The sequence below is a fragment of the Lithobates pipiens genome, unplaced genomic scaffold (assembly GCF_037356315.1).
Source record: "Lithobates pipiens isolate NorthernLeopardFrog02 unplaced genomic scaffold, aLitPip1_a1.2 Scaffold_18, whole genome shotgun sequence".
In the NCBI taxonomy this organism is placed as follows: domain Eukaryota; kingdom Metazoa; phylum Chordata; class Amphibia; order Anura; family Ranidae; genus Lithobates; species Lithobates pipiens.
Window position 1 is genome coordinate 310,565,686 of NW_027507758.1, and position 72,089 is coordinate 310,637,774.

Genomic DNA, 72,089 nt, shown 5'->3' on the forward strand with positions numbered 1-72,089 from the left:
TAGAGTGTAGGGAGGTAACCAGGCTGTATTGTTTAACTGCAGTAGCGAAAAGTTGGGCTACCACCAACACCACCCCTGCTTTGGCAGGACTGTGTAAATCCTAAGAGTTCAGCTTCAGAAAACATATTTTATCCCATTATATTGTCATCTTAGACTGCTAATATAGTTTCTATTTTTAATTTTTAGTTGGAATAAAATTATCCTTTTGTTCTGATAACTATATACAGTTACTAATAAAGGCTTGTTCAGTTTGCATATTTATCACATTGTAAAAGAATATATTGACACTTACTATGGATTGATAAATATAGATTTTCAAAGCTATCTGAACAATGGAGCTATCATTAATTTGTACATACAAAAAAGGGACAAGTAATTAATCTCATGCAGCCTAAGATAGTGTTCTTTCAATCATGTGGCAGTTAATATTCAAAAGAAATATGGAGCTTGATCAACTTTTGAGGATAATATAATTATTTCTGTGCCATGTCAATAACCTCTATAAATGTATAAACTATGCCCGAACGATTATAACAAAAGAAGAATGGTGACACCACTAGAATGAAGGATATCTATTACCTGCACACGGCAAGTCTAAAGTGGGCTATGCACTATGCAAATTTTGGCCAGTTCCAGATGAATTGTCTGAAGTGTACTCAGTGGAGGCCCGGTTGACACTCTCCCACCCAACATCCTTTGATTCTAAAAAGTTTAAATCTCTACATAAAGTTTTCAGCCAAACAGCAGCTGTTTCAAGCATATTGAGCTACATTCAATCCTGCAAATGAGCCCCACATCTATTACACCCAAGAACCCCAAGAACTATGGAAAGCAGCCCCATTGAAAGCAATAGGAGGCTGCCGAGTCCTGCAGCTGATTACAAACATTCACACGTTTTTTCACTCATGAAGTGATCATCTGCGAGTGATCTGCCTTGGACACAGACTACTTATTGCTATCAATAGAGCTTCCTCCCACAGCTAATCACCAGGAAATCTCACTGGGGTCCTCGCATGTAATCAGTGTCAGATCCATTCACAGGTATGAATGTAGCGTCTAACAAAGCTTAACATGGAACAATGATTTAAAACTATTGCCCTCAGATACAGGTGAAATTGATATATTCATTATGCTCATTATGCTTGGATTGGCATATCTTATTAACAGCTCTGGTTCAATTTCGCAATAACCCTACCATGTATTGAATAAAAATAATCACATCAGATTTCTCCAAGAACCTTAGTTTAATATATTGTAAAGTAGATGTCTTGGTTATTTCGCTATACTGATTATATAGACACAAGTCAGAGTTAGACATGTAGCCAACACAGAATGAGAAGTGGCTATGCACAATTGATAAAAAAAACAATATTATCAGTCTCTCTTTTAGTGATCATAATGCAGCATTGTATTTTTGCAGCAAGTCAAGCTAGGACCGGTCCATGATAGGTGTTTGTGACCAAAGCCAAAAACTGCACAGCCACCAAGATTTACAAGATTATACCATCTGTGAGTAAACATCTCAGTCCAGGAAATAGCCGCTGAGTGTTTATGATGATAGAACAAAGATGGTGCTATCTTTCTGAAGAGAAAGTCAGATAACAACATTATTAGGTTTAAGGCTTCATTTACATTAGTGCCTTCAAAGTCAAACAATTTATAAAGTCGCAGCGACTTTGAAAAGGTGCCTACACACTACTTTGATGTGACTTTTGATGTGACCAATTTAAACGTGTACCATTGAAAAGAATAGGCTGTGACTTGTCATACGACTTTGATGTCCAATGTCACATGACACGTTGGACAAGTGTGCATGGTGCCAAATTCTTTGAGATGCAATTAACACTCGTAGGTGTTACTTTTAAATATTAATTAATGAGAATGCACTTAATATGAAAAACATAACCTGATTCTAGGGCCACTTTAACTATAAATTGTTTTCAAAGATTTATTCAGTTTAATCCCAAGATAATATTCTTTAGATGCTCTTAATATTAAAAAAGAGAAGTTTTGAATCCAAATATTAAAGTGCACTGCACTATGGCTTAAATAAATATATTCTATTTAAGTATACACTATATTACCAAAAGTATTGTGATGCCTGCCTTTACACTTACATGAACTTTAATGGCATCCCAATCTTAGTCTGTAGGGTTCAATATTAAGTTGGCCCACCATTTGCAGCTATAACAGCTTCAACTCTTCTGGGAAGGCTGTCCACAAGGTTTAGGAGTGTGTCTATGGGAATGTTTGACCATTCTTCCAGAAGCGCAATTGTGAGGTCAGGCACTAATATGGATGAGAAGGCCTGGCTCGCATTCTCCACTCTAATTCATCCTAAAGGTGTTCTATTGGGTTGAGATGCAGGCCAGTCAAGTTCTTCTACCCCAGACTTGCTCATCCATGGACCTTGTACTGGTTCAAATGATTTGTTGAAAGGGGGAATTATGGTGTGGGGTTGTTTTTCAAGGATTGAGCTTGACACCTTAGTTCCAGTGAAGGGAACTCGTAGGTTGGGTTCATACTATTGCGAATTGGATGTGTATTCTCCGCATCCAAATCGCAATAGCAGTAGATTTTGACATACTCAAGTATCTCTGCTATAGCTCCGGTGTTAATTTGCACAGGAGCCCTGTGTATCTTTTGGTCCATTTCAGGTCTGAATTCAGCCAAAAAGTCAGAATGAAATTGGACCAGAAACAGGGAAACAGGGATGCACAGGACCCCTGCTGAGAAGATAGTGTGAATCCAGCCTTAATGTGTCAGCATACCAAGAGATTTTGGAAAATTTCCTGACTTCAACCCAATAGAACACCTTTGGGATGAATTAGAGTGGAGACTTTGAGCCAGGCCTTCTGGTCCAACATCAGTGCCTGACCTCACAAATGTACTTCTGGAAGAATGGTCAAACATTCCCATAAACACACTCCTAAACCTTGTGGACAGCCTTCCCAGAAGAGTTGAAGCTATTATAGCTGAAAGAGTGGGCCAACTCAATATTGAACCTTACAGACTAAGACTGAGATGCCATTAAAGTTTATGTGTAAAGGCAAGTGTCCCAATACTTTTGACAATATAGCGTATATGCTAATACCAAAGTAATGCAATCTGTACCTATAAATGCTGAATTCTTAAATTTCAAGAATCTGCAAAGACATCGAGAGAGAATTATTAATTTTATCGGGTCCATTTTGTGCCTTGCCATTTGAACCTTGCTAATACAAACTCCCCTCACTTTTTTAAACTTATATAATCTTTTTTAGATTAGTTAGACATACTCCAAATGTCCATGGCCAAATCTTACCTTTTAAAGGTTTTATTTTCAAAGATGCCAGGCAATGCTTACTGTATATGTGAAAGACATGGAATGTATCTTCTCATCCAGTCTTTATAAAAAATACATATCATTTCTTCAATGCTAACAGCTTTCTGTGTACTAGATCTGTCTATAATATGAGCAACATGAATAAATGTAAAAAATATTACATGTGTTGATCTTGTTACTCACTCGATCATTTCTGTGTTAAAGCAAGCATACATTTATAAGTACATTTATTCTTATAAAAGTTTTTTAATTGGTGTACCTCTTTCCTTACAGATAAAAAATTATTTAAATAATGTCGCAACAGGTCTAGACCTTGTAAGAAATCAGCCACCACCAACCTTGTGAATTTACTATACTTGCTTTAAATGTTGGTTATTTAAATGGTGCCTTAAATGCAATCTGTAATATGCCAATAAAAATTATGGTGAAACTGTACCTACAAGGGGAAAATGTCAGACCCTCCAAAACTTGCTTTCTGGAGCAGAATGCATTTGTTTTGCTTCTGCTGAACACTCCTCTAGCAGCAAGTACGTTTTTTGATCATGATGAAAAAGAAGATCTCTGGAGAAAAAAATGCCATTCCTTGCTTTGATTGTCTCAACCTTTCTGCACAGGAGGGGCTGCGAGTGTGGGTGAGGGTCAGCGGCAAGGGCTTGAGAGAAAAAAACTGAAAGATTGATAAAAGTTTTGAACAATGCATGCCACTGGATGAAGGATCTACACTAAAAGAAATTAGTTGAAATGAAGTCAGTAGAGCATTCAAGCTAAGAGGTCACTGTAGGCTGTGCACATTCATGTGCCCGTTCTGCTTCTTTATAAAAGGAGAAAAGAAATGTGGTAAAACAGTGGATAGGAAGCTCACTTTTTGCATCATACAAAAATTTCAAAACAAAACTTTTTTGTGCCAAAAAAAAAGTTTCAAGTATGCTTAATTTAAAAAAAAAACTAGGTCAAAATAGATATGTATAAGTATAACAAAGTCAAGTTTACTGAAACCCTGCACATGTGTACCTGTTAGGGATGAAGTTCAGTTTTGTGTCTAACATGGGTTCAAGGCAGATCTTGCATGTTCAAGTTTTGCAGTTACCGACAAATTAATGCAAGAATTCACCCAGCCTAATTCTCTTTAAACATAATACATTTCTTGGCCTTGGAACACTACCTGCCTGGAGTTTGTATTCTCACCCTGTGCCTGCGTGGGTTTCCTCTGGGTACTTCCATATCCTCCCACACTCCAAAGACATTCTAGTACAGGTGTAGGCAACATTTGGGAGATGGAAATCTAGCTGGACAACATTAAAGAGGAAGTAAACCCTGATGGGTTTACTTCCTCTTTGATTCCCTGCAAAGGCAAAGCATAATAGACTACTATGCATCACTTACCTGACACAGGAGCCAGCAAAGTCACCGCTGTCCCCTGTAGTCCGCCGCATCCATCTTCTCGGTGGGTCTCGCAGCTCCGCCGCATCCATCTTCTCGGTGGGCATTGCGCGGCAACTTCGTTATCGAGGATGCAATGCTCAGTGCGCCTGCGCGGCGCTGTCTATGGCGCATGCGCCGTAGACAGCGGTGCCCATCTTCGGGCACCTGTAGGCCTAGGCTTACCTGTAGGTCAAAGTGGTTTGTAAGGGTTTACAACCACTTTAAAGAGATCAAAGATCACCAGGGTGCACCGCCCCCTTCTTTTTCTTTCTTTAATTTAGAAATTAACTAGCAAGCCCCCAATGAGAAGTAAAGAAGGCATGAAGGAAACCTATAAAAATCTACTAAAACTAATGTCACTGTAAAAATGTAAACTTACCCTACCTTAAAAGTTAGGTTCAGAGAAACTCAGCATTCAATTTTATTCACTTTTTTTCATGTGTGGGGAGTAATTGGTCAACCCCACAGTATTGTCCCTAGTATGTGTATGTATGAATGTGAGTTAGGGACCTTGGATTGGATTGTAAGCTCCTTGAGAGCAGGAAAGGATGTGAATGTGCAATATACTGTATGTATGTAAAGGGATTTGAAAAATGGTGACGCTATATACATACCTGTAATAAACAAATACATAAATAAATAAACTTTTGTCAGCTGGGCCAAATATGGGGGCATTTTTATGTGCTAGTTCCCCAAAGGTGGGCACACAGCAGCCATAGTGTCAGTGTATTGGAAGCTGGGAAAGTGTAGACAGGCTTCAAAGGGAAATATTAGAGGCTAATTGCTAACTTTTTGAACAATTAGCCCCTTTACTGCCTTTGTTGTTATTAGTATTGTAGCCATTTTTTTTTTACTGCAAGACTTCCCTTTAAAATGAATTTTTGTTTCAGGGAAGCAATATTTTGTGGGTTTAATTTATTTTGGGGGTAAACAACAAAGGAGAAACATTGGTCTTTAAATGAGGCAAATCACTTCAAAGTATAATAGTACACATGATAAGCAATTTTATTGCATATTGGCCGATTTCACACTCACAATTAATTGACATAAATAAATTACAGATACAATTTTATTTATCTGTAATTTATTATGTCTATTAATTGTGAATATGAAAACTGACAATATTCAATAAAATTGCTAATCATGTGTACTTATTGTATTTTAAAGTGATTTGCCTCATTTAAAGTCCCACAACCAATGTTTCTCCTTTTTATGTATACATATTTGGGACGTAGGCTCATCACTCACGGTGCTACAGACCACATTCATTTTTTTTTTTATGACAAAGACATCTGATCCCTCCTGGGATCTTAAAAGCAAAAATCAGTCTGTTGTAACAAAGAGTCACGGTGTAAGTTAGCAGACTTTTAGTAATAAATCCTCACCTATAGTCTGTGTTTGTGAGACAACACAACTGCACTACCGCCAAACTGCTGGGGCACAGGGGGTTAATGATCACATAAAGTTCTCACCTAGAGGAGGGAGGTGACTGGGCTTGATGAAAAAAGAGCTCACAAAGTGCAAATAAAAGGAACTGTGTTCCTAAAGTCACTCACTGTCAGTGGATGGAGGAAGAAAATGGATCGCCACCGCTCTGTGCCTGTAGGGGGGTGTCTTGCTCCTGGATGTGTGCCCATCCGATGGTTTGGGCTCTGAATGAGTGGTGTGGTGCACGCTGGGTATTGGAGGGACACAAGATGGCGTTAGCCCGGCGTTGAGAGAGGCTTGGAGCGCAACGCTCAAGCCCAATGTGTGACGCCGCCGACCAGAGCGGCTAATCCTTATATGAAAGGCTCCGTGCTGGAGGGGGTTGCCATGCCGACTTTCAGCTTACATGTTTCACACGCATGCACTTTTTCAAAGCTGGAGCGACATACGGCAACAGGGGAATAAAAAGCATTGGGTTGGACAATGGGGTGGGGATAATAGACTGGATCCAATTAACCCCTTATAGGAAACTTAAATTTAGTGTGCATGAATGTGTATGGGTAAAAAAGAAAGCACTAATAGATGAAATGTCTGCTGGAAATTATATAGATTGAGAAATGGTGGAGAAAAATATATACTGATAATGATAATGAAATGACAATGAAAGAGAGATGATAATAATATCAATGGAGATTTTCTCCCAAGGGGCATAGGTAAAATCTATAAAATGCACTGTGCAACGGTTACAGTAATCTGTGCACTATAAGAAAAATACATTAAGTATCAACATGTGTAACAACTCAGAAATAATATTCATATTTGGTCCCTAGGAAGGGAAAAAAAAAGGGGGGGGGGGATCCTGTAAGGTAAATTTTGCATGGATGGACAGAATTTGCCTATGGCAATCCAAAGAACACCACATTTTCAAACATGGGCCAGGTTAAAAACAACCCTAAAGCCCTTTCTGGGACATACAGAGAAATAATAAAAATAAAAGGGAAGAGATCAGGTCAAAATTGTAATTCATAGTAGAAGTTAAATGAAAGAGAAGGATGAAAAAGAGAAGAAAGAAAATTTTCCACTGATCTCCATGCTCCAGACCACCAGCCCCTCCCACTATGGGGAGAAGATATCTAATCCAGGGGTTCCAGACCTTTTCAAAATGATGTTGTTGGTCATGGAGGATACTGTCTCATTTTTCGTTATTCATAATCCAGGAGATTTTATCACAGGAGTTTTCCATGATGTTTTGGGAATTGTATTATTATTTTTATTTATTTTTGGTATATATTGCATTTATTGCATGTTAATATAGTATTTTTTTAGGTAACACTGCTTTTTCTTTTAAAAGAAAAAAAAAACGCAGAAATAAAAGCAAAATTGGGGTGCACCAATATCAGCTCACACTATCACCCATATTCTTGGCATCCCCTATGTCTACAGTAAAAATGAAAGGTAGACATGCACTGGTTAGACCTATAATCCCTGATTAACACTGTACTCTTGCTGGCTAATTTACATTCCTGAATTATCTACAGTATCCTAATTCTTACAGTAAAACCTCTACCCGTGCTCTAGTAAATTTCAGTGTAGCCTTGCTGATCAAAAATGTCCTAATGCCAATTTTACACTGCTGTATCATCTGCAGTCTTTTCATTGTTAATGAGAGTTTGATAGCAACTGGCCAGTGTCAGGAAAGTTTTGCATCTGAGAGAACATGAACAACCTGACCAGACTACTTGCCAATTTTTATCTGCTAGTCAAAGCAGGAGTATTATCAGTTGATATATCAGTATAAAGCATGTGTTGATGCTACATAGTGTTGCTTGAACACTTCTTGTCACAATAGTCCCATAGCAGTGAGATTATACATCACTAGGGGTCCCAGGACTCCTCCAGTGATGTGAACTAATAGTGTAAAAAATGCAAAGTCTAATCCCAGAATCAGATAATATTTAAAAATAATGTGACAGTACACATTTAAAAATGAAAAATGGGCAAAACTTAATATTTATGAAGACTCTTATGCAGGCATGCAGTCTGAGTGGCCAGGAATAGAGGCAATGAATATGTACTAGTCTTCATGCACCAGAAGAGGTCACACGTCTTTCAACGTTGTCGAGTACCTTGAAAGGAGGGGGGGCAAAACCAAATGTGACTCTGAATCTCAAGCAACTAACATCACTGCAGTTTAGTTCTGTCATTTCGTAATGTGAGTTTGGAGGGTACACATCAGCAGACAACAGGTCATCATGATTAATGCTAGATTTATATAGTTAAACATCATGATTGAATTGGATTATATCACTAGACTCAGTGGGTGACATGTAATTACATCTAGGAACAGGGCCAGATTAACAGCATCATGGGCCTGGTGCTGAGGATTTTGGTGGGCCTTTTTACGGAAACAAAATGAAAATGCAAAAATGTTTTGCTAAAACAAATTAAATATACTCTCAACAGTAATATCAGCCGTGCAGCCTTTGAGCAGCAGCAACACCCCCAATACCACCTGCTATGCGGTCTCTCAACAGCAGCAACATAGGAGACCACATTTCCAAACTGCCATTCAGGGAGATCCCCCCCTTCCCAAAAAAAAAAGAGGGGGGATGTAGTCTCGGGTTGATGGGGAAATAGGTGGCGGGGGGTGATTTTTCAGGCAAATGGCACTTAGCACTTAAAATCATCCTGACGCTATGCTTGATATGGCGTCGGGATGATCAAATTCCATTATTTCTATTACTACATTGTAATATATAGTGAAATAGTTCAACTCACCATGATGCATTATCAGTGGGAACCTGAGCTTGTCACTTCCCACCAGATGCAGTGTGTCGCTTGCCACCATTGCCTGCTGCCAGATGCCACCCGCAGCCTGCCACCAGATACAGTGTGCCACTTGCCACCAGATACAATGTGCCACTTGCCATCAGCATGCCACCAGATACAGTGTGCCACTTGCCACCAGCAGCCTGTCACCAGATACAGTGTGCCACTGGCAGCCTGCCACCAGATACAGTGTGCCACTTGCCACCAGATACAGTGTGCCACCAGATACAGTGCCACTAGCAGCCTGCCACCAGATACAGTGTGCCACTTGCCACCAGATACAGTGTGCTACTTGCCATCAGCAGCCTGCCACCAGCAGCAGTGTACCACCAGATACAGTGTGCCACTTGCCACAAGCAGCATGCCAGATACAGTGTACCACTTGACACAAGCAATATGCCACCAGTTACAGTGTGCCATTTGACACAAGCAGCCTGCCATCAGATACAGTGTGCCACTTGCCACAAGCAGCATGCCAGATACAATGTGCCACTTGCCACCAGCAGAATGTCACCAGATACAGTGTGCCACTTACCACCAGCAGCCTGTCACCAGATACAGTGTGCCACTTGCCACCAGCAGTGTGCCACCAGATACAGTGTGCCACTTGCCACCAGCAGTGTGCCATCAGCAGCCTTCCACCAGATAGCGTGCTACTTGCCACCAGCAGCAGTGTGCCATCAGCAGCCTTCCACCAGATACAGTGTGCCACTTGCCACCAGCATGCAACCAGATACAGTGTGCCACTCGCCACCCACAGCCTGTCACCAGATACAGTGTGCCACCAGATACAGTGCCACTAGCAGCCTGCCACCAGATACAGTGTGCCACTTGCCACCAGCAACCTGACACCAGATACGGTGTGCCACTTGTCACAAGCAGCATGCCAGATAGTGTGCCACTTGCTACCAGCAGCATGCCACCAGATTAAAGCGGGATTCCACCCTAAAGTGGAACCTCCGCTGATCGGAACCCCCCCCCCCCTCCGGTGTCACAATTGACACCTTTCAGGGGGTAGGGGGGTGGAGATACCTGTCAAAGACAGGTATTTTCACCCACTTCCGGGCATAGACTCCCACGGGAGTCTACGCCATTTCCTGCCCTGCCGCGCTGTCTGCTGGGACACACACGGGTCCCAGTGACAGCGCGGAGATTTCCTATTGCGCGGTGCAGCTCGCGCATGCGCAGTAGGGAACCGGGAAGTGAAGCTGATTCGCTTTACTTCCTGATTCCCTCACTTCGAATGGCGGCGGCAGCAGCCGAGGCACGAGCGGTCGATCGGCCTCGGCATCGCTGGAACCCGGGACAGGTGAGTGTCCATTTATTAAAAGTCAGCAGCTGTAGTATTTATAGCTGCTGGCTTTTAATATTTTTTTTGGGCGGAATCCCTCTTTAAGTGTGCCACTTGCCACCAGCAGTCTGCCACCAGATACAGTGTACCACTTGTCACAAGCAGCCTGCCACCAGATAGTGTGCCACTTGCCACCAGCAGCATGCCACTTGCCACCAGCAACCTGCCACCAGATACGGTGTGCCACTTGTCACAAGCAGCATGCCAGATAGTGTGCCACTTGCTACCAGCAGCATGCCACCAGATACAGTGTGCCACTTGCCAACAGCAGCCTGCCACCAGTTACAGTGTGCCACTTGCCACAAGCAGCCTGCCACCAGTTACAGTGTGCCACTTGCCACAAGCAGCCTGCCACCAGTTACAGTGTGCCACTTGTCACAAGCAGCATGCCAGATAGTGTGCCACTTGCTACCAGCAGCATGCCACCAGATACAGTGTGCCACTTGCCAACAGCAGCCTGCCACCAGTTACAGTGTGCCACTTGCCACAAGCAGCCTGCCACCAGTTACAGTGTGCCACTTGCCACAAGCAGCCTGCCACCAGTTACAGTGTGCCACTTGCCACAAGCAGCATGCCAGATATAGTGTGCCACTTGCCACAAGCAGCATGCCAGATACAGTGTGACACTTGCCATCAGCAGCATGTCACCAGATACAGTGTGCCACTTGTCACAAGCAGCCTTCCACCAGATACAGTGTGCCATTTGCCACAAGCCGCCTTCCACCAGATACAGTGTGCCACTTGCCACAAGCAGCCTGCCACCAGATACAGTGTGCTACTTGCCATCAGCAGCCTGCCACCAGCAGCAGTGTACCACCAGATACAGTGTGCCACTTGCCACAAGCAGCATGCCAGATACAGTGTACCACTTGACACAAGCAACATGCCACCAGATACAGTGTGCCATTTGCCACAAGCAGCCTGCCATCAGATACAGTGTGCCACTTGCCACAAGAAGCATGCCAGATACAATGTGCCACTTGCCACCAGCAGAATGTCACCAGATACAGTGTGCCACTTACCACCAGCAGCCTGTCACCAGATACAGTGTGCCACTTGCCACCAGCAGTGTGCCACTTGCCACCCCACCAGCAGTGTGCCATCAGCAGCCTTCCACCAGATAGTGTGCTACTTGCCACCAGCAGCAGTGTGCCACCAGCAGCCTTCCACAAGATAGTGTGCTACTTGCCATCAACAGCCTGCCATCAGATACAGTGTGCCACTTGCCACCAGCATGCAACCAGATACAGTGTGCCACTCGCCACCCACAGCCTGTCACCAGATACAGTGTGCCACTTACCACCAGCAGCCTGCCACTGCCTCCAAGACTCTGCCCAGATGGATAGAAGAGACAGGGCCTGCATAGTCAATCAAATCCCTGGAGCCCCCACCCCTCCTGAGCTGGGATGGTATGGCTGTATGTATGTATGCCAGGAGTTTTGTTTAGACCAAGTTGTACAGGGTTGTGTGTGCAAGCTTTTGGGCTCACACTGGTGTGCTGCAGTTGGCTGCACTGCTCATGTATCTGCAGTTTTAGCTGCAGTTCTATTGATTTATATCAGGTTGCAGGTTTTCGCTGCATTTTCTGACAGTGCGCCAAAGATGCAGCATGCAGGAATTTTGGTGCGCTTTCAGAAAATGCTGAAAAAACAAACAACCTAATAGAAATCTATAGGACTGGGGGTAAAACGCAGGAAAACTGTGGATACACCAGCAATGGGCCAAAACACAGCAAATCAGTGTGAACCACCTAAAAGCACAAGGGACCACCAAGCACTGCCACAGGCTGATGACACAGTTCTAAACACTTTGGCTGCAGTTATAACAGCTACTGCTGGTGAAAAAAGTTAAAAACGAGGGAAAGGGATATAAGAAACCAGTCACTGAGCTCACATGTGGACGGTCCCTGGAGGCTCATCACTCAGAGCTATCCTGTTCACCTTCTATCTGCCGGTGTTTCCCACCCACACGGCTCCTTCACTGCACAGACTTCACAGAGGGGGAGGGGAAAGGCAGAGCCGACTCAGCCTCTCCCATTTGTGTAGGGGGGGAACTGTGCACTGTGACATTGTAATAACCACAGTGAGCAAACACAGATGCAGCCAGACACCCCTACATTTACACACACTTCTCCTGTCCCATAGAAGTTTATGGACAGGAAAAAAAAAAATCGGGCTTATGCTGCTGGCTGGGTGGGCCTATTTTAAGGCAGGGGCCTGGAGCTGCAGCTCCATCAGCCCCTATGTTAATCCGGCCCTGTCTAGGAACAGTCATACTTTTTTTAAGCAGGTAAGTACCATATGTGTTTGTGTTTTATTTTAATTAAAGGATAAGTTCAGGCTAAGTTCAACCTAAATAATAAAAATAATAATATTTTTGCAGGTAAAAAAAGTACATTTATTCTTTTTTTTAGTAGCCTGTAGATCATTGCAGCCGTGAACAGCAGCAGATCCAGACTTTCGATGTAGCTGTCTGCCCATAACTTGTACGGGTAGGCAGTTACTAAATGACAATAAGAATCAATGAACTACCAAGAGCGCTCATAAGTGCACTGGTTAAAAACTACAAGCAATCAGGCACAATGGATGATCGTAATTGTAGTTCTCCCATTCACAGAACAGCAAAACTCCGGGCCCACTGTTACAACTGGGGCTCGAGGAGCAAGGGGTGCAGGGGCTGCTTGTTTAGTAACATTACATGTTACATTCTGGATGTGGGTGTAACATGTAACATGTTATGAAAGATGAACTTAGCCTTTAAAGGACTTTTTAATTTGAATTATTTGTTTATTTTTAACTCTTTATGGGAATAGATAAGGGGTAATAAAAAAAGGGGCTTCCATATCCCACCAAAGGTCTCCATATTACCCCAGCTTCTTTTTTGGGACACCCAAAGTGGGGAAGATTCCAAAGCACTATTCCAAATACGCACATTCCTGTTGAAGTGGCTGTATGTTTCCCTGAATAAAGCTTTGGACCCATTTTTTGGAGACCCATGGTGTGCTGATGATATTTCTCGCGAGGGGGGGGGGGGGAGGTCCTTTTTCCTGAACATAAGAACAAGGGTACTTTGTGGGGAGGGGGTCTCCCCCCCTTGCAACAAGGGTCTCCCCACCCCTTTGCAACAGATTTCCCCAATGTTGAAAAATATGTGGCCTGGTTTGGTACAGGGATAGGGAATACATACTTGCTGCCCTTCCTTTTTTCCTTCTTCCTTATCTGCATGCTTGAGTTAGGAACTTTGTTCTTTTTTATTTTTTTCTCATGTGTTTTTTTTTTTATTATTGTAATTGCTGCATTCAAAGTGAAATCAATCATGTTGGGGTGCCGTGTTTTGTATAAACCAAGCTACTTGCAAAGGAAAAATCTATTACACACCCCAATATGAACTGCCAATATATGTTGTTGCTGATATTGTCCATTAAAAATTCTACTATTCCAAAATACCATGTGCAGCTTTAAAGCACCCTCCAAACATGTTATTTAAATGATTTGTATATTTTCAATGTTGCTATTGAAACTGCACAAAAAATGCCTCTTTAGTTTGCACATGAGCAGGTAATAGAAGTGATTCAATAATTAGAGCGAATATAGCTTTGTATAACTCACTAAGCTAAGTGAAAATGAGCTTTGCAAAGTGAACACACACACTACAAAATAAATACACTCTATTTCATAGTTATTTAGTAATTTAACCCCAATGATTCATCTTTATTTTTGTAACAGGTCTAATGATTACTCTTCTTAAATTTGATTCTTTATGAGATGCACAGAATGTTAAACATCTGCATAATAACTATATTTATATTTCATGATTGTAGAGTGGCTGTGGAGGATGTTGAGGAAGTCCATTGTAAAACCTCTATTCTATGAGCCATTTGGCCACAAATTTTGGAGGCTACAGCACAGCTATTATAAAGGGGACATGCCAACAACCCAAGTGTGATAAAGCCAAAAGAGATGAAGGAGCTGTAAGTTTGGGGAGAATTATTCCACAGTATAAAACTGTAATTTCAAAGCAAAAATGTTTATTAGCCATAAAAATGATACTTAGAGATAACATTTATTATTTAACTTTTTGGAGATAGACATCAGTTGTGGACACTAAAAGAAATATAAAAGTTGCTTATTTTCAGTGCCATGCAGTTTTACAGATATATGAATTGATAGTTTCACAGTGCATCAGTCACACTTTTACAGCACAGGCTGATACAAGTATAAAAGCTTCATTTTCAAGGATAAATAGGGAGTACTATTATCTCGACTGGGTAAAATTTAACATCCTTGTGGTTTGTGGTAATTTTTATATGCCTGCTGGCTTTTCAATAAAAATCAATTATGCCTAAATGTGAGCGGTAGTCAACATACTACAAACTATAAATTCAATTTCATACTCAGAAATATGGATTAGGTGAACCTGATGCCCTTCCATTGATTTGAGAAAGCAAAACCTGATAAAGTAAATAAGAGTAAGATGCTCCCTGACATTCTACATCAAGTTACAGATTTCCATATTATTTTTGCAAGAAGTTTACTGCTAGTATAATAATGTTCTTTTGAAATATGTATGATGATTTTATATTATAGATTGCTGAATCATCTGAATGCACATGCGTTTATGCACTCATACACATATTTGTATATGCATTATATATATATATATATATATATATATATATATATATATATATATATATATATATATATATATATATATATATATATATATATATATTCAACCATTACATCAGTATTACAATATCACAAAGCAAGAATTGTTAGCATGTGGGGTTTCTAGAGAGAGAGCACAACATAGCATGCTACAGACTATCTCTCCCTATTTAAAACTCCAGATGACTCTATATGAAAAAAAAAAACAGGCAGTGAGGAAACTGTGGGATGAACAGTGTCTTCATATGAACTTAAGCTATTAAACTATGTAAACAATAAACTCCAGATAGCAGAGTATGCAGATGCAGCAGCTGGGTGTTCTCTAAAGCAATGTGAGAGGAGGACTGTATGCTATGAGCGAGAGGAGTTGCTGACTTTTTACTGCAGGAGAAAAAGTGCTGTGTGTATTGTGTATACCATGGGTAGTTGGTACTACTCTTTGCTGCCGCTGGTTCCGTGTCACCAGGCCCCCAATTGTGTACTCTTCTAGGAGCCCTGCCAGAGATTTAGCACTTTGGGCTATGTGTTAAGGGGTCTATTGATGCCATCTCAGCTGGGGTGCATCTGGAAGCTGCTACAGTGCTGACAGAAAGGCAAGAGAGGCAGTAAGGAAGTGGCAGACAAAAAACACCTCTTGAGTTTGTTAGGGTGGATGCTATTTCAACTATGGTGGCTGTGGGAACAACTGGTTTTGGCAGAGGAACATGCTTTGCAGTGGAGGTGTAGAAAAATAAAACTTCCCATGGAGGTCTCATGTTTAGTTGAGTTAGCTGGGGCTGTTGCTATAGTGCCCAGAGGAGCTGTTGGTGGTGCTGCTGTTTTCCTAGGGAGAAGACAAAAGAAAGGAAGGTATAGGAAACACAAACAAGGTAAGAGAACGGGTATTTGAGTTAGAGAGGAGGCTCACACATATAGTTCTGGGCTGCCACGACTTTTCCTTAGTGATTGCCAGTCTCTCTTAAACGAGATGGATGAACTCACAGATTGAGGTTTACTATACACAGAATGAATAGTTGTGTGATTGCTGTCACAGAAACCTAGCTGGATGGTTCAATCCCTGAGGAAGCCATTTAGCTGGCAGGCTGCTCTGTCTATCCAGTGGATAGGACTGTGGACTCAAGGATAAAGGAGTAAAAACTGGCGGTCCTAACCAACCATCACAGATTAATGAAGATTGTATTAAAAGCTATCTTTCTCAGTCAGGACTTCCCTCCCATACATCTATCACATCCTCCCACTTGGATACACCGATCACAGATTTGGAATTGGCCCAAGATATAAAAAATGCATCATCTCGTAAAGCCCCTGGACCTGATGGCTTCACGCTTTCCTATTATAAACAATTTTTACCAGTCTTATCTCCCCACTTTATCAAAGCATTTCATTCTCTTAGTCAACCCTCCTCTATTTGTCCTACAATATAATCTGCATATATAACAGGTAGGGGCCATAACCTGTTGCAGGGCGGCCTTAACTTAATGGGCTTACCGGTTACCTTCTCTCAGCCTGCTCCTCCCAGGGTTGATACCCAACGACTTGTACACTGACACAGATGAAGTCCTTTCAAAAAGGTTTATTTTGCAGTAGAACTTTCACAAACACAGTCTCTTAGGAAACAGAGGGCACGGGTGAAGAACTCAGGCACCTTGAATTGCAGGTTTAGCAAAGTCTCTATTTCCACCCAGAGAGTAGCCATCCGCAGCTGGGTACTTCAAGGCTGAACAGATCTCTAGCCAGAGATCATGGCAGTCAGCACATTGACTCAAAACTTGAACAATCAACTGAGGGTATACAGGGACCTTTTTCCAACCGTACCTGGAACGTTTCCTGCTTCCTTTATGGTACTGTAAAAATTTGAATTTGTCAATGTCCTTCCCAACTCAGTAACCAGGCACTTCTCTGGATGCCACTTGCTGGCCCTCCTCTGAAGTGTCCTCCCCCGGTTAGTTCCATGAGCTGTGGTGTCCCTCCAAGCCGAGAGAACACCTGGAAACTTTGAATCCTCCCTCAGTTACTGCGCCTTGGACAAGCAGGTTCTGAGACTCGGGAACAGACGGATCCCTACCCCAGACCAGACAGGTCTATCAGGGGCCACTAACAGGAACATGTTGCGGGATGTCGAACACCCCATGACTGGGACCTCACGGGGCTACCCCAGTCCTGGAACCAGAACAGACCACACAGGTCTCACGAACAACTCCGGAACCCTGAACACGTGACCCACACCTGTTTAAGTACCCCCTCCCAGACTCCTCAGCGGGCCCCGACACTCCAGCTCCAATTATAGATTCATATCTCTACTTAATGTAGACATTAAACTATTTGTCAAGATAATAGCATGAGGCCTTATACCTCATTTCCAGAGACTCATTTATTTAGATCAGGTGGGAGTTATGCCAACTAGAGAAGCTAGGGATGGGACAATTTGTGCTATTAACATTATCCACTCAGCACTTTTGAAGACTGATCATACCTTTATTTTATCTACAGATGCAGAAAAAGCCTTCAATAGGGTCTACTGGTCCTTAATACATCTCACTTTAGAAACTATAGGTTTAGGCCCTCGTGTGTGATCCTGGATAGATGCCCTCTATTCCAATCACTCTACATGAGTATGTGTAAATAGTATACTCTCCTCCTCTTTTTCAATAACAAATGGGACTTTTCAGGGTTGTCCACTATCTCCGCTTATCTTCATACTACCATCGGAACCGTTCCTGAGAACCATTTGGGTAAATCCAGATATTGCAGAAATTTTTGGCGGAAATCAAGAACAAAAAATTTCGAGATATGCAGATGACCTTCTTTTCTTTCTTAGTAAACCTATAACTACTTAGCCTATCCTTCTCACAGAAATTAAACATTATGGAACCTTATAAAATTTCCACATTAATTACCAGAAATCAGAAGCACTAAATCTCACAATCTCAAAATGTGTATTAAGTAATGCACAATCAAATTTTCATTTTAAATTGGCTTCATCCCACATTATATACCTAGGTATTTTTCTACCGGCTGACCTATCTATATTGTACACCCTAAGCTTTTTTCCACTGGTAAATTTCATTCTTGTAATTTTTTACTGTACAGGAAGATGTAATGTTTCTATATCTCTTTCAAATGATTCCAACAAATATACCTGCTAGTCTCTTTAAATCATTGCATTCTATATTTAACAAATTTGTTTGGACTTCCAAATCAGTTAGGATTAAACATACTATTCTTCGCAGACCATAAAACCTAGGTGGACTGAGCCTCCCTGGTATTAAACTTTATTATTTGGCTGCTTATCTCTGAAGAGCTATTGATTGGTGTCGACATTCTGCTATTAAACAATGGGTTTCCACTGAACAATCTTTTTCTTCCATACCACTACCTGCTCTTCTCTGGAGCCCAATACTTCCACATTCTACTTTACGGTCCCATCTTACTATAGCAACAATGTGGGAACATTGTAAACAAGCTTTTAATAAATGTGGGATCCACCCTTTCCCTTCTCCACTCTTACGGAGTATAGACCATTCTAAATTTACTTAAGGATAATGAGATACAACTTTTTCGCTTGTTAATAACAAAAGATAAATATCTAGCATTTATATTTATACAAAATCAGAATGGTTAATTACCCATCAAATGTCATCTGACCTTTCTTTCTCTTCAAGTGTGCCATTACAAATCCTTCATATTTCAAAATTTCTGTGCACTTTACCAGCTGCCGACTCATTCAGGTGCTCTCTTTAAACAAGTATGGGGGAGGTGTGGCTGGAGTGACCTGAATGGCAGCATGAGTGAGGATCTCCAGAGCAGTAAGGGGTTTTACAGCAACATCAGGCACAGCAGATCTCTAATTTCTCAATTGATGACAACAACACTGTCCTGTACCTGCAGAAATGGAAGGATGAGCATCAATCCTGCAAATTGACTGCCTTCTTCCCCCAGCCAGCAAGAGGCAGCAGACAAGATGGTGTCAGTGGACACAACCGGGCAATACTCTGAGCTCAGTGGCGGAACTACCGCCATAGCAGCACATGCGGGCGCTATGGGGCCCGCAGTCAAATGGGGCCCGGTGAGGACAGGCGCTATGGCTCCGCGGGAGATAGCGGGCGGCTCCGCGGGTGGCCCGCGGGCAGTCCACGGCTCCGCGGGTGGTCCGCGGGCGGCTCCGCGGGTGAGAGCTGGCGGTCCGCGGGCGGCGCGCGGGTAGTCCGCGGCTCCGCGGGTAGTCCGCGGCTCCGCGGGTGGACCGCGGGCGGCTCCGCGGGTGAGAGCGGGCAGTCTGCGGGTCCGCGGGGGGCTCCGCGGGTCCGCGGGGGGCCTCCGCGGGTGATAGTGGGAGGCAGATGAGAGTGGCCGGTCCGCTGGTGAGAGAGTGGGCGTGAGCGGGCTGGCCAATCAGGGAGCTGACGGGCGAGGGAGCATAGAGATGACATCATCTCTCGCCGCCCTCTCATCCCTGCAGTGCAGTTCCCCCCTCACTGTGCAGGCAGCCAGGAAGCAGGGAGATGACATTATCTCTCTGCTGCCTGACTGATAATCTGCTGGCTGACTCTGTGACACAGCAGGAAAGTGGCAGAGCAAGTGACAATCCATAATGTGTGGCAGGCGACGTGGCAAGTGACAACCCAGGACGTGGCAAGTGACAATCCGTAACGTGTGGCAGGTGACGTGGCAAGTGAAAATCCATGACGTGGCAAATGACAATCCATAATGTGTGGCAGGCAACGTGGCAAGTGACAACCAGGGACGTGGCAAGTGACAATCCGTAACATGTGGCAGGTGACATGGCAAGTGACAACCTGGATGTGGCAAGTGACAATCCGTAACATGTGGCAGGTGACGTGGCAAGTGAAAATCCGTGACGTGACAAGTGACAATCCGTAATGTGTGGCAGGTGACAATCTAGGATGTGGTAAGTGACAATCTGTAATGTGTGGCAATCTAGGACGTGGCAAGTGACAATCCGTAATGTGTGGCAGGTGACGTGGCAAGTGACAACCTGGATGTGGCAAGTGACAATCTATAACATGTGGCAGGTGACGTGGCAAGTGAAAATCCGTGACGTGACAATCCGTAATGTGTGGCAGGTGACGTGGCAAGTGACAACCCGGGACGTGCAAGTGACAATCCATAATGTGTGGCAAGTGACAATCTAGGATGTGGTAAGTGACAATCTGTAATGTGTGGCAATCTAGGACGTGGCAAGTGACAATCCGTAATGTGTGGCAGGTGACGTGGCAAGTGACAACCTGGATGTGGCAAGTGACAATCCGTAACATGTGGCAGGTGACGTGGCAAGTGAAAATCCGTGATGTGACAAGTGACAATCCGTAATGTGTGGCAGGTGACGTGGCAAGTGACAACCCGAGACGTGGCAAGTGACAATCTAGGACATGACAAGTGACAATCCGTAATGTGTGGCAGGTAATGTGGCAAGTGACAATCCGGGACTTGGCAAGTGGACAATCCGCAACATGTGGCAGGTGACATTCTGCAACGTGTGACAAGTGACAATCTGCATCTGGTGGCAGGCGACGTGGCAAGTGGACAATCTGCAATGTGTAGCAGGTGATGTGACAAGTGACAATCCTTAATGTGTGGCAAGTGACAATCCAGGACGTGGCAAGTTACAATCCATAATGTGTGGCAAGTGACGTGGCAAGTGACAATCCAGGACGTGGCATGTGACAATCCATAATGTGTGGCAAGTGACAATCCAGGACGTGGCAAGTGACAATCCATAATGTGTGGCAGGTGACTTGGCAAGTGACAATCCGCAACATGTGGCAGGTGACATTCCGCAATGTTTGACAAGTTACAATCTGCATCTGGTGGCAGGCGATGATGGCAAGTGACACGCTCAGGGATCCCACTGATTTTGCATTATGGTGAGTTGAACTATTTCATTTTATATAACAGAACAGAAATTGGTTAAAAGGCCTGGAGGTCAGCAATGTGTTCCCTTCAGGGGCTGCATAGAGTATACTGCATACTTTGTTGTTCAAAATTAATATAAGCCGTTGCCTGGGTACTGGGCCACATGGGTGTGGTAGTCTGTTGTTTAATGGCATTAGTTCATTTTTTTTGGTGGGGGGGGGGCCCATACAACATTTTGCTATGGGGCCCTGTGATTTCTAGTTACGCCCCTGTCTGAGCTACAAGATAAATAGCCACCAACTTCAGGGATCTTGGAGGTTCCTCTCTCCCCTTCCAGAGCCTCTACTGCCATCCCATCCGGCTGCAGCCCAGCAAAGTCCCGCATGTGGCTTGATCATACTGTGCAGGATCCTGAGGTAAGCCAAGGACTTACACCTCTTGCACATAACATGCCTGATCTGTTTCCCATTGCCTCCTTTCCAACAACCAACCAACCTGTAATGGACACTCTCCTTAAGGAGATGATGTTTTCCTTGCATAACTCTCTGCATGCTGACATCCTTATACAAACCCGACAGTTTTCCAGAGAAGTTGACTCCCAGGGAGATAGAGTGCACAACATTGAGGAATCCATGGGTTATATGACAACTACCATCAATGACTTAGTAGATGGCCATAATGAGAGCATGAAAAGAACATACATGGATAAAATCTAAACCCACAGACCTAGAAGACCTCTCTAGGAGGAACAACCTCAAACTCAGAGGAATTCCTGAGTCGGTCCAATCAACAAACATGTTCATCAAAAAGTTTGCCACAGATCTGTTTACCTGCCTGATACCTAAAACAGCAGTGAATGAACTTACTATCGATCATATCCATCACATACAGAAACCTTAATTTCTCACACAATCAGTTTCACGTGACATACTACTAAGAGTTCCCTTCTATCACATAAAGGAGATCTCAGGAGACAACTCCACAATTACTAAAGCACTCCGAAATCATAAAATAGAATACAAATGGAAACAAGCTCTCAGTTTTTTTTATAATCAATTTTTCTTTATTAAGACAAATTCCAACATACAACATAAAAATACACATTGCCCAATATATCTTCATAAATCTTTTCATTAACATACATACTAACCCCCCCCCCCACCCCAAAGAAAAAAAAAGCAGGAGGCTAGCATTCAGTCCCCTCCAAAAGCCTTTGTCCTGGCTTGGTCAGTCACACGAACCAAATCCAAATTATCTTCCCCTTGGGAAAACCAGGGAAATCCTTCCAATGGTGTTATAGGGGATAATGGGGGGGGGGGGGGGCAAAATTTCCTGTACTGTTCATTCTATCCCAAATGGATAGTGTTGTCTTTGTCAATGGTGATACATATTTCGACAATTGTCAGGGCTAGCTTAGCCCTTCCTCCTCTGGACTGGCCGCTCTGCTGTCGGCTAATTGCCAGCTCTCTTCTCTCTCTTCAGTTACCAGCTGTTCCCGATGATGCTCGTCTGGCCTGCCTATATAAAGTCTTCCAGCTCATTTCTCCTTCTCCTTCCTGCTGTTGTTTCAAGACTGGCTTGCTAACATCCCTCCTGGCTTCCATCCTGCTTGCAGTTGCTCTCCGTGGATCCTTGACGTCTGGACTGGCTGATTACCTCGATCTGGTTTATGAACTTTGGACTGGCTGACTAACCAATCTGGCTACTGGACTCTGGCTTGCTTGACTATGCTTTTTCCTATTTCTCCCAGAAGGGCGCGATGGGCTCTTTTCTTGTTGAGCTTTAATTACATTGTCTCATTCTTACCCGGTACTAAGAATGTAAGGGTGGATGCCTTGTCACAACAATTTTCCTCCACTTCCAATTCGGAGTCGGTTCCGGTTCCTATGATTCCTCCTGATTGTATCTTAGCTACGGTTCTCACCAGTCTTACTTCTCCTTTAGGTGACAAAATTCTTGCTGCTCAGGTCCATGCTCCTCCTGATAAACCTTGTGACCGCTGCTTTGTCCCAGAGAGTCTCCGTACTGCAGTGCTCCAGACTTATCATTCTCCCAAGGCAGCTGGCCATCCTGGGAAGAATCAACTCATTTGGGCCATCTCCCAACAATTCTGGTGGCCTAGTCTATGGGCTGATGTTAATGCTTTCGTAGCTGCCTGTCCCATGTGTGCTCAGAGTAAGACTCCACAACACCTTCCAGTGGGCCTCCTACAACCCATACCCAATGGAGAGAGGCCTTGGACTCACCTGTCTATGGATTTCATTGTGGAATTGCCCAACTCCCAAGGCAACACTGTTATCCTTATGGTGGTGGACCGGTTCTCAAAGATGTGTCATTGTATTGCACTTAAGAAATTGCCCACCTCTAAGAAACTGGCTTCCATTTTTGGGAGATCTTTCGCTTACATGGGCTACCCAAGGTGATTGTCTCGGATAAGGGCAGTCAGTTTGTCTCCCGGTTCTGGTGAGCCTTTTGTGAACAGTTGGAAATCCAGCTTGCGTTCTCTTCTGCGTATCACCCACAGTCTAATGGGGCCGCAGAACGTGCCAATCAGTCCTTGGAGCAATTCCTACGTTGCTATATTTCTGACCATCATAACAACTGGTCTAACCTATTACCTTGAGCAGAGTTTGCTCACAACAGTGCCTTCAATTCTGCCTCCCGATTGTCTCCATTTATGGCGAATTATGGTTTCCAACCTTCCATGTTGCCTGACTCGTTTGTTCCCCAGAGTATTCCTGCTTTACAGGAGCATCTCCGTGGTCTTCGTTCCACTTGGGTACAAGTCCAGGAGGCTTTGTGTCATGCTAATGATAGGTACAGACTCAATGCTGACCGCAGACGCCTGCCAGCGCCTTCCTACCAGGTTGGAGACAGGGTCTGGCTGTCATCTCGCAACCTCCGGCTTCGTGTTCCCTCACTGAAGTTTGCACCTCGGTTTATTGGGCCTTTCCGTATCCTTCGCAGGATTAACCCAGTAGCTTACGCGTTGGAACTTCCTCCTAGTATGCTCATCTCAAATGTGTTTCATGTCTCCTTATTGAAACCGTTGGTCTGTAACCGATTTACCACCTCGGTGCCACGTCCTCTCCCTATTCAGGTTAAGAACCATGAGGAGTATGAGGTACAATCCATTGTTGACTCCCGTAGGTTCCGTGGGTGCATACAGTACCTGGTGCATTGGAAGGGGTACGGTCCGGAGGAACGCTCCTGGGTTTCATCCGCTGACGTACATGCTCCTGTCCCCCTCCGCGAGTTCCATAGACGGTTTCCCCTCAAGCCCGGTGGCCCTCCGAGGGAGAGGGGTCATGGGGGGGTACTGTCAGGGCTGGTTTAGCCCTTCCTCTTCTGGGCTGGCCGCTCAGCTGTCAGCTAATTGCCAGCTCTCTTCTCTCTCTTCAGTTACCAGCTGTTCCCGATGATGCTCGTCTGGCCTGCCTATATAAAGTCTTCCAGCTCATTTCTCCTTTGCCTTCATTTTTGGTCACATCACTAGGAACCATCTCCTGCTGTTGTTTCAAGACTGGCTTGCTAACATCCCTCCTGGCTTCCATCCTGCTTGCAGTTGCTCTCTGTGGATCCCTGACGTCTGGACTGGCTGATTACCCGATCTGGCTACTGGACTCTGGCTTGCTTGACTACGCTTTTTCCTATTTATCTTTTTATTTTTATTAATGTCTGTTTCATGGTTCCTGACAACAATCCCCTATAAGAAACCGGAATCCAGGGGACCAAGTTAATGTTTTCTCCAAGGGCATCCAAATCTTACCAGCAGAGTCATTCATTATACGAACCAGGGCCATGGCTCTGTATTAAAACGCTATATCCAGGCGGGACGCTACCGTTTTGGTCTCCTCAAAATTTTGTTGCCAATCTGGGATGTTTATCTCCCCACATGAAGGTCATAAAGGCCCTTCGTATTTGTTTAAAGAATATGTGTCTGAGTGTTATTGGTACAGTAGGTAAAACATAAATAAGCCTGTGAATTACACTTATTTTAAGTGTGTTTACTCTGTCAAACCATATCAGAGTATGACTTCTCCACTTTTGAAAATATTTTATTATGGATACCATCAAGGGTCCATAGATTAGGTCAGATAGGAACTATATATCTGAAGACATATAGATCCCTTAATAGAATATAGAATCAAGGTGCCAAACAAACCTGTCTATTTCCAACTTCAGTTCCATCAAAGACTCTTGAGGAGAGGAGAGGTACAACAGTAGATCTTCTGCGTAAACTGAGATATTATGTTCCGTTGATCCAATGCAAATCCCCTTTATCTTCCTATTTCCCCTAATTGTGCACAGAAAGGGCTCCAGCACCATAGCAAATAACAACCTCTCCCCTATCCTCCCCCACCCAAAACACCCCCCCCCCCCATTCAACTCAAGGCAATCTGCTCCTTTCCTCTTAGCCTTTTTCACTTTACACCATTACTCAGACAATTGATGTGGATGTGGATAAGACAGGACTATAATCCGGCCATAGAAAGATATGCCTATCGAGCTTTAACTGGCACTTGTTGCCATCATTCTTGTCATTGTAGTGATGGTTTGTAGTTATTCAAGCTACAATCCAGAAAGTCCACCAGGGGGAGCTCCAGCACCTCTGTGAAGTGTTGATAATCATCTTTCGTTTTAAGTGTTTCTGTTTTCCCATTCCGGGTTTCTACAACCTTAAAGAGATATCCCCAGCGATATTTAACATCGGCTGCTTGTAGAACTTCCATCAAGGGTTTAATCATTCTGTGTTGCATAAGAGTTCTATATGATAAATCTGAAAATAAGGCTATTTGTGCACCTTCAAAATCCAAAATGGATTTTTTTTACGGGGTTCTTTCATGATGGCTTTTTTTTAGTCTGTGCTTTCAAATATTTTCTTAAATCCCAATCCACTATTAACTCTGATTGAGATGCACTTAGTAAATTATTAAGATAACCATACAAAGGGTTAACCTACTGCACCTGCCCTGTAGAGGCTGTCTCTGGATAAATCACAAGTCCTTTGCTGATTTTTTGCTGATTTACTGCTGGGCTTTGTAGTGCCATGACTTTCAACTTACAGGGATTCACCCGTCCCTCCTGGGATTTCTTCCACCTCCTGAAGACTAGGGTCCCCTCCAATACACTTCCCCTCTGGACCCTCCACCGGCATAAACCAAGCTGTCTCTCCTTTCTCCTGGGAGATCCCTTGCCAGGTTTGAACAGCTCTGCTTTGGATTCAGAGGTATTTGGCCATTGCCATGTGCTGCAACACCCCCTCCAAAGCCTGTCATTCCTCGACCCTGTAGGGGGGATCTCCCCTCCTCACAAATCTGGGGAGCCGAGCTTCCTTCCCTCTTGGACTGGGCTTCTTTTAATTGCACTCCCAGGATCTGCACTCTGTGCCAGAAGGTAAGCTCAAAGCCTGTTAGCCTGGCTCTTTCCACCACCACCGGCGGGAGTGCAGCTGTACCATGGTGAGTCTGGAGCCGGATGAACACCACAGCCTATCTTCCTGGAGCCCGGGGATCCCTGAGCAGCACTCTCAGTCAGCGTGTCTGTTCATGCCCCCTCCATGCTCTTAGTTGAAAGGAATGGCACTTCCTACACTATGGCATCAGTAGAGAGAGGCTTAGCACCATTACACACCTGATGTTTTAACCTTGAACCGACACCCATGGGAGTCGGGAATTTTGTAACTGCTCTTCTGCAATATGTTACTTTGTCCTTTTACTGTTTGTTTCTGGCTCTTGCCATGTTATTTTTCAGAACCCTTTTCCATCGTCATACCCATTCATCCAGCTGACATCAACCGTCCTTTCTCCTGGGATGCAAGCGTGGACACCAATTCTCACCCGTCCCTCAGGCTCGGAACAGATTGTGTAGCGTCAAATGTTACATGTGATTGACAGCCACACCCTCGGGTGAGTTTTCACTTACCCGAGGGGCGGGTGAGAGTGAACCTTTTGTCCTTTTGGATGGCAATCAATAGGCCAAGGAGCAAAATCTCCCAATCTGTCCCTTCTTTCTGGGCCACTCTTTTTAACATTGATTTCAGAGTTTTAATAAACCTCTCAACAAGGCCCAGGCAGCTTCAGATCAGTGCCAGTTGTGCTAACACCCATGCACTCACCATACACCCCCCTTTAGTAGTATAGTGTCTGAACGGATCGATATCTGATCTGATCAGATCTATACTAGCGTCCCCAGCAGTTTAGGGTTCCCAAAAATGCAGTGCTAGTTGGATCAACCCAAATACCTGTTGGCACCTGGGTTTAGCCCCTATTCCCAGCCCAGCCCAGCCCAGCCCACCAAGTGCAGTATCAATCGATCTTGATCGTAATGGCAGCATTCGCAGAGTCAGGCCTGATCCCTGCTAATGCTAAAGCCCCATACACACTATCAGATTTTCTGCTGATTTTTGTTTTCAGATTTACCAAAACCATGTAGTGTAAGGGCCTGCCTGATTGCATACACATTGAAACTCCTAAGGTTTTGCCGCATATTATATGGTTTTGGTAAATCCAAAAGAAAAAATCAACAAAAAATCTGATAGTGTCTATGGGGCTTAACAGTTTTTTTGGCAGCATTTGAATCAGTCACTGACAGTCAGGTTCTTTTTTTACCTGTGAGTCTCACTAGTAAACCAGTTCATTTAAAGACCAAAATGAAGAGGCCTACACATTTCTGAGCATGACAGATAGTGAAGAGAAAGTCATTCATTTGTCAGATTCAGGCTCAGAATATGAACCTGTAGACCCTGACAGATAGCTCTGATGACGGAGTTGTGGTCCCTGCCAAGGTCAGGCGTGTGGTGAATCCCATAAGTGCAGTTCAAGCTGGAAAGGTGGCAAGCACGATCAGTGTTCTACTGCCATCAAAAAGAAGACAAAGGCAGGCCCATCGAGCCCATAGTGCCCTTCCTGCTGCATTCACAAATCCTAATTGGGAACCCACCAGTTCTGCAGCACCCGTACTTCCCCCATTCACTGGCCAACTGGGAATTCAGGTGGAAACAGTTGATTTTACGTCACTTGATCTATCTATTGTGGACCAAAGCAATTTGTATGCTTATCAATTCATCATAATCCCCAGCTGACCTTTTCCAGAGATTGGAAACCAATTACGGTTTCCTAATTTAAGACCTTTCTGGGCCTATCCCTCCTCATGGGCATAACTAAAAAAAAGTGAGCTGCGGCCATATTGGTCCACTGACCACATTTACAATATTAGGGGGGGGGTTTAGATTGCGCTATGGGCAACTCAATACAAAAGATAAAAATATATATAAAAATGAATGAAAAATTGGGTAAGAGCAGCCTCTATTTATTTCCACCCAAATGGGTGGAAAAATACTGAAAGGGGTAAGAAAGGAAATAGACCTGGCGCTATACCATATACCACTACAAATCTGTGCATGAAAACTCTGTTATGTATAATTTTCAGCGTGCTGGCAATTTAAATGGAAATCATAAAATAAAAGTCATAAAATAGGAAATGTTCATCCAAATATTACTATTAATAATACTAAAGTGCAAGTAATAGACCTGTGCATAAAAACTTTGTAATGGTCAGCGTGCTGGCAATTAAATGAAAAACATGGAAAAAAATATAAAATGGAAATTGCTTATTCGAAAGTGACTCAAACAATATGTTGCTAAAGTGCAAGTGCCAGTGAGTTTACATGTGCCAATAACTATATGTTATCATTCGTGAATTAAAATTATGGAAACAAAATAAATTGTGTTATCTCAGAACTATTAAAAATATGGTGACTATATTTGGTTATAAGGTGTATTGCACAAAATATCATGCAAAGTGTAGTCAGAAGTAATTTCGTGATGACTGACACACTTCAAAAATTATAAGTGAAGATATGTGCAGTGCAGGAAAAAAATAAAAAAAACAATGAAAAAAATTAAAATCTAAAAATATACAGATATAAAAATATAAAGATAAAAATAAAATAAAAGTCTCTGGTGAGTGACGGAATCTTCCGTGCGTGAAGGAGAGGGAAGTGATAGTTTCCAAAATGATTTCCCGTGTTCAGTGGTCACTTCTATATTATGCTCTCACCGGAAAAATGACCCCATCCGGGGTGGATCAGCCTTCACAATATTAGCTATTGTGTCGCTCTCTGGCTTGCTTCAGATGCAATGCTGGGGATCCCTCGTTTCTCCGTGAATATAGTGTGCCACGTTATGTATATTAAAAGAGAGGCATATCCATAGTGTGATAACGTTTAAAAGCTCATTTTTATTCAAAAAAGATTAAAACTACTTACAAAAGCAGAGTTTGCAAATGCGGTTGTGTTTACAGCTTTAAGACGATTTAAAAAGTCCTGCTCAGCTTCCTGGTGTGTGCTAGAGGTGTACGTCGCTTGGCCACGCCCCCACGCGTTTCGTCATACAGACGTCATCTGGAGCCCATTTTAATCTGTAGGGCGTTTGCTTTAAAAAAATATATAATGTTTGAGGGTTAAAAGTAATTTTCTTGCAAAAAAAAATAAATCATGTAAACAAAAAGTGTCAGAAAGGGCTTTGTCTTCAAGTGGTTAGAAGAGTGGGTGATGTGTGACATAAGCTTCTAAATGTTGTGCATAAAATGCCAGGACAGTTCAAACCCCCCCGAATGGCCCCTTTTGGAAAGTAGACACCCCAAGCTATTTGCTGATAGGCATGTTGAATCCATGGAATATTTTATATTTTTCCACAAGTTTCTGGAAAATTACACGTTTTTTTACAAAGTTGTCACTAAATGATATATTGTTCAAACATGGCATGGTTATATGTGGAATTACACCCCAAAATACATTCTGCTGCTTCTCCTGAGTATGGGAATACCTCATGTGGGAGCCTAGCCGCAAAAAAAGGGTGAAAAAGTGTCCTCTTCAAATAGATCTTCTCCAAAAATACAACAGGGTCTGGACCCTCACTTCATTCAGAGAGCCTCACAATCCTCACATTTTTTCTTTGCATCCTATTTTCCATGTCATAAATTTTTATCTCATACAGTAGGTGACTGCGATATTATGTCAATCTCGCCGCTTTTATCGGCGAGATTGACACCCTGTGAGACCCGTCGCGGGAGCCAGCGCCAAGCTGGCTCGCATCGGGAAAGGAAAAATGTTTTTTTTTCCTTTCCCGATAGGCGGCAAGCATCGCTGGCCGGATTCACACTGGTGCTGGGATCCGAATTGGATTCCTGCCAATACCAGGCACTGTATTTGGTATGAATCCTAAGGGAGAACTCCACGCCAAATTTTTTTTTTAAAACGACATGCGTTCCCCCTTCGGAGGCATACCAGGCCCTTAGGTCCTCTAGGGATTTTGAGGGGAATCCCCTACTCTGAAAAAAAGGTGTGGGGTCCCCACAAAATCCATACCAGACCCCTATCCGAGCAAGCAGCCCGGCCGGTCAGGAAAGGGGGTGGGGACGAGCGAGCGCCCTCCTCCTGAGCTGTACCAGGCCGCATGCCCTCAACATGGGGGGTGGGTGCTTTGGGGGAAGGGGGCGACAGGGCCACCCCAAAGCACCTTGTCCCCATGTTGATGAGGACAAGGGCCTCTTCCCGACAACCCTGGCCGTTGGTTGTCAGGGTCTGCGGGTGGGGGGCTTATCGCAATCCGGGATCCCACTTTAAGAAGGGGGCCCCCAGATACCGCCCCCCCCTATGTGAATGAGTATTGGGGTACCATGTACCCCTACCTATTCACCTGGTGAAAAAAAGTTAATAAAACACAACACACAAGGGTTAAAAATTGTTTATTGCACAGCTCCGGTGGTCTTCCGTCTTGGGGGTCTTCTCGCCACCGCCCAGGGGTCTTCCGACTTTGGGGGTCTTGTCCCCCTCTTCAGTTCTTCTTGTTGGGCCTCCGCTTTCTTCCTTTAGCTCTTTTACTAGCGGAGGCCCGGTCTTCTGTCACCGCCCCCCTTTCTTCCAACTTCGGGGGTCTTGTCCACCTCTTTGGTTCTTCTTGCCGGGCCACCGCTTCTTCTTCCAGCTCTTTTACTAGTGGTGGCCATGGTCTTCTGCCTCCGCCCCCGCTTCCGCCTTCCGTTCTTCTTCTTCTTCTTCTTCTGCTTCTTCCTTCTTGAGATGTTGACTCGATGCTCTCTCCGGCCGCAATGCCAGGGACGTGGCATGCGGACACTTATATAGGGGCAAGGGGCGGGGTCACCGGTTGATGTCACACGATGACCCCACCCCCTTATGATGTCACATTCCTGGAGGATGCTGGGATTGCTGCCTTCCAATCTATATATGCCTAAAAAAAAAATATTTCAATAGATTTTTATTGAAAGATTGAACATAAAGACAAGAGATCATAAAAACAGTGCACAATAGTAATACAGAGTTCATTAGAGTACCGATTAGTCAGAACATAAACCCTGAGAATTATTGAACAAGATCTATCGGTGCAAGCTATCTGGAGGAGATCATGTAAATCATAAGTTAAGAACAACCAACGAATTAACATCTCAATAGGTGAAAAACCTATGGTTCCGAGGAACCCATCTATTGACTGTGAGGTCGAGCCTCCTGGGCCTAGCACCCCAAAAGGGATCTTGCTGTGCCGGAGCCCCTGAGACCTAACCTAGCCCATGAACTGGGACCTGTGACACATTTTCTTCCAGCGTAAGTATCGAAACAACAATGCCCCAGAAAGCAGGTCAAAGAGCTATCTCGGAGAAAAAATAACTATAACAAGTGAACCAGATAGGATTTAAAAAACAAGTCAGCCTACAGATCTGAGTATAAAGGTTTATGATCTTAATGGGGGTTTATACCTCCCAATGTACCCAAACTAAGTTAGATAAAAAGCACTAAATCATAGAAAGAAGAGAAAAAGAAAAGATGAAAGGAAAAGAAAAGGAATCAGAGAAAAGGTAGCTAAGAAGGAAGCGAGCTTCTCTTACCCCTCAGCACACTGGAGTCCCTGAACCCGGAAAACATTTAGAGGTATAATTGATCCAAGGATCCCATATCGCAGTATGTTTGTCTATCTTATTAAGGAAAATGCTAACAGTTTTTTCCTGAACCATGATCCAAGAGATTTTCCTTTTAACCATTCTTAGGGAGACCGTCTTTGTTTTCCAGGCCTTAGCAATAGTGAGTTTAGTTCCAACCAGAATAAATCTAATGAGTTGTTGAGTTGATTTCGGCACTCCTTGTAAGGGGAAGTTGAGTAAAGCTATTTGAGGAGTTTTAGGAATGGGGAAGGTAGTGATTTTCCGAATAATGTGGAAAACCTTATTCCATAAAGTCCTAATTTTCAGACAATTCCACCAGATATGTAACATAGAACCTATATGGCCACAATCACGGAAACAAAGGGGAGAGGCATTCGGATAAATTTTTGCTAATCTCAGAGGTACCATGTACCATCTCATAAGAATCTTTAAGTTAGCTTCTATGAGAGTTGCATTTAGAAAGCCTTTGAAGGCCTTAAGAGACACCTTATGCCAATCCTCTAAGGACCATTGTTGTTGTAGATCTGTTTCCCATTCTCGCATAAACAGTGTTTTACTTTCCACCCTTGTAAGAGCGCGATAGATCACAGAAATCCCTCCCTTCTGCTCCATGGCTTGACCACACCATAGTTCGTATTCAGTGACCGAAAGAGGGGGGTCAGTAGAAGGCCTCAAAGACTGTAGAAAATGGTTAATTTGATTAAAGCGGAATATTTCAGTATTTGGCAGGTGATGCTTTTTAATATAGTGTTTCAAAGAGAAAGGACCAGAGGGCGATAGAAAGTGGCCAATCCTATACAAACCTTTATCTAGCCACCAACGGAAGGCCTTAATATCCTGTCCTGGAAGGAAGAGGGGATTCCTGAATACGTGGGATAGCGGTTTCCACTGTGAAATAAGAAATTGATTATTTTTCAGGGAGTCCCAAAGGGCGATGGAATGGGAGAGAGTAGGTGCCATAACGGCTGGTCTGGACTTCGGAGCGCACCATAGGAGGTAATCCAGAGTATAGTTAGGGACCGCCTGTCTCTCCATATGAACCCAATCTGGCTGGGATGTTTTAAAGTATAAAGTAGACAGTTGGGAGATTTGCGCTGCTTGATAATACGAAAGGATGTTCGGGACCCCCAGACCCCCCTTGATTTTTATGACGGAAAAGCGTATCTTTAGAGATTCTGTGACCCTTGGATCCCCAGATAAATTTCAGGATTCTGGACTGAAAACTACGAATGCGGTCCTTCGGGACAGGGATAGGTAATGACCTAAAGAGATACAGTATTCGTGGGAGGAGTGTCATTTTGACCGAATTTATCCTGCCCAGCCAGGATAACTTAAGGGTATCCCAGAAGGCCAGATCTTCCTCCAGTTTGCGGAATGTCGGGGGGAAATTAGCTGAGTACAGTTTATCAATTGAAGCAGTAAGGTGAATCCCTAGATAAGGAATATTCGATTCAGACCAATCAAAGCGGAAGTTATGTTTAAGTTGGGAGACCAGTATAGGTGAAAGGTTGATATTAAGCACTAAAGACTTGGTATAATTGACCCTTAACCCAGAGATATCGCCAAAATCATTAAGGAGTTTGCATATTACTGGGAGCGAGGTGGTCGGTGAGGAAATGAAAAGCAATACATCATCAGCAAAAAGAGCACACTTGTGAATTTTCGGTCCACATCTAATACCCTTAATGTCAGGGTTCGCTCTAATTGATATAGCAAGTGTTTCAATGACCATGGCGAAAATCAATGGAGATAAGGGGCATCCCTGCCTTGTGCCCCTACGTATCGAGAAGGGGCTCGAGAAATATCCCTGCATCTTTATTCAAGCCTCTGGGGTCGAATAAAGTGCGTGGATGATGTTCATGAAGGATTGTCCAAATCCCCACCTTTCAAGAGTGGGGAAGAGGAATGACCAGGACACCGAGTCAAACGCCTTCATTAGATCCAATGAGAGGAGGCACCCTTGTTGAGGGGGACCCCCATCCCATTGAGACTGCAACAGTGAGATTATGTCTACTGCCCTCCTTATCTGATCCGGGCCTTGTCTCCCCGGGATAAAACCCACTTGGTCAGCATGCACGTATAGGCTAATGAATTTAGAAAGATGATTAGCCAAGAGTTTAGTTAAGATTTTAAGATCGTTGTTGATCAAAGATATGGGTCTATAATTAGTCACGCTACTGGGGTCTTTCCCAGGTTTAGGGATAACCGTGACAAAAGCTGAATTGAGGGCCTTGTCCAGAGGAGAGCCAGATCTAAGGTGATTAAAGAACCATGCTAGATACGGAGCTAGAGTTTGCGAAAAATGTTTATAGTAAGGCACCGAAAATCCGTCGGGTCCTGGTGCAGAATTCGACTTAAGGTCCTTAATAACCCCTTCTATTTCCTCTGCAGAAATTGGGGCTTCTAACTCGTCCCTGTGATGATCCTTCAGTGTGGGGAGTTGAATCGATTGTAAGAATGAATGAATGGCGTCGGAACGTGTGCCACTATCTGTATTACCGTAAAGGGAGAGATAGAAATCCTGAAATGCATCTAAAATTTTAGGGGGATTCTGGGTAAGTGAACCATCAGCCATTCTGATTTTTGGAAGTGAAAATAATTTGGTTTTAGGGGTGAGACGTCTAGCAAGTCGTGTACCAAGACTATTAGTATGTTGGTAATGGCGTCCTCCCTCCCATCTGAGTTCTTTCTCTGCTATCGCTGTAAGAGCAAGGTTTAATGCAGTACAGGCTACGTCCAGTTTGTCAGCAGAGAGTTGTGTGGGGTTAGCTTTATGACTTTTACTCAGGGAAGAAAATTCCCTTTCAAGTTTGAGTAATTCCATCTTGCGAGCCTTGCGTAACCTGGTAGAAATTTGGATAAGGACGCCCCTTATGGTGGCCTTATGAGCTGCCCATAACGTTGAGGGGGAAATGTCATCCACATCGTTGAGGTGGAAGTAATCTTGTATATGTTGTTCTATTTCCATGACATGTACAGGATTGCTGAGAATGGAGGCATTTAAACGCCACTGAAACTCAGATGGGGGGATTGAGCCACCCTGAATGGAAAGAAGGACCATGGAATGGTCCGAGCAAGCAGAGTCCCTAATGGAGGACCGACGCACTAATGGGATATGTTGCTGGAGGATAAAGAAATGATCAATTCTTGCAAAGGTTTGGTGAGGACTAGAGTAATGAGTGTAATCCCGAACCCTGGGATTAAGTTCCCTCCAGGCATCGATCAGACCATAGTGATATAATTGTCTGGCTACCTTTAGGCTCTGCTTAGTCGGACGAACCCTGTCCCTTCCGGGAGGACGTGATTTGTCAACCCCAGAGTCAAAAGCTAAATTAGAATCACCCCCGTAAATGACTATTCCTTCCGTTAGTGGAGACAAGGTGCTAAGCATGGATTGGAAAAACTGTGCTTGCCCCTTGTTAGGAGCATAGTAAGAGATAAGAGAGTAAATTTGTTCATCAATAATAATTTTAAGGAGAATAAATCTGCCGCCTGGGTCCTTAAATTCGGAAACCAAAGAAAATTTAACCCTTCCTGAAAAAAAAAGACCAACCCCCTTGGTCTTGTTGTCAGAATTGGCTAAATAAAATTTGGGGAATTTTGCATGGATGAAAGCGGGTTGAAAAGATTTCGGGAAATGTGTTTCTTGTAAAAAGAGGATGTCAATTTTTAGGGAGTGACAATGTTTGAAAATCTTTTTTCGTTTGATGGGGGAATTCAGACCTTGCACATTATGGGATGCTAGGCGCAGTAAAGGTTTGTGGTGTGGGGTGTCAGCCATGGAGCAGAAAGGAACAGAAGGCAGGGATTTCCTTGTGACCTACCCTCTCGCTGTTGACCAGCTGCATACATCGAGGATCCAAGAGAGACTCCCAGTCTTCCGTTCGAGCCGCTAGGGAAAGAGAGACTACCTCATAAGCTATATCAGGGAGAGAAAGGAAGAGAAAGAAGAAAATGAAATAGAGAAAAGAAAAATACAAAAAAGACATAAGTTTCCCAGGTGAGGGATAATAGCGGATCCGCCCACCAAAGGAAATCAACATTTCTATCCTCACAACGGAGGAGACGTCCAGACTGGATGAAACAGACCCCTCAGGAACTGTCCCACCCAGAAAGGAAAGAGTGCTCAGGAAGAACGTCCCGGCCCCCACAGCTCCAACCTAAAAGTAAGATGTTTAAAATTTAACAGATATAACTGAACACCTATAACAAGTTATTGCTAATGGATGTGATATATAACTTGCACACATCACAAGTTTTGTAATGGGGGCAAAATGAGTGAAAGCAATTAACCAAAATATTTGAAACCACAGATCCGAATAAGGATCAGACTCCGAAATAGGAGAAAAAGGAGTCCCACAGAAAAATAAAATTACGGTGCCAAAAATAGGACTGTGTCATTATCAAGGAGGAAGACCATCTTTAGCTTTCTTGTGTTTGGGGGAGATCCAGAGAGAAGTGAGAGGGCTAGATGGAGGAGGGCGTTTGGCCATCCCAGAAGAAGTGGTCTGCATGGGGGATGGTGGATCCGAGGGGATAAGGCCTAGCTTGCGGAGCAGTAGTTCTCCTTCATGGAGTGAGGTGAAGCGAAAAGGTTTACCATTAAAGTCAAATTTTAAGCCGAACGGGAATAGCCACCAGTACTTAATGTTCTTCTGAGTAAGGATCGTCAGTAAGGGTTTCAGGGATCGCCTTTTTTGGATGGTGAAAGGAGAAATGTCAGCGTATAATTGAATTGGGTGGCCCATAATTTGGAGCTGGGGCGATAATCGAGCTTTCTTCATCACCTCTTCTTTGACATTATAGTAGTGCGGCTTGACCACAATGTCGCGTGGGAGTCCATCTTGGCGGGGGGGACCCAGGGCTCTGTGAGCGCGATCCAATTCCAATTTGTGTGATCTGATGTCAGGAATGAGGGTCTTTATGAGTGAATGGACAGCATCATGTACATCTGTTACCGATTCAGGAAGCCCCCTGATGCGGAAATTAAATCTGCGGGATCTATTTTCCAAATCGTCAATTTTGGCGTAAGCCCCCTCAAGTTGATCGTGTAGTTCCTGGAAATGATCGGAATTCTGGTTCACTCGATCGATTATGGCGTCCATTTTAAGTTCAATACTTTCAATGCGGGAGCCCAGCATATGTAGATCAGATTTTATATCAGAAGTAATTCTAGACGCTGTCTGTGCCAGTCCCCTATCAAGCAATTCTGCAAATTTGGAAAACATAGAAGACATATCCTGAGACTGAGGGGACTGGGGTGGATGAGGGATGAGCTGTGCTGCTTCTGTGAAGGCATCTGCATGCTGTGGTCTGTGTTCCCCCTCAGGAGATAGGCTATGGATGTCCTCCAATGTCTGCTGTATTAGCGATAAGGTGGATGCAGGGGACTGGGGACCTCCCTTGAAATGAAGGGAGAGATCCCCTCCACATACCTCATCATGGAGTCTGTCCCGCCAGGGCGAAGATCCTATCGTGCCTGTGAGGGCCTCGTGAGGCGGCCGCTCCGCCGCCATCTTAGGTATGCCGTCTGCTCCGGGGAGGCTAGCGAGACGGGTGTTCAGGCCTCTCCTCGCCTTTCCTTTTGGCATTCGTTAGTGCCCCTGTGTCGGTGGACACCTCCGCTCACCATGTCGCTCGGATTTTCGGCGGTGTTCAGCCGCTAAGAGAGCGTAGAGGCCGGGACGTTGCGGAGCCCTGTGTTCAGGCGGCCATCACAGGGCGCCGCGCATGCGCACTCCTATATGCCTAAATTTTACTGCTTTCTCTGTCTTATGCACCATGGACCCTTTTTTTCCTTTATATCTAATGTTCAACTGACGTTAGCTGGTTGTTTCAATGATACATTATGGCTTTAAGAGTGTTTTCATCTAATGCGATGGTTTGAAATTCATTCATAAGCGATGGTTGGCTCTGAAGGAATTCAAATCTTCAAATGCAGAGGTGATGGTTCAGGAGACTCATTTCCATCCAGGGGGTTCTTTTAAGTTCGCATTCCAAGCAATTCTCCACTACTTTTTTGGCTTCTGAGCACTCTGGGAAGGCTGGATTTGCAATCCCAATCAATGCTGATACATATCAAATCCTCTTTTTTGGATCCTCATGGGCAGTTCATTCTTCTGTGCTGTGTTCACATGAACACATCTTTAATTTTTGGCTAATATATATTTGGGGCAGATTGGGTTTCTCACTAGGGTTTTTGAGAAATTATAGTCTCTCTCTCAGCCCTTCACGATCATAGAGGGTGATTTTAATATGTCCCTGACTAGGGATAGACATGCCCTTTTTCAGACCACACCAGTTTTGAGAATCTACATCTAAATCCTCAGGTTGTGTGGCACAGAAAGAGACTACTTTTAAGATTATTCTTTTTTGGTATAGGGACTCCAGACAGCTTGCACACTCGTAACCCGGAGGTATCTTGGCAGTGCTGGAGATGTAATAATGCTGTAGGTACTCATTACCATATTTTTGGAGAATGTTTCCCCATTAATTCTTTTTGGGTACAGGTTATCTTCTGCAAACCCTGCTAAAAGCTTCTATTCCCTTAAACACCATGCATTACCTACTAGGACTCCCTTTTCCAGGTATCTTCAGGGTTGCTAGAAGGTTGATGTCCTTCATGACACAAAAAGCAAGATACTCCCAATGACTTATACGCAGCTTACAATTCATGAAAAATATGGGAAGGGATGGGAAGGGGAACATGTGGAAAAGGAGGAACAACAGCAAGAACTCTGGTGTACACAAAAATAAACATATTAGATGTCTATATAACATTTAACAAAAATAAATCTACAAACTGTATATCTGTGTATATTACTGTTTAGAGTAACCCAGTGCACTAAGCGCATTACATTCATAATTTTGTATACAATCTTCTTCAGGGATATACAGACATCTATAACATATCAATACAGAATATTAGAAATATTGACATCAATAACATCATCATCATTGGGAGTAAAGAGCCTGTATATACAGAAATTCAAAAATAACAAAGGGTCCTACTTTTGATACGAGAAATATTTAAATAGCTAGAGCAAAAAGACAAAATGTCACAAAACACCAGGATATGCTCACGGTGGTCCACCATCTAGAAAGTGGGCAGGGAGTCCAATTCTATCTATAAGAGGTCATATGTAATTAGACGTGCAGGGGTGGGAGGAGACACAAATGCATGTATGATATGTGTAATATCTAGGGATGAATTACCCTCAACTTTTTTTATTTTGTTTTTGTAAGGATATCCTATGCACTGATGCAAATCCTGTGTTTTGTGTTGAAGGAATGTATTTCCCAGATTAAATGCATCACCTGAGGGATATAAATTTCCAACAGGTGTATACACATTTATAGAAGTTTATAAAATGTCTTCATAGGTAAGGCTACTTTCAATGGATATAATTACCTTGTTTGACTATCCATAAATTCAGTGTGTGATATGTTGAATTATCCAATATGTCAGAGCAGGCAGCTTCATCACAAGATTAGTGGTATCATCAGTTCCTCACCGTTAAAGCACACACTTGCTGTATTGAAAGAAACATATTATTGTATGTACATATGAGACTAAATTAATTAGTCAGGGAGGGCTGAGACAGCTAGCTCAAATCCCCAGGTAAACTGACCATATTTCAATATATTTATCAAAGGAAAGGGATGGTAAATGGTTACTTACTAAGAGTTGTCTTTCACAAAATGCTCCTGTCCTGCAACTATCCAGTGTTTTGTGTCCACATAGGAATAGAATGTATACTGGGTGTGCCATTTATATGGAAGCCTGCTGATGCCCTATCTCACCTATGTGCACAATCAAGGTATGAACCAGCGCATCAGTGTCTCACCTCCATGTCCTGTATTGCACGACCCCTTCCAGCCATGAATAAATCAAAGGCCAGCTGTATGGCCTCCTCTGCGTTCAGGGAGAATCCCGCCAATGGCCGCCAACTCCATGGAAACCTGCCCAGCATTGTGATGTCACCCGCCAGCACACCACCCCTTGGTGGTGGCCGTGCAAATGCGTGTGACAGACACTACCACCTGGAGTCAGCCACTGAATGCTGCTGACACTGAGGGAGATCCCCAGCTGATGACAAAGGTATAGTGGAAGGGACAGACCCTAGCGTACTCCCTCCCCCCTTCATGCCAGGAGACAGAGAAGGAAAGAGCCCCGACCATCCAACCGGAACAGGAAACCACTGAAATACCTGTGTGGGGTAAAAAAAAATATTAGGGGGCACAGTTATTGCATACGTCTATACATTTCTATATAGGTGATTATTTAGCCACTTCAGCCCTGGAAGATTTGGCTGCTGAATGACCAGGCCATTTTTTGCAATTCGGCACTGTGTCACTTTAACTGACAATTGCGTGGTCATGGGATGCTGCACCCAAACAAAAATTATGTAATTTTTTTCCCTACAAATAGAGCTTTCTTTTGGCGGTTCATCCTCTCTGCATTTTTTTTTTTTTGCACTATAAACAAAAAAAAGAGTGCCAATTTTTTTAAAAACTCAATATTTTGTACTTTTTGCTATAATAAATATCCCCAAAAAATATATAAAATGTATTACTTTCCTCAGTTTAGGCCGATACGTGCCCTTGATTGGGCAATGGCATTTAGATGTCTCTGCATACTCGCTCTGGACAACTTTGTCCTTGAGGGAGTTAGCTCTCTTAAAAGTAATCAAAGGGGTAGAGCTAACAAATTGTGTGACAGTTAGGATCATCTGTGAGTATCGACCAATGTTTACACAACATTTTCCTAATTTGCATGTGTTGAAGTATCTCAAAAAAAGGTTAGTAAATGTATAATTCTCTTTACGCATCGCAGCATTTAATTTGTTTTTATCCTTGAATAAGAGATCAGGACAAGATTTTTATTGTGCCTTGTTGTATGCTTTACATAGGCATGTTCTACTGTATCCTCTATCTAATAATCTTAATTGCAGTTTTCTAGCTTCTTCCTGAAAGATTCATTCACTCATTAGAGCAATTACATCTCAGCCTAAGAAACTGGCTGTAAGGTATCAAATTCTTCAAAGATGTAGGGTAAAAACTAGAGGCGTGCAGAACTGTATTGCGTGCAGTCTCCTTGCGGTAGAGGGTACTTTCTAATTTGCCTTGTGGATTTTTTTCAATCATCACATTCAGAAACGCAATACGTTTAAAGATTAAAGATATTATCGTTGATCCTATCCATAAAATCCAAAAGGCTTTCCTTGGATCCCTCCCAGAACAGAAACATGTCATCAATGTATGTGCACCATGTAAGAACACAGCAAGAACATTGTGCGAACCTCTCATCTGTGAGGAGGGTCTGCTCCCATTCCCCCAGGTACAGATTGGCATAGAATGGGACACAACAAGTCCCCATCGCAACGCCTGCACCTGGAGGTAGTGGGAGCAGTTAAATTGAAAAAAGATGTGTTGTAATATATACTCAAGTCCATATATTATGAACTTGATGAAAGTCCTATCATCTGAATGTCTCTGAGAAAGTACTCTCTGTATGGCCGCCAGTCCTTCTGGGTGTGGGGTGGAGCTGTAAAGAGCTTCTACTTCCACTGTCACCAATAAACAAGCATCCGAAATAATGAGCTCCTTAATTATCTGCAAAAAATTGATTGTGTCCTTGATGTACGATGAATATTTCAGATTGAGGAAGTTTATATAACTCACATAATTCAGGGAAAGGCCTTATTGAGGAGTTTGAAGTTAAATTATATAGGCAAGTAATACCAGCCTTGAGCCAAGCTTTAAAAGTTTTGGGAAATGTCCAAGCTGGGTAAAAGGCCAGGTTTTTGTGAAAGGAAAGTAATGGGTTATGTGAAGACTGTAAACCATGTGAGGTTCTATATCTATTCAATATGGATAGAGAGTGTTTAGAGATTGGATTATCTATAATTTTATGATCTATAGGTTGTAACCATAATAAATTGTTTATCGGAAAAGGATCACAGTTTAGAGCTTCAATGGATACCCACAAAGGAATCTCTGTAGTCGAGCGCTAACTCGTTAATTGTGATAACTGAGCTGCTTTATAATATGCAGTAAAGTCTGGGAATCCCAGACCACCCATGGATTTAGGAAGAATTAGTATTTTCTTATGCAACCTAGGTTTTGTTTTTCCCCAAGTGAATTGTGTTACTTTTTGTTGAATTAGTCTGAGAAAGTAGGCAGAAATATGAATTGGAAGTGTTCTAAATAAATAAAAAAATTTCGGGAGAATAGACATTTTAATAACACTAATTTTTCCAAACCACGATATTGGTAGTGATGACCAATTAGATAATAAGGTAGTGGCGTTCTTCAATAGAGCTGAGTAGTTAGCTGCAAATAAATCTGAGGGGTTAGAAGTAAGTTGGATACCCAGATATGGTAGACTGTGATCTACCCATTTAAAAGGCAATGAATTTTGTAATGATTGTTTATTTTTTTTTGTCAAGTGATATGTTCAGTGCTAAGGATTTTTGGGATGAAAATTCATGAAGTACAACCATAAGGTTTGGGGCAGAAACTTGTGGTGTGGATAAAAAAAGGAGAATGTCATCCGCAAATAAACATATTTTGTGGTGATAGCCACCCAATTCAATACCAATTATTGTAGGGTCCATCCTAATTCTTTGTGCTAAAGGTTCAATGATCATCTGATTTGTATCCTGCATATTTAATGTAGGCTTTGGGGTCTTGATAAAGTGCAGAAATCCATTGCAAAAAATGAGGGCTGAAGCCCCATTTATTGAGGGTATAATTCATATATGACCATGACCATGACCAAGATATCTTATCGAATGCTTTCCTAATGTCTAGCGATAAAAAAAACAAGTAGGGATAAGCTGTGATTTAACGATATGGGATACAAGTATTGCACGTCTAATATTATCTCCCGCTTGTCGGATTGGAATGAAGCCCACTTGGTCTCGGTGTATAAGGTTGCCAATGACTTTAATCTAGTAGCTAGGATTTTGGCAAAAATGTTTTTATCAAAATTTAATAAAGAAATGGGGCAATAATTAGACCAAATTGTGTTGTCTGTGTGTGTTGTTTAGGTAGCATACAAATGATTGCAGTCAGGGTTTCTCTCCTAAAGGAGTGGCCTTCCAGGAGGGAATTGAAGGTATTTGTCAAAACCGGTGATAAGATATCCGTATATTTTTGTAGTAAAGAGCAGAAAATCCATGAGGACCTGGTATTTTATTCAATTTCAAATTTTTAATGACTTCATTTACCTCTGTAATAGACACAGGTTCCTCCAACATTTCCAATTGTGTTTTAGATAATGCGGGTAGAGATATATGAGAGAAAAAAGCATTTGCTTTAGTTGAGTCCAACCTATTGTTGGAAGAATATAGACTATTTAATTGTGTTTTAAATTTTTGTAAAATTTTCAATGGATTATTTGTGTATGTTTCTCTGGAGATTTTTGAGCGAATAGGTTTGGTTGGATTATGGCAAGATTTTAGTGCCGGGGCTAATAGTGTATTTGGTTTATTCGCGTTTGTAAAGAAGTTATGTTGTGACCTTTTGATAGTTTTGTCTGCGGATTCAGTAAGAAACAAATCAAATTCTAGTTTAGCTTTATCCAATTTTGTTTTAGCTATAGAAGATGGGTTATGTTGAAATGTTGTATAGCACGTATTGAAGTTTGCTTCTAATGTGCAGCAAAGGGCTTTTCGCTCTCTATTGAATGCATTGGCTTGTTATAAACAAATACCTTGAAGAACCGGTTTGTGTGCTTCCCATAAAGTGGTTGGGGAGATGTCGGGTGTAGTATTATGTTTTAAGTAATCTTTGAGTGCTATTTCAATATTGTTTTTATGTACTGGGTTTTTAAGCAGGTAATCTCTTAATAGCCATGATGGGTCTCTTTTTTGGGGGATTATGGAGGCTATGGTATTGTAAATTGCACTGTGATCAGACCAAGGAATAGGAACAATTTTAGAGGATGATATTTCTGGTATCATACCTGTGGATAAAAATATGTGGTCTATTCTGGAAAATGAACGATATGGATATGAATAATGTGTATACTGTCTCTTGGTAGGATTCAGTTCCCGCCAGGAATCTACTAGATTGTATTTTGCAATTAGTTTTGAAAAAATTGTCTATCAGAACCGTGGCACTGTGGGATTGGTGATTTGTCTAAAAATGGGAAAATAGTCTGATTAGAATCTCCACATAAAATGATTGTACCTATTTTATGGTAGCCGATAGTTTGTAGTAAATGGGAGAGAAAAGAGTTAGGATTTTTGTTGGGAGCATAATAAGATGTAATGGTGATAGATGTATCCATTAAATGTCCCTTTAGAATCAGATATCTACCTTCTGGGTCTTTCATTTCTTTTATTAGTAAAAATGGGGTGTTACGATGGAATGCTATAAGTACGCCACGTTGTTTTGTAGAGGCTGGGGTCGTATATACTTGTGGATAGGTTTTACTAAAAAAATTGGGAGTGGAATGTGTAGTAAAATGGGTCTCTTGAAGACATACTATGTTTGCTTTTTTAGATGAAAATGTATGAAAGGCTTTTGTGCGTCTGTGTGGGGAGTTAAGTCCTTGAGAATTCAAGGATAGGATATTTAGTGGAGCCATGGTATTGAAGGAGATTTAAATATGATTGTGTTTGTATTTAGATAAGGATCGTGTACAGACCTTTGTGTCTCCAGAGTGTAGGGAAGGAGGGAAAGGAAAAGGGAGAAGGGGGAGAAAAAAAAACGAATGAAAAAAAAATGCAATTTGCATTCATCATGAAAATATAACATAACGTACGGTATATAAATTCTTAACATATCCATTGAAGGAAGAAGGAATCTCCCTCCAAGGGTACATGAGCCACTGTCAGATGCCCGTCAAACACTGAGCAGCTGAGGGAAGCAAGAGGATGTGCAAGGAACATCCCTGCGGAACATGGAGAGCCGAACAAATACATTGTAAACTTATAGTCAAAAAGGCACAATTTGAGATAGCAAAAAAAAAAGAGAGAGAAAAAAAATGCCTTAGTCAAAAGTGACAATATTCAAGTGGTTGCCTAGTGAAATCCATGGCAAGAGGTCAAAAAATAAAATAAAATAAAACATTTCGGATGAGGCCAGCCTTGAAACTGGTGAAAAAGTGAGAGGAAAGTCTTGTTTCAAGATAGTCCTCAGTCCAAAGAATCAGACAAATCCGGAACTGGAGATTGAATGTGACTTCTTTTATGTGGGCTATGATCTTCATCATTCCTGGAAGCAGAAGAGGAGTTACCAGCAGATGGGAGTGATTTTTGGCAAATGTCGGCTAAGTCTCTGTTTGTATATATCAGCTCTAGATTCTGTAGGGTAGTTTGAAGATCTTTGGTGGATGGAAACAAGTATTTGCGACTCTGATAAGTAAAACGCACAGAGAATGGGAAGCCCCATTGGTAGATTATGGCTTTGCGTTGTAGTATTTGAAGAAGTGTTCTTCTTTTGTTGATTGTTATTTGTGAAAGATCTGCGAATAATTGGTAATTATGACCCTGGAAATTTAAGGATGCTTTATTTCTTGCTGTACTAATCAATTGTACCTTAGTACGGTAGAAATGGAATTTCGCAATTATGTTGCGGGGCGGACCGTCTGTTTTTTTTGGTGTTAGGGCTCTATGAACCCTATCCATCTTCAGACGTTCCAATGGTATAGCTGGTTGTAATTCTTGAAAGAGTGCTGTCATAGCTCCTTGTAAGTCAGTCACGGATTCGGGGATTCCGCGTATATTAGAGCGTCTTGCCTGATTTTTGAAATCTTCTCATTTAGATTGTAAGATGTCGTTTTTCTCTGTAAGGCTATCAATTTCTGAGGCAAAGTTTGATGAATTATTCTCCAAATCGTCTACTCTAATTTCAAGTTCAGCAGTGCGCTGGCCTAATTCTCTAATTTCTTTAGTGAGGTTTTTTGTGATGAGATCTGCGGTAGATTTTAATGATTTTTGAAGCAAGTTTTCTATTTGACTTAATGTTACAGGAGGTGAAATGTCCTTATGAGGAGAAATATCAGTATTCTCCAGTTCTACCTCATTATTATTAGAAATAGAATAAGGAGGACTGTGTGCTTTTAATCTAAATTAATTTGAAGGTGAAGCAGCATAAAGAGCTGGCTGTTTGCTCTCTTTCCTGTATCTCACCTCAGAGGGGGGTGTTTTAAGCACCATGTGCTTGTGAGGCGCTGGTCCCTTGCCGATTTTCGGCTTCATATGGCGCTTGTGATCCGCCAGGATAGTCCCAAAGTGGGGTAAGTTGAATTTGGGAACTTAATTGCTATAAGTTTATGCGGAGGGGCGAGTTACCTCAGCCGTTATGAGGCTCGTTCGTTACGCCGGGAACGGAACTCTAAGCCAACATTACCGTTCGGCTCAGCTGCGGGCATGTGCCTCCAAATGACAATTTTTTAATGTCTCTAAATGTCTGTTGTAAAAATATGACAACACTTTGATTGGTATTCAAGGGAGGGAATTTGGCAGATGGAGGTTTAAAGGAAGGTAATGGATTTCTGGAGGGGGTCTCTATGGATAAGAGAATACCCTCTGGATCGATTTGATCTATTAGGTCAATTGTGTTACTCTATTGCCAGAGGGCTGAAAGGTCCCTTAGGTCTTTGAACACTCTCATAGAGTACCTAGGCCATTCTTTTACATCCTGATCATTATTAGGTTGGCTTGTAGGCATTTGAGTAATAAATTGCATGCAAATAATTGTAGGTCTTTCGTGACTTCAAAAATATCTGTATCTTGTTGTGGACAAAAACTAAGACCTCTAGAAAGGATGTTTTAAGTTATGTTGTGTGAGAAAAGGTTAATGACATTTAAGTGCTCAGTGATTTTAACATTACATGAGTCTGTGTTCAATTTTGGTATAAGTATGGCCTAATTCCCCTGCCCCCTCTGCCTCTCTGTAGGGGGGGTAAACTCCCCGGGTGGGAGTTGCCCAGTTGTTGCATAATTGGGCTTTTGGTCCACCTAAAGGGTGTGAATTGTGACTTGTGTTACTAGAAGTATCAGATAGTCAGAATTCTTGGTCGCCATTGGAGGCACCCTGTATGTGTCCAGTCGTGCTAGGTGACATTTGATCATGCATATGTTCTACTTCTGTGTCCAATGTGTGCTTTTTATTATCCTAACTTCTATGTTTTCTAGTTCTTTTGACTCTGCCATGACTTCGGTAGGGATGTGCATTGTCCCACGCCGATGGTGCAGGAGAACTGGAAGGGTAATATGTACCCTGCGATTCAGTTGGTGGCTGGTAATTCCTTCAGGGGGTATACATTTCTTTTAGTTTCACTATTCCATTCATAGGCCTTGCCTTTATGGAATGCATTTTTGTCTCGCCAGTATTTCTTCTCTTTTGTCAGGAGGGTACTCTTATTTAAATTTGACAAATCTTCCTTTAGTTTATTATCAAGATCCTGAGTATGCTCTTTAACTACCTCAATACAGGACAGTTACACCCCCTTCCTGCCCAGGCCATTTTTCAGCTTTCAGTGCTGTCACACTTTGAATGACAAATGCGTGGTCATGCTACACATGCTACACTGTAACCATGTGAAATTGTTATCATTTTGTTCACACAAATAGAGCTTTCTTTTGGTGTTTTATTTTTTCGCTGAAAAAAAAGACCAAAAATATAAAAAAAAAAGTTTTTCTTAGTATATATCTGTAAATTTTGTAAATAAGTCATTTTTCTCCTTCACTGATGGGCGCTGATGAAGCAGCACTGATGGGCACTGATAGGCTGAACTGATGGACACTGATGAGGTGAAACTTATGGGCACTGATGAGGTGGAACATATGGGCACTGATTAGGTGGCACTGATGAGGAGGCATGAATATGCCGCACTTATGGGCACTGATATGTGGCACTGATGAGCACTGATAGGTGGTACTGATGGTTGGCACTGGTGGGCACTGGGCACAGATAGGTGGCACTAATGGGCACAGATAGGGGGCACTGGTGGGCACAGATAGGTGGCACTGATGGGCATTGATGGGTGGCATTCATGAACTGCAGCGATGAGCATTGATGGGCAGCAGTGATGGGCACTGATGAGCAGCACTTATAGCTAGCACTGACTGGCATCACTAATGGCCACTGATTGCTGGCACTTGTGTTAACTGATTGGTGGCAATTGTGGGCCCAGATTGGCACTGATTGCTGGCAGTGGTGGGCACACAGTTCTGGCACTGGTGGCACTTAATTGTAATCAGGGCACTGATGATCAGTGCCCTGATTACATCCCTGGCACTGATTACCAGCATCTCTGTGTTTACATGTGACCGGCTGTGATTGGACACAGCCGATCACATGGCTAAAGAGCTGCGGCCATGGCTATTTACACAGATCAAGGTCACACCATGTCCTAGCAATATGGCACGGTCATGATTGTCACGCCCCAGTGGTCACGCAAGAGCGGTCTTTCGGGCATATGGCGATGATTTAATCAATATTGATTTTAAAGGGGTATATAGTCCCATAAGAGCTTGCAAAATATGTGTCACAAATTACTTAACTCTTATTATCTCACTATATCAATCAATTATGTGTAAATTTGATGACTATATGTGTGTTTGGTACGGAGAAAGAGACGTACATATTTCAGTATAATACTGAAGAAGATTGTATACAAAATTATGATTGAACCGCGTTGGGGTTACTCTAAACAGTAATATCCACAGATATACCATTTGTGGATTTATTTTTGTTATATGTTATATAGACATCTAATATGTTTATTTTTGTGTACACCAGAGCTCTTGTTGTTGTTAGTCCTTTTCCACATGTTCCCCTTTCCATCCCCTTTCCCTTTTGTTATTGCTGCTTTTTATTGATGCAATTTTATATAAAAACAATATTTTTATATAAAAAAAGTAATTTTCATTACTTGTAAGCTGTGTATACATATTTGGGAATATGTTGCTTTTTGTAATGTTCATGTACATTTGGCTTTATATGTTTGAAACAAACTTTTCTCTTTGTAAAATCAAAAATTCAATAAAAATACAATACAAAATTAAAATAAATAATCATTGCTGTATTGATCTTTAAATAATCCTGAATAATTTGCTCTATTCAAACACCTAAACATAACCACAACTACTCCTCACAAGTCAGGATTGTACAATATTTCTTTGTTAATTTTTTTTTTGACTAATAATACAAATATTTACTTTTCTTGTGCTTCCCTTCTTGTTCCCGGAAGTACCCCTTCCTTTTAATGTGCATATTTTTCTATTTGTTAATATATACAAATCCCATACAATTTGCACTTATATGATATCCAGTGTGTAAGCAGCATATGCCCAGTGCATCTACATCACAGATGTTGTGCATCAAATGTGTCTCATTTGTATCCTATTGAAGGCATGTAAATATTACATCTCTAAAGTCGCCTACACACGGGCGGATTGTATGGCCTACTTAGTCCGTCATACAATCCGACGGACAGTCCGTCCTACTTTCGAATGAACGGACTTGACCACACACGGATGCACAAACAGTCCGTCGAAAGCTTGCGCGATGACGTGTACAGCACGTACGACGGGACTAGAAATAGGAAGTCCAATACACAGCAATGCAACCTTCCGCCGTGTAAATCCTTTCTGAGCATGCGCCATTCTTAGTCCGTCGAACTAGCCTACTCACGAGCGGATTGTCCGCTGAAACCAAAGTATGACGGACAGTATTACGGAAATTTCCGAAAGTACGAAGTACGAAGTACGCCAGACTGCACGCTGAAAAAGTCAGCTGAAGCCCACACACGAGCGGACTGTCCGCTGAAATGTGTTTCGACGGACTAAGTAGGCCATACAATCCGCCCGTGTGTACGCAGCCTAAGGCCGCATACACACGGGCGGACTGTTCGCCCAACTTATTCCGCTGAACAGTGTTTCAGCGGACAGTCCGCTCGTGTGTGGGCTTCAGCGGACTGTTTCAGCGGACAGTCTGACAAACAAAGTCTTACGGAATTTCCGTAAGACAGTCCGTTCAAACTTGGTTTTGTCCGTCCAAACTTGGTTTCAGCGGACAGTCCGCTCGTGTGTAGGCAAGTTGGACGGACTAAGTATCGCGCATGCTCAGAAAGGGTTTACACGGCCGAAGGTTGCATTGCAGTGTATAGGACGTCGTTTTTCTAGTCCCGTCGTACGTGCTGTACACGTCATCACGCACGTTTTCAGCGGACTGTTCGTTCATCGTGTGTGGTCAAGTCTGTTCATGCTAATTTTGAACGGACTGTTTGTCGGATTGTTTGACGAACTTAGTTGGGCGAACAGTCCACCCGTGTGTACGCGGCCTTAGACACACACTGTTCTTCTGTGCTTTCTGAATGTTAACCTATATATATTTTTTTCAATTTATCACCTACTAACCTCGCTTGTGTCTCTGCTAATAGACTTCCTACCTTGCCACTTCCATAGTCAACTTATAGTCTACTTAGACTATATTAAATGCCCACATCTGTCTTACATCAACACCACATCCTTTGCTAAAGCAATAAACCCATATAGCTTTGTATGGCACCTGCTCTCTAATGAAATGGAAGCATATTTCTGTAAACCTTTTGTTAACCTTATTTATTTTCCTGAATGTCCTGAATTATTTTATTCTATGTCAGCAATCAATATGATAAATTATCCAAAAGAGAATTGGGCTTGTTTATTAATTGTAGTACTCTGAACCTAAGGCAATGTCAAAATAGTGAATATTTAATCTAGTCTACTATTCTATAGTCTCACCAGTATCTTATTTCCCATTCTCATCAAGGTGAGTTATTTATTTTGTGTTAGGTAGAATTATAATGCTGTTTGTAGGGAAAGCATAATCTCTTCCTGTGGCTCCTTAGCCCCTACTAACGTTAATGCACAGTTTGTATGAGTAAGCACAACCCTCTGTTAGTCTGTGTGTTTACAACTGGGCCCCAACTGAAATGAAGGATATTGGGAAACTTCCTGATTCAATGGAATCTTATTTGCCACGACTGATCACAATGTATTGGGTTAACTCCTAGGCTGCTATTCCCTCCTTAAATAATTATACAAAAAATTTAGCTAGGTCACACTATCATGTATTTCACACATTAAAGAATACATTAAATAATAATACCACATAATATATATATATATATATATATATATATATATATATATATATATATATATATATATATATATATATATATATATATATATTTCTGCCAATTGTGAAGTGAAAAAAACAAAGGAAACAATGTGAAAATATCAATCAGTGCAATCAAACAAAATATGAATGAATTATGAATACATTTTGATAAGAAAGTAGCCGCTGTCACTTAAAAGTTATTTCACTCCACTTACACAAATATAAACAAAAGCAGTGTTGCACTACTGAATAGATAAAATAAACTTGATGAATTCATAAGTGCAAACATAAATAAGTCCACAAATGTATATAAGTGAATCAAAGTTCATAAAAATAAACTGGTGACTGAACTGGATCCAAAATGATTAATTCACCCCAGGTGCAAATATTCAAAAAAGTGCTTGTGCTTGCCTCCACCAATATCACAGGCTGCTCACGTCACATACGAGTCAAAATCAGCAGTGTAGATAATGAAGATTATTGGTGTGGTGTAGACACTTAAACTCCTTTATCCCAGGCACCTTCTTTGGGATCCGCAGAACCCTGATCGCCTTACCAAGTAGAATATAATATGCAAAAAAGAAGGCAAAATATAGTGCTCTCTGTCTGAGATTATTTATTCACATAGAAAAATGGTAGGTGCACTCACAAGTATGGCACAATGAGGCAAATCATCATTTGGAAATCAAGGAGCCAGAGTCTGAAGGTAGAGTGGAGAGGCCTGAAACCTAGTTGCATGAGGTCCAGTGTGAAGTTTATACAGACAATGATGGCAGGACTGGTTTACTAAACCATCCTCAATCTCTTCATCCTCTATCACCTAAGCGGAGACTAGTATGCAGTGCACCACAGCTGGCAGAGCAGCCCATTCTGCCTCCTTTCCAACAGCTACTCCTGCCATAGCCCCAGCATCATGCATGGAGGAGTCAGATGAATTATTTGAACACCAAGTCAGCCACTTGCTTCTTGATGATGCCCAGGCATTACTTACACTGACGTGACATGGGTGCTGAATAGAGCAGAGAAGCAAAGTAAGTGGGAGGCATAACCCCATTGAAGCAGGATGTCCTCTAGAGACCGCCATAATGGAACAGTAGAGAATAGCCACTCTATTCCATCACATTGTAGAGCTGTTATCTCCCAGCCCACCTTTTTTAGCATATTTGCAGCCGATTGCACTGTTGCAATTTGCAATCTCTGCTACAAGCAGATCAAGCGTGGCAAAAACACTTAACCTCCTACCACTTAGCCTGTTGGCAAGAGTACCTGAAAGCCACAGAAAAGGGACATAATTCTCCTCCTCCTCACTCCTCACCTTTCATGTCTACCCCGCTATATCTCATGACCCCCCAGTAGCCTCCACTGACAGGGATGATGGTAAAGCAAAGGGTATCACAGGTCTTTGCAACATGTCTGCTAGTAGCACACCACAAGCTGTAGAATATAGCAGGCAAATTTCTCTGCCCCAGCCACCCACATGCATCTAACGTCCAGCTTGTCCAAATTGCTGTCTTTACAACTCATGTCTTTCCATTTGGTGGATTCTGCCCCCTTCCACGAATTTTGCAGAATGTGCTGCCCCACAATGGCAGGTTGCCAGTTGCTATTTGTTTGCATGTAAGGCATTCCAGTTCTGTACCATCACATGGAAGGCAATGTTTTGGCATCGTTGGGCAAGGCATTCGGCAGCAAGGTCCACCTTTCTGCTGACACGTGGTCCAGCAAGTATGGTCAGGGACAATGTATTCATTCATAGCACACTGGGTAATTCTGCTTGCAACTAGGAAGGATCCAGGACAGGGCTCAGTGCTGGAGCTTGATTTGCTGCCATGTTTCCTTACAGCTGGTGATGATGAAGCTAGATCTGTCAGCTCCACTCCCTCTTCCTCCTGCTCCTCCATGCCCTCCTCTGCTGAATTGTCCTATAAACCACAAGTACCCCCTAAGCATTCAAGGGGCTATTCAATGAGTAAGAATAAAAGATGGCATGCAGTGCATCAAATCAAATTTAGAGGCCTCAATGTCCAATTTAAGGTACAGTGGTGAAGAGGCCTACACATTTCTGAGCATGACAGATGAGAGTGAAGAGGAAGTCACCCATCTGTCAGATTCAGGCTCAGAATATGAACTGGTAGACAGCAGCAGCACCCTGACAGATAGCTTTGACAACGGAGTAGTGGTCCCTGCCAAGGTCAGGAATAACCGACCCTGTTCTTCTGCTGTTGTTGAGGTGCAATAACCGCAGGGTTCCCGTATAGAACAGAGAGCCAGTACTAGTGTCACTCATGCTTCTGGTGAACTTGCAAGCACCAGCGGCCCAGTACATCCTGGTCACACATCCAGCACTGCAGTAACACTTGGTGATGTGGTGAGTCCCATAAGTGTAGTTCAAGATGGTGCAGTGGTTAGCACAAGTAGTGTCCTGCAGCCACCAAGAAGACAAACACAGGCCTGTCAAGCCCATAGTGCCCTTTCTGCTGCATTTGCCAATCTGAAATGATAGCCCACCACTTCAGCAGCGCCCATACTTCCCCCATTCACTGGCCAACTCGGAAGTCAGGTGGAAACAGTTGAACCAAGAAAAAAACAAAAAACACTGCGCTATCTTAACCTAAAAAGCTGCTGACACACTAAAAATTGACGTTTTAGTTCAAAATAGCATATAAGAAGGGAGGACTCCACTGCTGCCTTTTTTATGTAAAAGCGCCTTGTCAACTTCTTAAATGTGAGTTTGATATTTTTTTGAATAAATTGAAGTTTTTTATGGAATTAGGCTATTTGGCCATATTTCTCTATCCCGTATGTCCTTGTTGACGAGCTTGACCTGTTCCGATTGGTGTATACCGGTTTCGTGGGATTCATCTTTGCACGAGACTCTCTTCATTCAGTTTCAAGTCCTATTATCGGTTGGCCGAAGAGCTTCAAAGCCACCTCCGAGTAAAGCCAATTTTGACCCCTTGGGCGTATGTCCATTGGGGTCAAATACATCTGGTAAGCCTCCATTTATCTCAGGTGGTGGTATCAGCACAAGGGTGTATACACTTTATTTATGGAAGATTTGAGGATATTCACATTTCCTATCACTTTCACTGAAAAGGACTTTTGATTTTTGCTGTTTTGAAGGACTATCCTATGATTCTTCAAAGGACACTAAAATATACATTTTTTGCATAGGTTTCTTTGTATATATGCACATGTAATTGGTATGAATATGATTTATATGGTGTGTTGTTAATTGCATATTCATATATGTTATTTGGGTTCACACATATTTATGCTTTAGATATTATGTTTTAGCGCGACACTTTGTTTCTTATATGCTAGGTGGAAACAGTTGGTTTTACATCACTTGATTTTTAATCTCTGTTTTTCACAGAAGATCTTTATAGATCTTTTGTAAAACAAAGCAATTTGTATGCTGGTCAATTCAGTGCTGCTAATCCCCAGTTGGCCCTTGCCAGAGATTGGAACCTATTACGGTTTCCAAATTTAAGACCTTCCTGGGCCTATCCCTCCTAATGGGCATAACTAAAAAACGTGAGTTGCGGTCATATTGGTCCACTGACCCAATTCGTCAGTGCTTAAATGACCAGGACACGATACGAGCACTGCAGATCTTGTGATTTATGCACTTCAAGGACAATGAACTCTGTCGTCCTCAGGGTGACCCTGGATTTGATCGGCTCTACAAAATTTGGCCCCTTGTAAACCACTTAAAACAACAGTTTGCAGCCTTGTTTACTCCCGATCAAGTCGTCTGTGTTGATGAGTCGCTGATTACCTTTTCTGTCCGCTCCTTTATCAAAATGGTATCTTCCCAGCAAGCGTGCCAGATAAGAGGTCAATATGTATACGCTCTGTGACAGGGCAAAAGGCTATACATATAGTTATATTAGATAGTCATGGGGAGCCGGAGAACTGCCCAGACTACATAGGGAGCGCTGGTAAGATTGTGTGGGACATGGTGTCCCCCTTTTTCAGAAAGAGGTACCACTTGTACGTGGACAATTATTGCACAAGCGTGCCACTTTTTAGTCACCTGTTTGATTGTGGAATTGGCACATGTGGCACCATGCGATCTAATTGCCAGGGCTTCCCCCAACTGCTTGTAGAGTCCCAACTTAGACGGGGGGAGAGAGTCTGCTTGAAATGTAATAATTTGCTTGCAGTGAAGTGGAGGGATAATCAGAATGTTTTTGTTCTGTCCTCCCTTCATGCAGATACAACTGTTATACTGTAATGTTACTTTGTTTTATTTTTAACCATCATTTACTTAGCAAGTACAACATTCAGCTGCAGCATGGGTTTATTTATTCTGAGAGCAACATGACTCCAGCGCTGTAGGAGGTGATTTCACCACCACAGTTAAAAAAGGGCATATATTCCAAAGCATGGGGGTGGGGTGGAGGGACGAATTTCTCCTAAAATTAGGGGCAGATTGCCCCCATGCTTTGGCATATATTTTTTTAGGCACAGATTGCGATAATAAAGTTGTTTTATTGAGTTAATGTTTTATTGTTACCATTGTTTGCTTTTCAGTTATGCCATTCAGCTGCAGCATGGATTTATTTATCTTGACTATACGTAAATCAGTGACTCCAGCATTGTAGGAGGTGATTTCCCCACCACAGTTAAAAAAAAAAGATGCATGTATGCCCATCATTAGAAGTGGGTGGATGAAGGGGCGGTATTCTAATGGTGGACATACCCACCGATCAATCTATTTCTCATTCAGCCCACAGGCTACATAAAAAAACAACATTACAATATATGTCCAACAAGGACCAGCAAAGTACCGGTCCATGTGCAAAAAAAAAACGTTTGTAATATTCCCAAAACTTGCGGCAAAGTATAAAACATTCCATGGACTCAACATACCTCTCAGCAAAGAGCTTGGGGCTTCTACTTTCCAAAATGGGGTCATTGGGGGAAGGGGGGGTTGTGCTATCTTGGCATGTTATGGCCTTCGAAACTGTGATAGGTAGTGAGGAGTGATCAAAAATGTATGCCCTTAGAAATCCTTAAGGTGGCGCTTGGATTTCGGGGGCCTGTACGTGGCTAGGCTCCCAAAAAGTCTCACACATGTGGTATCACCATATTCAGGAGAAGCAGCAGAATGTATTTTGGGGTGTAATTCCACATATAACCATGGCATGTGTGAACAATATATAATTTAGTGACAACTTTGTGTTAATTTTTTTTGTAATTTTTCAATCACTTGTGACAAAAAAATAAAATGTTCAATGGGCTCAACATGCCTCTCAGCAATTTCTTTGGGGTATCTACTTTCCAAAATGGGGTAATTTTTGTACTTCCCTACCATTTTAGCACCTCAAGCAATGAGATAGGCAGTCATAAACTAAAAGCTCATAGTTATCCACCTACATGACTGTTCTAAAGTGACACCTACCACCAAACCTAGGACCTACCTCAAGTTCCGATGCCTATGGACCCATGATTGCAGACCATCTATACCTCATCCCAACTTGATTGTAAGTAAACTTCCCATATCAATACATCAACCTTACAATGACACTTAAAATTCTTTCACTGAACATGAAAGGCCTAAACCACCCCGTAAACAGGCATCTGTTTGGCAGACGGCACACCAATCGCATTGCGATATTATCTGTGCTCAGGAGACCCACTCCAAAGCCCCTGTACACACGGTCGGAGATTTCGACAACCAAATCCATCGGATTTTCTCCGTCTGATTTTCTCCATCAGATTTTCTCCTTCGGATCCTGTCCGAAACTGTTGCATACACACGGTCCGACTAAATTGTCGAAAAATCCAATCTTTCATAACGTGATGATGTAATTTCGTTACGATGGGACTAGATTCAGGCTAGTAGCCAATAGCTTTGATGTAGGAATTTGATCTGAGCATGCGTGGCACTTGGTCCGATCAAAATTCTGTACACATGATCGGATTACGTCCGACCGGCCCAGTTGGTCGAGAAATATTTCCAACATGTTGGAAAATTGGGTCCGACGGAGATTCGGACGGAATCAGTCCGATGCATACCACACACAGTCGGATTATCTGACGACACGGTCCGATAAGATGCATTCCGGCGGATTCTCCGACCGCGTGTACGCGGCATAAGACTTAAATACTTCCCTTCTTCAAAAAAAAAGTTCCACATATCTTTATGGCATCTAACCAAACCAAGGAGACAAGAGGAGTACTAGTCGCCATTAACAAATCAACAGACTTCCTACTACACGAGTCAATAACAGATCCTGGTGGCAGATATCTAATCCTGATATGCACCATAGCTGGTTCCAAATATACATTAGCATGCCTCTATGCCCCAAATTAATGCCAAATACACTTTCTCAACAAAGTTCTGAAGAAAATCAATAAGTGCAGACAAGGCTCTTTGTTGTTATGTGGAGATTTTAACACAGTACCCGATCAATCACTGGACATCTCCAATCCTTCCCTTAGACATTCTTCAACCATGCAGAACTTTCTCAGATCCAACACACAACAGAGAAAGACTTCACCCTTTGGCTACTACAACGTATCATGCTCACAACCCTGCCAGATACTGGGGAGCCAATGCCCAGATCTTACAAACTTCGCCATATGCCGATAACATCCACCACCATCTAAGGGACTTCTTTACCCACAATGCATTCATCTACCTTTTGGTTAGGCCATAAAGCCTACATCAGAGGCATAATAATTCAAATAAGCTCTCTGGCAAAAAAGAGGAGGATGCAGCGTCTTGACAAAATTATTACCGAAATCTCCAACGCCGAGCCGCAAAATAAAAATAACCCAACCCATAACTTTAAAATAAACTATTAGCTCTTCGCCAAGAGCTAAGAGATCCTCCCCTTAATTTCTATGAAAAAGCCCATCGCAGGCTTAGGGCCACCTTCTACTCTACTCTACTCTAGAAAAACCAAAATCCTACATATATATCACCCCGTTAACCTAAGAGAAAATCATTAACCCCCAAGACATAGCCGATGCTTTTAGTTCGTACTATGAATCCCTTTACAACCTTAAGAATGATCTAACTACTCCCCAACCCGCCCAAGACCAGATCTGAAAATACATCTCTATACTCTCATTGAGGATCAACAAATAGAACTGAACTCTCCTTTCTCACATCAAGAAATTTATAAAATTATTCAGTCCCTACCAACTGGTAAATCCCCTGGACCTGATAGCCTCCCAGGAGAATACTAAAAACAATTCAGCTCAGCACTCACCCCCCACCTCCAAAATCTGTTCAATGATGCTGCCTCCTCCTCCAGTTTTCCAGATGAAATGATATCTGCTACAATTGTCGCTCTAACCAAACCAGACAAGGACCCAGATACCCCCCAAAATGTTAGGCCTATCTCCCTCCTCAATGTAAATCTTCAACTATAGGCCAAACTACTAGCAACCAGAATATCCACATCACTTCCCTCTTTAATTAACAGCAACCAAACTGGATTTATCCCAGGTAGACAAACTTCTGATGCCACTAGAAGACTTATAAATCTCAACTACTTAGCCAGTACAGATGGAATGCCTTCTCTATATTTTAATGCAGAGAGGTGTTCGACAGAGTGCATTGGGGCTATATGAGGGAGGTTCTCCTCAAATTTGGATTTGGAGACTATATACTATCTGCCATTATGGCATTATACTTCACCCCTTGAGCCCAACTATAGCGTTGCTCTCCCCTCCATTTCATATCTCAAATGGCACACGACAAGGTTGCCCCCATCACCCCTCATTTTCAATTTAATAGCAGAACCATTGGCAGAACTTATTAGAAGCTCCAAACAAATTACGGGGTTTCAAGTAGGAGAACACAACCACAGGATCAGCCTTTTCGCTGATAACATAATTCTAATGCTGACTAACCAACACTCATCCCTACCAGCGGTACAATCTATCCTAAACAAATTTGGAGCGATATCCTACTACAAGGTCAGTGCCACGAAATCACATATCTTAGATCAGGGAGTGGACAGTACCACTCGCAACTTATTATCCCTACAATTCCCGTTTCACTGGACAGAAACAGGCATAACCTACTTGGGGATCACTCTAACGAAAAAAAATCAAATAATCCCTATATAAAGAAAACTACATCCAATACAAAAGGAAATTTATCCAATCTCTTAACCAGTTAGAGAAACATGAATTTTCATGGGCTGGCCATCTAGCGGCATTTAAACTGACCATCCTTCCGCAACTTATTTATCTATTTCGCACATTACTTATCCCAGTGCCTATAAATTATACCAAAAAGAGACTCATTAAACACATACTAATAGGGAGTTCAGGCCTCACAGATATAGAAGACAGAAGACTACTACACAGCAAGAATACTAGCCCAGATAAAAGCGTGGTTCCTACCACAGACCTCCACTCATAGAGGAGAAATAGAACCGCATACCATCCCAGTCAAAAACCTAATAACATGGCTCTACAGTGTATATCCCTAAAACAAAGATCCCCTCCACCATCCGCAAACCATTATTGCAGCAGTCTGAACATGGCGCAAATTCACTTCCATCAAGTGGAACGCCACCCTTAATGCCACTCTTAAAATACCCTTAAAGGCCCTTAAACTGCTCATTCCCGCCCTCCCTATCCATAAATGGCCCAAATACAACTCCCTTCTCTTAATAGACTTAACCCAAGATGGTCACATCAAACCTTTTCACCACCTCAACTCAGACCTAGGACTAGGCCCAGGAGCCTTATTTTAATATATACAAACAGCTAACTGCCTTAAAAATAACCCACAACTTTGGATCTCCATTCCCACTAAAGCTTTATCTTATTACCTACCCAGCTCCCCAGGGAAGAAAGGAATTTCTATCTTCTATAATATAATCCAAGAGAAAAATGCACTTCCAACAATCTATAGATATCAACCAATGGGAACGAGATTTAGGTAAAAAATACACAGACAGACAATAGCATAGAGCACTACTATCCATCTATCAAGCCACAAAATGAACAGCAATGTGGGAACTCACACACAATCTTGTACAAAGAAGATATCTTATACCAGATAAAATTGCAAAATTTGACAAACGGACATCTCCTACATGCTGGAGGAAGTGCGGGTTGAACGGTACATTACTACACATCTTATGGGACTGCCCACAATTATCACAATACTGGCATAAGGTCTTCTCACTTATTTCGCAAAACACAGAGATGAACATATCACCTACACTTGATCTTGCCCTACTAAATGTAACTATAGAATCCCTACCAAATACTCATAGAAGCGTAATTACCCATATCCTTCTAGCGTCTAGACGCACAACATAACCAAACTGTGGAAAAACGCCAAACCCCAATGTGCTTGAGGTCATCAAAATGACCAATACCCATCATACATATGAAATCTTATTATCAAAAGACAACATCTCCCACACTAAAATGGGGAAAATGTGGAATCCATAGTCCAACTGGTACAAAATCTATACTAGTATAAAACCTGTAAAGTGAATAAATAACTATTCCATGCATGTTCTCCCCCTGTCTCCCCCCTCCCTTTAACCCTCCTACCCCTATACACCATCCCTTCTTTCCCCTCCCTTCTTACCTTCCCCTTTTTCATTTGATTTAAAACTTGTGCTCTTAATAATGCACACCTATTTGTAAGAGAATTAGTGCTAATGAACCAATCCTGTTAAGGTCAATATCATATATGTTTACACATATTAACTTTTGTACCAAGCATTGTGCTTTTCATAAAACTGTTTGTACCTTATTATTGTACAATAAAAACATTGAAGAATTAAAAAAATATATATACTAAGCCTGTGGAATGGCGACAAACTACTGCACATTAACCAGCCACCGCCTGGTCGGCTTGTTCCCGCGAAGTGCTGTAGCTGTACATCGGTCCATTTTACAGCTATAGCAGGCGCACGTGATGGCTGCATGGAGGGGGAGCTGATACACATGGCCAATGGCCACGATGTTCGACGGCGACCCGCGATTGCTTCACAGAGAGCCAGTATGGGGATCTGTCAATGTAAACAAACAGATCCCCCATTCTGACAGGGGATTACTGAGTGATTGAGTGATCTCTCGGTACTCCCAGTCAGTCCCCTCCCCCCACAGTTAGAAACACCTCCCAGGGAACACATTTAACTCCTTGATCACCACTAGTGTTAACCCCTTCCCTGCCAGTGTAATTTATACAGTACAGGGGGTCCTCGGGTTACAAACCTCCTGTTTGTAATTCCGTTCTGCGCATGCACGACAAATTACGGACATTTACAATGTTTTCCGTCATTTTCTGAGGCTCCGTCTGGCCGCACATGCGCAGAATGGCTGGTGTCCCCCTGATGTCCACACAAAATGGCAGAGGGTCCCCGCAGCGCCTGGTTCATAAGTAGGAGATGTTTCTAGGTCAGGCATTCGTAAGTCGAGGACCCCCTGTAATCAGTGTATTTTTTTATTTTTTTTTTTTAAGAAAATTTTTATTGAAGTTTATTTCAATACAGGAGAAAAACGATAAGTACAAACAGATCTCTTCCGAGTTTGTCCAGTTAGCGAGCATTGGTAATACAGAGAAGCAAAATGTAAAGGAAAAGAGAATACAAAATAGAGTCATCAAAAACCCAAACGACTTTGTCAAGATTATCACAAGCAAGTGTGGATTGTACAGATCGGACCCGGCTTAAATTGCAATGTAGTCCATCATGGAATTTGGGGTCCTATGGAAGATAATGGCTGGTGAGGATTATGAATGTGTATAAAAAGGAAGTCATATGTTCAGAAGAGAGGGATCAGGAGAAGGGGGGCGGGGAAGGTAAGAGAAGATAGCTAGGGGACATAGAAAGAGTGGGAGAGAAATAGCACATATAGGAGAAATGAAGGTAAGGTAGGTGAGTTTGCCCCCCGGGATTGCTTCAAGTAGCCAATTGTTTCGTGAGGGGGGGATTGTAGGTCTAACTATCACAGGGAAGGCAGAACGTCTTTTGTGTCTATTGAACTTTCAGGGTTCAAGGGTAATCAGTGTATTTTTATAGCACTGATCGCTGTATTAATGTAACTGGTCCCAAAAAAGTGTCACAATGTTACAGTTCTGCTAAAAAACGCTGATCACCGCCTTTACTAGTGAAAAAAATATATAAATCTGTCACCTATTTTGTAGACGCTATCACTTTTGTGCAAACCAATCAATATACGCTTATTACGATTTTTTTTACTAAAAATATGTAGAAGAATACATATTGGCCTAAACAGATGAAGAAATTAGCTTTTTACTTTTTTTTATATTTATTATAGCAAAAAGTAAAACTTTTTATTTATTTTGATAAAATTGTCTTTTTTTGTTTATAGCGCAAAAAATAAAAACCGCAGGGGTGATCAAATACCACCAAAAGAAATCTCTATTTGTGGTAAAAAAAAAGGTTGTCAATTTTGTTTGGGTACAGCATTGCACGACTGCACAATTGTCAGTTAAAGTGACGCAGTGCCGTAATGCAAAAAATGGCCTGGTCATTAAGGGGGGAAATCTTCTGGTCCATAAGTGGTTAAATCATCCATAGGTGATGCTTTAAAAGACTTTACCGGTTAGTACTTTAGCATTAAACAGGAGGCCTGGCACAAGAATTATTGCCCTCACTCTGACATTCATTGCAATACCTTACATGTGTGGTACGATCACTGTTTACATATGCTTTTGGGACCTATGTTTGCGTTCGCATTTGCACCACTGCAAAACAAGGGCGCTTTAAATGTATTTAAAAAAAAAATAATTTAATTTGCTTAGTACAAAAAAATAGTTTGAATCAACTTTATTGCTATCACAAGGGATGAAATTTCCCAATGATAGCTGGGCAGTGACAAGTGCTCTTTACTGATAAATCTCAGCTCTGCCCTCAAAAGCATCTGATCAAACCAGTGTGGCTTATACTGGCTTCTAAACAACAACCCAAAATTTGAAGTGACTAAATCCTTGTTGCTTTCAGCTTCATTCATCACAGCTGCAGCCATTATCCTGGTATAATTGTTTACACCCAAGGACACCCAAGTATATATACTACATTATTTTGTTTTGATTTTGAGGACTTTAGTTTTATAAAGCATATTAAGAGGATCCTATCATAAGTAAACAGCTTAATCAAAGCATGTACCGTACCTGTGATAAAGAAATAGAATACTTACGTCTTCCTCAGGCGACCTCAGGAAGGAGGCCATGCCTCCGAAACTTGTTGTCATGGCAACAGCGTGACGTCCTCACTCTCTTCCCTCCTGTATCCTGCTTGTGTGGGTTTGCGCTACCCAGGGGATCCAAAGAGAGTAGAAGCGCCCTTTGACTTGTCTAACTATCGGCAATAGTCAGCTGGAGGGCTATACCAAACTGTTGATCAGCGCACCTGCTAGTTTTTTTCTGTGTGTATTTTTTTAATTTTGTATTATAACATGTACACTGAAGATTTTATTAACAACAATGTTCCTTTTTTTTTTCGATATTCTAAACTATTAAATGACTGCTTTTAGAATGTATTTCCATAGCTCAGAGTTTAGTGTCATATTGAAAATACTTTGACGACTTCCCAGCCCTTCCCAAAACCCCCACGGAGTCTTTAACATCTGTTACATCGACATGTCTCATCCGCTGCTAAAACCCTAGTGCCTGGTTTAGTCTTCAGATATTTGCCTTTCAGTTTTTATAAAAGTGTTACCGTTTTTTTACAAGATGTGATGAAATAAACAACTTGGAAACTCTTGGTATCTATTCACTACTGAAATAAACGGTTACCTTGGCAGCTTTAAGCAAAGTGGCATTTGAAAACCTATTTGAAAAGGTCATACCATGTGCAATGAAATACACTGAATAACACAAACACCTGAAAGCTTCAACAGACAAAAATTAAATAATGTGCTACATTTTAAAAACATCTGGTTATTGCCTGGTTAGCAGTTTAAATTAGCACCCTTACATTTTATAATAAGGCAAAGGCCTTCAACAAAGTAGACAAACTGAAACACTAGTTTTGAAATTCATGCTTAATTGTTCATAGAGTTCTTGAAGCATTTGTATAGCCAAAACCTATTATGTTTCCCAGTATATTTTTGTTGTTTGTGTCCTATTCAGAAGATCTCCCTGCACCCCAGAGATGTGACTTGAAGTAAAAGGAAATCTTTTCAAAGTGATGGGAATAACCCTCTTAGGCAGTTGTCACTGGAACTGTTGCCCCATTAAGAAATTTTGCCTAACCTCTTATTTTGGTGACAACTGTAAAATGTTGTATTTCCAATTACTTTCTGTCTTCATGACAATGGTCATCAGAATCTGCTTAGTAGGGACACAGACAGCAATAAAAACCTGACACAAGTTCTAATCGTCCCCGTTCCCCATCCAAAACTCAAGCCCCATACACACTATCAGATTTTCTGCTGATTTTTTTCCTTCAGTTACCAAAACCATGTAGTGCAAGGGCCTGCCTGATTGCATACAAATTGAAACTCCTAAGATTTGACCTCATATTATATGGTTTTGGTAAATCTGAAGGAAAAACTCAGCAGAAAAACTGATAGTGTGTATGGGGCTTAAGAAATGTTTTGCCTATATAAACACTTTAATGAAAATAAAGCACTGATTGTTTTCTATAGATAACTACTGAACTCAGTTGAAGATTTTTGCCATATGGCAACGGCTGCTATTTTGTTAAAACAAAAAAAATAGTGTTTACAACTACACAAAAACCTATTACAGTTTTAGAGAAATAACAACTTCTTTGTGTAAAAAAAAACACACATTGTCATCATATCATTTTAAATCAGTTTTAACACACCACAGTGCACATTTAATGGGTTCACAGCATTTTTTTTCAATGCAATGCATAACAAAAAACGGGCGGCTCACATGTGTGTGTTGTGGTGTGCTGGGATACCATTGAAAATGAATGGTACTGCAACACATCAGTTACATGTGCACAAAAGTATAAATAAAAATATTACCATATTATTTTGGGGCCTGCCTTGCTCCAACAGTCTTTAACCACTTAACAACCGCCCATTGCCGATTAACGGCTTCAGGGCCGTTGTTTAACTCTGAGAGGCCGTTATTAACGGCCTCCCAGAATTCTGCTCTTGCGCGCCCCCCGGTTCCTCCTTCCCCCTCTCTGTACCGATCGGTACAGCGGAGGGGAAAGAGATCGGTGTCAGCAGCGATGTGGGCTGCATCTGCAGTGCCCACATCGCTGCTCACCGAATTTAACCCCTCAATTCCCTGCCAATACTCTGCAGTACCCTGCCATTACTCTGCAGTACCCCCCATTACTCTGCAGTACCCCCCATTACTCTGCAGTACCCTGCCATTACTCTGCAGTACCCCCCATTACTCTGCAGTACCCGCCATTACTCTGCAGTACTCACCATTACTCTGCAGTACCCCGCCATTACTCTGCAGTACCCTGTCATTACTCTGCAGTACCCCCCAATACTCTGCAGTACCCGCCATTACTCTGCAGTACCCACCATTACTCTGCAGTACCCCCAATACTCTGCAGTACCCTGCCATTACTCTGCAGTACCCCTATTATTCTGCAGTACCCCCCATTACTCTGCAGTACCCTCAATACTCTGCAGTACCCTGCCATTACTCTGCAGTACCCCCAATACTCTGCAATACCCCCCAATACTCTGCAATACCCCCCAATACCCTGCCATAAATTGCCATACCCAGCCATACTCGGAGATACCCAGCTATACTCGGTGATACCCTACAATACCCAGTCATAGACGCCCCCCACCCCTCACCGCCCTCCGGTGCTTCTACCAACTCGCCAGTACGATCAAAGCCAGAATCTTTTTTTTTTTTTAATTTCAGGCTCCCCAGCCTAGAGGTGAGATGTGGGGTCATATTGACCCCCAGATTTCACTGTAAAGAGGACCTGTCACCCCATATTCCTATTACAAGGGATGTTAAGTGAATAAAAGTGATCAAAAATTTTATTTTTGGGGAAAAAAATGTCAAACTAAAATAAATAAAGTAAAATGAACAATAAAAAAAAAAAAAAAAAATTAAAGCGCCCCTGTCCCCATGTGCTCGCATGCAGAAGTGAACGCATACGTAAGCCCCGCCCACATATGAAAACGGTGTTCAAACCACACATGTTAGGTATTGCCGCGAACGTTAGAGCGAGAGCAATAATTCTAGCCCCAGACCTCCTCTGCTACTCAAAACATGTAACCAGTAAAAAAAATTTAAAGCGTCGCCTATGGGGATTTTTTAAGTAGCGACGTTTGGCGCCATTCCACGGGCATGTGCAATTTTGAAGAGTGACATGTTCAATATCTATTTACTCAGCATAACTTAATCTTTCACTTTATGCAAAAATTGGGCTAACTTTACTTTTTTTTGTTTTTTTTTTAAGCACAAAACTGTTTTTCCCCAAAAAAAAACGCGTTCGAAAAATTGCTGCGCAAATACCGTGTGAGATAAAAATTTGCAACGATCACCATTGTATTCTCCAGGGTCTTTGCTAAAAAAAAATATATAATGTTTTGGGGTTCTCTGTAATTTTCTAGCAAATAAAGTAGGAGAGATATGTCAGAATTGTCCTGGGTGCTCCAGAACGCCTGATGGCGCTCCCTGCATGTTGGGCCTCTGTATGTGGCCACACTGTGTAAAAGTCTCACACATGTGGTATCACCGTACTCGGGAGTAATAGCAGAATGTGTTTTTGGGTGTAATTTGTGGTATGCATATGCTGTGTGTGAGAAATAACCTGATAATATGACAATTTTGTGAAAAAAAAAAAAAGGAAAAAAAATCTTGATTTTGCAAAGAATTGTGGGAAAAAATAACAACTTCAAAAAACTCATCATGCCTCTTACTAAATACATTGGCATGTCTTCTTTCCAAAAAGGGGTCATTTGGGGGGTATTTGTACATTTCTGGCATGTTAGGGTCTCAAGCATTGAAATAGGCCGTCAGTCCTTCAGGTGTGATCAATTTTCAGATATTGGCACCATAGCTTGTGGACTCTATAACTTTCACAAAGACCAAATAATATCCACCAATTTGTACTTATTTTTACCAAAGATATGTAGTAGTATAAATTTTGGCCAAAATTTATGAAGAAAAAAATTACTAATCTGCTAAATTTTATAACAGAAACAAAGAAAAATTCATTTTTTCGCAGAATTTTCGTCTTTTTTCTTTTATAGCACAAAAAATAAAAAACTGAGAGGTGATTAAATACCACCAAAAGAAAGCTCTATTTGTGTGAAAAAAAGGAAAAAAAAATCATATAGGTCCAGTGTTGCATGACTGAGTAATTGTCATTCAAAATGTGAGAGCACCAAAAGCTGAAAATTGGTCTGGTTATTAAGGGTGTTTAAGTGCCCAGTGGTCAAGTGGTTAAAATGCTGAAACTGTAAAAAAAAAAAAGAAAAAAAGTTGTCTGTAGGGCTCATTCTCCTCCTGTGCACATCACTACAGACCTACTCTATTACAAACCAAATCTGGCACCCCCTGTTTCCATACAGGAATTAATGTTCTTTCCTTTGCCACTAAATGCTTCTGCACATATAAAATGTATATGATCTGCAGCATGAATTGATAAGAAAAACACAACCTTGGGACACTGAGATCCTGGAATTCATATAACTCCCTTTCTTCATTTCCCCAATGATAAGCAATGTCGACAACTAATTATTCTGGTTGTCAAGTTGCCAGTGGAACTGATTTGCATTCTGAGGACTGATCTCAACATTAACAATTTTATATTAAAATTTATTTGCACTTATCTGCAGTAGGCAAATGTAAATAGTTTTTTGGTCTGAATCTGCAGTTCTTCAAGAATCATTAATGTACACTGGGGTATTTTTTTAAAGGGGTGCTGCTCTTAATCCTGTCACTGCCAAGCCCAGACTCCCTTTTTTCACCTCAGGTGGTCGGAGCATTTTGCTATTTTTCACTTTTTCTTTTTCATTTTCTACTATCTTTTCACTCACAACTTTCAAAGCTAGTAAAAGACCTGCCACACTATGTATATCTGGAAGCACAGGCCTATAGAATCAGGATATTGTGTTACTGAATTATCCAATGTGTTATATCCAATGTGTGCAAATGTTTAACAAAATGATATTTTCAATAAAAACAATAAGTAAAATCATTATTAGCACATACAAATAAAAAATAGGGATAATATGCAACCTGTATGCATTCACATGGGGGAGGGGGGGTGGGATCTGGGATCCCCCTCATAATTAAAGAGGCTTTCCATATCTCAGACCCCCTCCCCCCTTTGCCAATCAGGCTGAATGCCCAGATCAGGGTCTGGGTTTGGATTTTGGGGGAATTACAACCACTCAATACTGTACTTGGGCTTGTTTACTGACTACACTTCTGTTTGATCCCTACCTGCTACATCTGCCACTGGACCCTGGCTTGCTCACCTCCTGATGGAGTGATCTTGTGGACTGTGACCTGGCACTAGCCATCAGCAAAACTTATTTCCACCATCAGAAGCTCTGGTGAAGACTGCTTAGTGCTTATATCCTGTTCCTTGGGTGAGTCTGCATCATAAGCCAGGGTGATCTGCTCGGGTACTTATCCTGCCAGTCAGTGTGCACCTCTCTGATCATGACACACTTATACATTAAGTTGTTTGTTCACTGGAACTCCCAAACTGTGAATGAATCTACATCTTCTAAACACTGCAAACAGTGCAGAGACCTAATATTTTTTTCCCCTGCCGGTCGAATATTCTTAGCCTATAGTGTTTCTTTATTGATCAAATGTTCTTTAACGTTTATGGTCAAATGATTTTTAAGGCTTTTTCTCTTAGGCCCCCAAATACAGGGTTTATTTGAGACTTTTGTGTGAGGGTCTAATATGGGTTCAGAGAGGTATTGCACACTCTTGTTTTCTCTTTAGGGGCATATAGTCTGGTAAAGCTTTGGATTCAGTGGGCTGCACATGCGCTGCCCCCCCCCCCCCCATTTTACGGGCAACCCAGGCTACATGACTAATTAGTAGATCTAATAAAAGCCCGACATGGATCTTCAGGGGGCTTCCATGCAACAACAACAAAAAAGGCATGGGGTCATACCAGATCTTTACCCAGGTATTCAGTCCTGTTGGGCGGGAAAGGAAGTGGCAGTGAGCTTGCAGCCCCCCTTCCCCATAAACCATAGGTCACATGCCTTCAACATTGGAGGGTGTCTTACCATGTTTATATGGACAAGGGCCTCACCTTCATTAACTTAATGACTTTCAGATGCAGCAGCCGAAGGTTGAAACCATCAAGGAACTGGCAAACTGGTCAAAATCTGGCCAACTAATATGCCCATTCATCTAATTGAAAAAAGTTGGGGTTAAGATCAAACTCATAGTAGAGCTAAACCTTATGCATATCCTTATTTGTATTAATATTAAGTATGTGTTTCTTGGATCAGCAGTCCAATTCTTTAGTAGAGATGAGCCCGATGTTTGAGTCGAACGTTAGTTTAACTCGAACATCGGGTGTCCGCCTGTTCGCCATATAGCAAACAATTTGGGGTATTTGTGGCAAATTCGAAAGCCACATGACACCCTTTAAAAGTCTATGGGGGGAATCAAAAGTGATAATTGTATAGGATTATATGCTTAGTATTGTCATAAAAAGGTCCTGCCCCAGGGGACACGTATCAATGCAAAAGAAAGTTTTAAAAATGGCCGTATTTTCGGGAGCAGTGATTTTAACCACTTAAGGACCGCCGTATTGCCAATGTACGTCATTACAATGGCACCGGCAGGCACAAGCACGTACATGTACGTGCTTGCCTTCCAGTGGGTGGGGGGTCCGATCCGATCATGGACTCAACATGCCTCTCAGTAAATAGCTTGGGGTGTCTACTTTCCAAAATGGGGTCATTTGGTGGGGTTCCCAAAAAGTCCCACATATGTGGTATCCTCGTACTCAGGAGAAGCAGCAGAATATATTTTGGGGTGCAATTCCACATATAACTATGGCATGTGTGAGCAATATATCATTTAGTGACAACTTTTTGTAAACTTTTTTTTTTTTGTGTCATTATTCAATCACTTGGGACAAAAAAAAAATATTCAATGGGCTCAACATGCCTCTCCACAACTTCCTTGGGGTGTCTACTTTCCAAAATGGGGTCATTTGGGGGGGTTTGTACTGCCCTGCCATTTTAGCACCTCAAGAAATGAGATAGGCAGTCGTAAATTAAAAGCTGTGTAAATTCCAGAAAATGTACTCTAGTTTGTAGACGCTATAACTTTTGCGCAAACCAATAAATACACGCTTATTGACATTTTTTTTACTAAAGACATGTGGCTGAATAAATTTTGCCCTAAATGTATGACTAAAATTGAGTTTATTTGATTTTTCTTATAACAAAAAGTAGAAAATTTCATTTTTTCTCAAAATTTTCGGTCTTTTTCCATTTATATCGCAAAAAATAAAAATCGCAGAGGCAATCAAATACCATTAAAAGAAAGCTCTATTTGTGGGAAGAAAAGGATGCAAATTTCGTTTGGGTACAACATTGCATGACCGCGCAATTTAAAAAAGAGGAAAAAGCCGCGCTTATCAGATAGAAAAAACTAAGAAAAAGCAGCAACCCAAATGTTATACTACATTTGGCATAGAAGGAAAAAGGAGTGGGTTGCGCTAAAAAATAATAAATCTAACTAAATAACACAAAAAATAAAAAAAATACACCTATGTGAAAAAAAACTCCAGTAGCTTTAACTTAATAGTTTGTCAATCCTATACGGAGAAGTTTTCAGTGCAAGGAAATTTCAAATATATATCAATGTTGTCAATTTAAGATACCAAAAAAATATATATAATAAATTATCCTAATATGATATGATCATTCAAAAGAAAAAAGCAAAATATGACAACCAATAACGGATTGCCTTAAAACATAAATGTAACCTCAATATATGTGAAAAAAAATTATAACATTGAATATTAAAGTGTTCATAAAGTCCATAAAAAAATATTAATTTCCAAAGTATTCCACAGTGATATGGTGACAGCACAAATGTCCAAAACGAACGTGAAGCGTGCACAACCTCCACCACAAATAAAACTGCCGCTTACCGAAGGTGTATGGTTCCTTATTACAGAGAACCATGCAGAGCGGATGACTGATTCCCCCAGTCCAGGGTTTTCGCAAATGGATGCAAAGGAACTCTGGAACCCGTTCGCCTTCAATTACACTCCCTCTCACCGATTAACATAGAAGGTAATAAGACTCACAATAGTGTAAAACCCAAGTAAAATTTTAATCGAACGTAAGAGACAAAGGCGCACTTACAGAAATAATGTTTAAAACGATCGTTATGCAAATCCGAGCCGGCCGGTCTCGATTCGCGCCCAATACATCCGCAAACAAACAACGCGAGCTGGTGGCGTCAGGACGTCACTCCTCCTCCCTACGCGTTTCGTCACTATGGGATGTGGTCACGGGGTATGGGCGGCGTCCTGACGCACTGCTTAAATAATATAGACAATAAACCAAGCCTCGTTTTTGACCCCGGAACTAAGACAGAAAACGCCATCTTGGTTTTGGGAAAATAGCATTGACTAGTACTGCCAAAAACGGCCATCATATTGAATAGATAGATTTAACAAAAATAAGTTAAAAAGACTATGCAACCAAACAGGAAGCATATATATGATGAAAAAAGAAGGAAAATTGTAAAAGATTATAAAAATTATAAAAAACGATGTAATCTAATTATCTATACGGTCACATTGAAGAACTCATATAATACATTCAAGGAACCTTGTGAGGGCTCCATATGTAATTAATTAGATCTGATAAACTATCTTAATGGATTACCTACATGCATGATCCACTCGGTTCCGAAGGTCAAACCATAGATGTACAACTCATAAAAACTAACTATTGCATCTAATAATATATAACAATAGTAAATTGGGAACACAAATGTATTACATCTATTATGATGTCCCGATAGCAGTATCTCACTGCAACGATAAACCAAATAGATGCAGACCTTAGAGCAGTGCATGGCCCTCAAAATACCCCCCAATTTTTTTTTTTTTTTTTTTTTTTTTGAGTAAACCCACTAGATGAATGTGTAATCACATTCCAAAGGTCAGAACGC